The sequence below is a fragment of the Ananas comosus genome, linkage group 4 (assembly GCF_001540865.1).
Source record: "Ananas comosus cultivar F153 linkage group 4, ASM154086v1, whole genome shotgun sequence".
Lineage (NCBI taxonomy): Eukaryota > Viridiplantae > Streptophyta > Magnoliopsida > Poales > Bromeliaceae > Ananas > Ananas comosus.
In genome coordinates, this window is record NC_033624.1 from 9,422,074 (window position 1) to 9,486,965 (window position 64,892).

At 37.8% G+C, this 64,892-nt stretch overlaps 2 protein-coding genes and 1 long non-coding RNA gene across 6 annotated transcripts; 2 read left to right on the top strand and 1 right to left on the bottom strand.

The window, feature by feature from the left end:
• LOC109708859 lies at positions 4,137–30,697 on the bottom strand. 4 transcript variants are annotated; one of them, XM_020230744.1, is made up of 5 exons: positions 30,303–30,697; positions 16,952–17,162; positions 5,242–5,411; positions 5,087–5,125; positions 4,137–4,616 (listed from the first exon to the last, which is right to left on the bottom strand). In XM_020230744.1, the coding sequence occupies exons 1-4, from the start codon at positions 30,591–30,593 to the stop codon at positions 5,099–5,101; spliced, it is 699 nt and encodes a 232-aa protein (XP_020086333.1). In that variant the 5' UTR covers positions 30,594–30,697; the 3' UTR covers positions 4,137–4,616; positions 5,087–5,098. The 4 variants fall into 4 exon arrangements, with proteins under 4 accessions (XP_020086333.1, XP_020086332.1, XP_020086330.1 ...); XM_020230743.1 differs by lacking the exon at positions 4,137–4,616 and adding an exon at positions 4,634–4,938; XM_020230741.1 differs by lacking the exon at positions 4,137–4,616 and adding an exon at positions 4,634–4,989.
• LOC109708860 (ent-kaur-16-ene synthase, chloroplastic-like) lies at positions 29,223–29,959 on the top strand. The gene is made up of 2 exons (XM_020230745.1): positions 29,223–29,517; positions 29,601–29,959. Exons 1-2 carry the CDS (start codon positions 29,319–29,321, stop codon positions 29,807–29,809), a joined length of 408 nt encoding a protein of 135 aa, XP_020086334.1. The 5' UTR covers positions 29,223–29,318; the 3' UTR covers positions 29,810–29,959.
• On the top strand, positions 52,521–54,596 carry LOC109709690. The gene is made up of 6 exons (XR_002216193.1): positions 52,521–52,731; positions 52,806–53,055; positions 53,151–53,265; positions 53,337–53,447; positions 53,537–53,597; positions 54,575–54,596. It is a non-coding gene; the product is annotated as an uncharacterized LOC109709690 (long non-coding RNA).

Below are 64,892 nucleotides of genomic sequence, written 5' to 3' on the forward strand. Positions count from 1 at the left end.
TCTTCATTACTGAGCAAAATTTCATCACCAGTGAAGATGATACGTGTGAACAGCATCTGTTTATTCCAACATCGCTGTCAGAGAAATGGGATACTTTTCTTGCTTCATCATCTATTTCGGAGATCCGGTAAATCTTGGGTATATCTATCAGTTCGCCACCACACTCGTTTTGTATGCCGTTCGCACATTTCTATCCTCGAGCTCTCACCTTATCCTGAATACGCTCTTTGCTCTACCTCGCTGTTGGGCTCAATTTGAGTTCATGTCATATTGATCTTTCCTGACGTAAAGCCGATGAAATTATCCCACTGACATTTATTACTGCCGACTAATATACTTTCCCACTCTCCACTCAAAGAAAAATCGTCAGGCATTGGGTAAGGAACATGGTGATTGATTCGGCCTAGCGAGCATGGTGATTGACATTGGACTGACAGCCTAGAGGATGATCTATGCTTATGAGCCGAGTTCAGCCACCAGAAAATCCTCGGAGGCACCTCTCCACCGTTGAGCCGCCGCGAAAAGCTCTGACACGAGCCGATCTCCTCCACGCATATGAGCCACCCCCTGCTGTGCCTCCCCCTATGTTCCTCCACCTATGGATTTTCAAACCAGGTTTTGATCGACTTTGATCACGGATGTAAAGACCATCTTATGCATGTCTCTTCTGTTCGAGGAGCGGGATTTTTAAAGGCATCTTAAAGACATTGACATGGACTGCGTATCGTTTGACCTTCTAGTCGGCCCATTCATGCGCGTATGGACCGATACACCAGGAGAGCGTTGACGAACCAGGTCGGGGGGAACATGCGGGCATCCCTCTATCCTCCACCAGTTTCTACAGGATCATTGAGGACGATGAAAGAGTGATGACAGATGATGGAATGGAGTCAGCTTTATGTTTCTAACCGCGGGTTAGCGAAATTTATGCTAGTACTGCCGTGTGGTAATGCTTGTTTTTTTGTGATGACAAAGGGGAGGAAACTTGCTTATGTGATATACTATGCTGTGTATTATTATGTTATGATGCTCCCTTTTATGCTTGTGGTTTTTCGTGTGCTGCGATTTTTAACTTTATGGTTAGTCCATAGTGAAGTCCGCCTTATGATTTTGACATTTGCTTACATGATTTGCTACTTCTTTTTATTGTGATATATGCTAGGGGTCTATGATATTTTTATGCTTGTAAATATAATACAGTATAGTTAGGGAGTATTCTAGCTCTTTTGCTCTCTACTCTTGAATTTATGATCACATTATTTGTCATGCATCAAAAAAGGGGGAAGATGTTGGCCAGTGCCGCTAATCGTCTATTAGGATTTGATGATAACAATAATCATGATTAATTGGACCATGAATCTTATCTGAGTCTTGTGGTTTAGATCTCTAATCTGTCAAAAAAGGATCAAGATGGGACATATATTCAGACACCAAGCTTCACCAACTTGAAGCGTGTTTGCTTCTTCTTGTCCTAAGTGCACCCAACTCATCTGTCTATTCTTAATTGGGGGGGGGGGTGATTATATTTATGCTTTATGATTAGAGTGAGAAATTTGAGCTAAGTTTATCACTTTATAGATCAATTAAACAAAATTTCTAAATTTTATGATTAAGTGAAAGAACTTTTTAAATATTCAAGAACATTTGCTCAAATTCTGTGTTCTGTAAAGTTGACAATTTCTGGACCCTCTATTCTGGCGCGCCCTAAAGTGGAATCGAATCTTTTCGAGACCTTTTGGATTCCTGTCTGTTTTGCTATTCGGTGGATCCGCAAACACCAAGACTATTTGACTTGACAGGTTGCTCGACACAGGCGCGCAAATCTGGGCGCCCGATTTTATGGAGCAACGGGCGCACCAATCTGGGCTGTCGGCAAGAAAAGTCAGCACGACTTTCTGGGCGCCCACCAACTTTTGACGCACTCGAATCCAGAAAAACGGCGCATGTCAGAAAAGTTTGTCTCTCGAGATCTGGGCCCACAACTTTCTACGGCCAAATCAGAGGAGCGGCGCGCTGTCAGAAAAGCTGTTCCTCGTGTTCTGTGCGCCCCACATTTTGACGGCCAGAACTTACGAAGCAAGAAAAGCTGCGCGGTGTCAGAAAAGCTGTCTCGAGATCTGGGCGCCCACAAATTTTGACGCCAAACATACAAAGTCAAGAAAACGCGCATCGGTGGTCCGACAGGCAGCTGGCGTGCACAAAAACTTCTGGGCGCCCGGAAACAGTTTTAGGGCACCGAAAGTAACAACTGACAGATTCTGTCCGAGCTATAAATAGATGGTATTGAGGCCTCTACTCTGCAACAACTCATAGTTCATTTGAGCTTAAAAACTTCAGTGATCTAATACCTTGCTCTCAATTATCTCTATATAACTTGAGTGAAACTTGTATGAGATTTAATCTTGTAAAAAGAGAGAAAAGCAAATTCTTGAAGCTGAAAGAAAGGATTGATGTGAAGACTTGGTGCTTGCCCCGCAAAAGCATCATCTAGTGGAGATCCAACATTCTCAAGTGTTGAGAAGTTGGCGGGGACGTAGGCAAAGTGCCGAACCTCGAAACAAATTGATCGTGTGCTTTTCGAGTTTGCATTTCTTTTATTTGCATCGGTTTTTTAATTTGCTTGATTATTTGGATTTTTATTTTAGAAACCTAATTCACCCCCCCTCTTAGGTTGCCATTTTGATGACCTCGTTGTGATGTTGTATTGTTGATCTGATTTTTTGCGCTAGCAAAAATGGCTAAGTCTCAGGTAGTTGTATTGGACACGGTAAATGGTTCACAGTGTTTAGACACGGTGAACCATTCACCGTGTTTGAACACGGTGAATAGTTCACCGTGTCCAATGTATTATGGACACTCTGGCTTGGACACGTATAATACATTGGACACGGTAAACAGTTCACCGTGTTTAGACACGGTGAACCATTCAACGTGTCTAATGTATTATGGCCACTCTGGCTTGGGCGCGTATAATACATTGGACACGGTGAACTATTCACCGTGTTTAGACACGGTGAATGGTTCACCGTGTTCAGCTTAATTACCTGGCCCCAGCCCTGCCCACGTGGCGCTGACGTGGCGCTTGCGTGGCAGGGGCAGGGCTATTTTTGCAATTTCAATTTTGATAGGGATAATTTTAAAATAAAAATTTCTCAAGGGGCTATTTGCAAAAAAATCCCTAAACGAGTGATTAAACGAGCCAAACACGAGCTAGCTCGTTAAAGTATCGAGCCGAAAAATTCAACTCGTGTTTGGCTCGTTAATAAACAAACCGAACACGAGCTAGCCAACGAACAATAAGTTAAAAGGATTAGATTGAATATATAAAAAAAATAAATTTATAAAATCTTTATCCATTATACTTTGATCTAATAGTTGAAACTTTACATATAAATGAGTCTTTTTATAATTAAGCTCGCCTTTATATTTTTATTTTGCTAAAAATTAAATAATAAAAATATGTATTATATATATAACTATTTATTAATATATATAAATATAAATTAAATAAATTATATAAATATAAAATATATGTATTCGAGCTGTTATCGAGCCGAACACGAGCGAGCTAACCTCAGCTCGTGTTCTGCTCGTTTAATAAATGAGCCGAAAAATTCAGCTCGTGTTCTTACTAAACGAGCGATTCGATCTCGAGCTCATTTCGAGCCGAACACGAGCTGGCTNATATATGTATTCGAGCTGTTATCGAGCCGAACACGAGCGAGCTAACCTCAGCTCGTGTTCTGCTCGTTTAATAAATGAGCCGAAAAATTCAGCTCGTGTTCTTACTAAACGAGCGATTCGATCTCGAGCTCATTTCGAGCCGAACACGAGCTGGATTGCCGCCCCTAGGAGTGATCCAGCATTTCAGATGGAGCAATTAATACACTTCCGGATGACCAGAACCTCACCCGAAAGTTTCGGACGTCCTCACCACAGTCCGAATCGTCTGAAACACCCACTTCTCCCTCAGCACAACACTTCGGGACACCGACAATAACTTTCAGGCATCCATAAGTGTTCGGAAACTTTAGTTTCAACTGAATTCCTTTTCGGATTTCATTTTCACGCCAATTTTGCGCTAGAAGCCCAACCCAATAATCTCTAGATAACAATAATAAGTGTCAACCACCAACTCAAATTGCGGCCTTACCAATTTGCAAAAGTTCACTATCTTACAATATGTATCCAATATAACCGACCGTTCCTAGCGCAAGTGACAAAAGACTTGATGATTAGTAACCGAAGTCTTAAGTTTGAAATCTAGTTGTACCATATTTTTAGCTAAGTTTATTTTTAAAAAAGAATAAAGCAACAGCATACTACCATTCTCTAAAAACCAACAAATGGGCATACAACATACTCCTCACGATGAGACTGTCTAATCCAATATTCCTGCTAAAAGATTCGGACAGTGCACATACAGACGGTGAGCAAGATAGTCTCACCGTGGGGAGAGTCGCCATATTATGTACTTTGTTTTTCCCGGTCAAAAAAGTCTTTGCCTTCTATTAAGGTGAAGCGTTTGACTTAATCCATGAAATGACAATTACTGAACACCAGCCCAGATAACCACATTTAAAATAGATTACAAAGTCAAACTGAGGAACAAGTGCCTGTAAAATAAAAAAGGTGAACACAAATAAATTAGAGCATATATATACCAAAGAATAAAGTGAAATGTTTTAATAAACTTACATGATGATGAGTATAAAAAGCTTAATCAGAAAGCAATGCCAATTATATGAGAAAGTGCACCAATTTAAGCAACATCTGATATTTAAAGCTCACGAAAAGTTTGGTTTAGGAGTATCTCTCTACCAAGTTCATCATCCTGCCATCTATTCCCTCCCCAAGACAAATTCTTCAATCTCCTCCAAACATGTCCAGAATGATAAAAAATCAGCCATCACCATATGTTTTCATCGTTCTAGTTTCCTGCAGCTTCATTAATCTACGCTGAATCTCTTGAAAGATTGGATTTTCCCTCTAGGTTTACATTAAGAAGTATATATTAACGAAATTTGTCATATTACTGTTCAGCAGTATTAACAATGAAGAAGAGATCTCTGAATATGAAACTCGCCTGAACAAAGCTCTAATCTGACCTTTGAAGCCAACCAAGCTGTTCAGAAATAAAGATATCAGAGGAGAGTGAAAGAGGATGTGAACTTAAATAAAGAATCTTTCCATATAATACAAAAAAGCAACATCACGAAGATAAGAAATAGATAAAAGTACCTTCCACGTGTACATCACAAAGAAAGCAACAACGTCTGCAGACCAGACAACTGCAAAAGACTTCCAGAAAAGTGGGATCAGAACATTAAGTAAAGGGATGAGAAGAAAAAGATAGTTTAGAGCCTCTTTCTCATTCTTCGAGCAGTCGCGTGCTCTAAGGGAAGGTATAGCTGCAAAATAATGACCTGAATCAGTATGAGCATATAAATTCTTATTTAAGATTTTAATCCACAAAAATACATAATACTAACCTTGAGTACTGAGCAGTTAAGCTTTGCAGTTCAAATCATCTAAACAATGAATACTTGAAGAGTAGAATGAAAGGGCAGAATGTCAAAAAAGAAAATTGATTCTTTCTAACGTTACTTCAAAAATCTAGCGAGCAGCATCTTTTCTATTACAATCTCTCAATAGTTAAAAACAAGTGGAGATTCATCTTACCTTAGCTAAAAAGGTTTTGACAGAAAAAACAGAGAAAGATCAAAGAAAATGGTATATGAAAACACGGAAAATGTGCATAGAAGGAAAAACAGACCATTGATAAGCTAAAGTTTCTAACAATTGTGCATCAATTTTCAAACTTTGTCATCTATTATTGCAATATCATAGCAAATAATTTGTATCAACAAACAAAAATCTGGACAGATTCAACAACATCAATCAAATATAAAGGAAAATGAAAAGCACCCGACATTTGCCAGAGCCTTGATGCAGTATGATATTTGTGGAACTGCGAGTTTTCACATAGAAAAAGAATGTTGATGCATATAAAGTAATAGTTGTGGTGATACTAGTTTTCACATAGAAGAAGAATGTTGATGCGTCTGAAGTAATATTAAATTACCACAAAATGAATGAACAATAGAATCGAACTGACCATCGATAAGCTGAAGTATGAGAAGAATAAAGGAAAAATTAGAAAATGTAAGATAAGAGGAAGAAGAGGAATGAAGAAGACAGAATGCTCAACCTTTCCAAAACTAGCAATTCCGTTAATTTAAGGACATATTTGGATGCATGAAACAACTTGTTTGCCACATTTCTTTCATTTACTAAAAGGCAATGTTAATTGGTAGGCAAGAAGTATGATTATATGTCTACAACGGCATAATACATGTGGCATGTAAGTCATTACTTGGAATGAGAAAAATCAACCTGTAGAGGGAAGCATTATCATGAAAAATCATGACGGTCAGGACCTGATAATATACTCCCATAGATTGCAAATTACAAAAGAAAATTCCAACAGGGCTTGTTAGATGTCAAAATAAGTTATCCAATGACAAATTATTCGCTATGAAGATTTTCTTTCGTTATTGGAAGCTAGTTGTATTAAAATGAGCGCCTTGCAAGATCTCGAAAGTCATAATTTGTTATGATAGCGTACGTCACTTACGAGGTGATTATCTTATTCCAAGACAATGACTTAGGGGCCCTATATAGTATACCTTTCTAGAGATTCGACTTGTACTTCTCATCCACCAGATGTTCAAAATTTTTAGCAAATCAAAGAGATATACTGAACAAGATGTTCATTAGTCCAAACAGCCGATAATGCATAGATAACTTGTTCTAATATCTTATTCAGCAAATTCATTCGCTTACTCAAAAAGCTTGTAGCATTTGTTAGATGAGTATATCATTTTTTTACGAAATTTTTGTTATATTAGTTATATTTGGTATTATTTTGTGATTTAAAATTTCATCATATAAGGTGGTTTATTGATCTTTAATTTGTTGTCATATTTAGTATCTTTTGTAATTTGAAATTTTATTGCATAAGGATGTTTTCTTGGCCTATTTAATTTTGGTAACAGTAGCTTACATCAAGTTCTGCTTGTTTAAGCTCTCATAATGGTTAATAATCATGATCATTAATTTTTGAAAGTTAATATTTCTCTTCAACCATTTATTTATGGGAGAAAGGAGAAGACTTAAGGTAAATAACAAAGCCTTTATCATCTCTACTGTTAGGAATACCATACCGAAAATTCAATTGTGATTCGAATCTAACTAGTTTTGTGATGAAAATAAAAAATATACTTACAAATAAGCGCTAAATTTCAAATATATTATAGATGAAGAAACTCGAAATAATTGATCCGGAAGCGTGCAAGGCACTGCCCTAAAGCGTATTCCCGACCTTTGTGCGGGATTAACCGAAAACACCACTCCAAAGTACGACCGGAATTCCTCCTACGAGCACGAACGCGGAAGAGGTTGACGGAGATTCTTTCAACACCCGAAAACGAAATCAAAATAAAATATTAAAATAATCAACTCTCCAAAAATTTTGCTTTAAAGGGATTCGGGCTATCACTATGTTCATGCCATTCATAAACAGCAGTAAAGAGTATATATATATATATATATATAAAGGTGTGGGAGTCCACGTAGGATTTGAACGTTGCTCCAATGTTCGGCTCCGAAACCTGAGCGTAACGTGCGGGCTCCCGCAAGTCCGCACAATCACAGACTCCACTCCAAACGGCTCCATAAAAATTAGATAAATAAAATATGTATAAATAAATAAATAAATAATAAATTAATAAAATAGAAAAATTTTGGGTTTTCATTAACAATCCCCCACAAAACTCAAAATTTTCAAAATAAGAATTAAACAAATAAATAAATAAATCACCGGGTGTTTATACAATGCAATAGGTGAGGTGTCTTTAAGAGACTTAACCCCACTTAGTGTAAACAGTTTCCATCAGAAGGAATCAGAGTGAACCAAGTCTTGAACTACATTCCTTTGACCCTGACTTCAACTACCACACAAAGTACAGAATTCGCCGTCGCACGCCTGTGTGTTAATGGCCATGCACAGTACCTTATTTTTTCATAAGAATTTCTATGGACAGACCACATCTTATAGTCGCGGCCATATACGGATACTCTCATATAGGTGGTTTCCTCCAGGAATGTGTGTACAATCACATCTTGTGGAAATTACCGCCTCGGATCCCATTAATAGCTATAAGCTCAACCTCAACCACTACATAGAACACTACTTACTATAGGGATGGGATTGGAGCTAAAGCTCCTCTGTATAAACTGTAGAAAGTGCTCTTTGGTCAACCTACCAGCTTGTTTTTATCACATTGAACCTTCTTCAAGGGATCTCCTATCACAAAGGTTGGGTTCCCAGTGCAGAAAGATCCTTTACAGGCAAAGTCCCACCCTCTCGATGACTACAGGACCCTAGTCCTACTCAGGCCTTTCGCAAGCAATCTGCAAGATTTTGATCAGACCTGATAAAACTCAAAGAGACAAATATCATGAGAGGTTAGCCATCTAACATACTTCTATCTCAATTTAATATGTCTACTAACTTTAGAATTTACTAATTTCTTTTTACAAAAATCAATTGCAGCTCGAGAGTCACACCGAATAGAAATAGGTGGAATAGGGGAAGAAATCAAAGGAATCGATGACAATAGGTTCTTGAGCCACTCGGCTTCAAGACAAGTAGTATCAAGAGCAACTAACTCAGCCTCCATAGTACTTCTGGCTATTATAGTCTGTTTGGTGGATTGCCAAAAAACTGCACCACCACCAAAAATAAATACATAACCAAAAGTAGATTTGATATCCAAAGAATCAGAAATTCAATTGGCATCACTGTAGCCCTCAATTACAGTAGGATAGCCAACAAATTTGAGAGAATATGAGAGAGTACCTTTAAGATAGCGAAATACTCTCTCCAAAGCAATCCAATGAGTCATACTAGGGTTATTAGTATATCTACTCAATCTCGATATGGCATAGGCAATATTAGGCCTAGTCCTATTAGTTAGGTACATCAAAGAACCAACAATCTGGGCATATCTCTCCTGATTCACAGGATTACCAGTATTCTTCACAAGTTGAACACGAAGATCAAAAGTAGATACAGGAGAGCAATCAAAATATCCAAATTTATCTAGAATCATTTGGGTATAATGAGATTGGGTTAGAAGAATAGAATCAGATGATCTAAGAATCTTCATTCCTAAGATCACATCTGCTTCACCAAGATCCTTCAAATCAAAGTGGTCTGATAGGAAAGATTTAACTTGGTTAATCAGATCAAGATCGAGAGCAAGAATCAGGATGTCATCAACATAAAGGCAAGGAAGGACACAACGATCGTCAAATCTCTTGAAATAGGGACAGTTGTCAAAATCGTTGGTCAGAAATCCATATGATTCAACAACACTGTCGAATTTCTCATGCCACTGTTTAGGTGCTTGTTTTAGTCCATATAAAGAACGGACTAATTTACACACCTTATTTCCTTGACCTGGCACAAGGAAACCTTCAGGTTGAGTCATATAAATTTCTTCTTCAGGATCGCCATGAAGAAAAGCGGTCTTGACATCCATTTGATGAATCAAAAGCTTATGAATGGACGCTAATGCAAGGACTCAGATGGTAGCCATGCGAGCAACAGGCGCATATGTGTCAAAGTAGTCAACATCAATTTTTTGTCGAAAACCTTGAGCTACAAGTCGTGCCTTATACTTTTCTACCAATCCGTCAGTCCTAAGTTTCTTTTCAAAGATCCACTTACATCCTAAAAGTTGGTTTCCAAGAGGTAAATCAATGAGAATTCAAGTATTATTGCTAATAATCGACTCGATCTCACTGTTTATAGCCTCTTTCCAAAAAGAAGCTTCGAAAGAACTCATAGCTTCCTTGTATGATGAAGGTGCGCTTTCAACTAAGAAAGTAAAGAAATCTTCACCAAAGTTATTCTCGATACGAGCTCTCTTGCTTCTTCTCAATTCGGCTGGTGGGTTAGGTTCTATAGGATCTAAACTATATGAAAAATTAGAAGCAAGTAAACGATCAGATGTAGATGCATGATCAACAGTAGGCAGATAATCAAGAGCTGATCTAGAGATGCGGGTTTTGAAAGGAAAGATGTTTTCAAAGAAGACTACATCTCTAGATTCAATCAAAGTATCATTGGAAATCTCAGAAATTTCAAAGTTGGTCCCTAGGAATCTGTATGTGTTGCTATCTAGAGAATATCCAATGAAAATAACATCTACAGTTTTAGGACCAATCTTCTTTCTTTTGGGTTCAGGAATAGGTACCTTAGCTAAGCACCCCTACACTCGGAGGTAACTCAGCCTTGGCGTTCTTCCCTTCCAAAGTTCATAAGGTGTTTGGGTTCTATCCATAGAGGGAATCCTATTGAGGATATAACAAGTTGATAAAAGAGTCTCCCCCAACAAGTTCTGAGTTACACCAGAACTTACAATCATGGCATTAACCATGTCTAATAGGGTTAGGTTCTTTCTTTCAGCTACACCATTTGACTGAGATGAGTACGGAGCAGTTACTTCATGAATTATTCCATGTTCCTCGCAGAACAGATTTAATTCATTTGAAGTACACTCGCTTCCTCTATCAGACCTTAGAATTTTAATACTCTTTTCCAATTCGTTTTCAGCCTCTGCTTTAAAGGCTTTAAACTTATTGAGGACTTCATCTTTGGTCTTCAAGAGATAGATGTAACAATATTTGGAGTAGTCATCTATAAAGGTCACAAAGTAACGACTTCCTCCATGAGTAGGACCTCTATTGGAATCACAGATATCACTATGAATCAATTCAAGAATCTGGGTATTCCTATAAGGAACAGATTTAAAAGGTTTCCTTGGCTGCTTAGCTTGAGTACAAATCTCACATTTGGATTAGGATCAATGTTGAATTTGGGTATAAGGTTAAGATTGGTTAATTTCATAATAGATCTAAGGTTCACATGCCCTAATCTGCCATACCATACATCACAAAATTCAGTATTTAAAACAATAGTAGAAGTGGAAGGAGAATTTTTATTATCAGCAATCAGTTTGAACAAGCCTTCAGATACAAAACCTTTTCCAATGAACATTTCGCCCTTAGAAATTACAACTTTATTGGATACTAATACAATTTTATATCCTAATTGCACTAATAAAGATCCACTAATCAGGTTCTGTTGGATCTCGGGAGAATGCTGCACATTGTGAAGAATCAAAGTCTTTCCAAAAGTTAATTTCAGCTTGACTATTTCGATCCCTAACACATTAACAGTTTTTCCGTCTCCAACGGTCACACATCCTCGCCTTGTGTCCTCATAAGAGGATAATAGGGACCTATTAGTGCAAACATGAACATTGGCTCCTAAGTCTAACCACCAGTCTAAATCATGATAGATAAAGTTAACATTAGGTACAAAGGAGACTCACCTAAACGTGGAGTTGGAAGGTTCACCTCAATTATGTTGACCTGAGGTTTAGGATAGTTGTTCTGATTGTTTTGGCCCTTCTTGTAGACGACCTTCTCTTTCTGCCGATAAAAACATTTTGAAGCAAAATGTTTGTCCCGGCCACATACATAGCAGAAACCATCTTTCTTCTTATTCCTGCTAAATTGGTTGGTATTGGGTTTCTGGGTATGGTTCCGGTTTCGATTCGGATTCCTACCTTTAAAGCCTTTACCCTTAGGTTTAAAATTTTTACCTTTGGGTTTAGGCTAATGGCTCTGGTTCTGAATCTCGGTCAGATTTATATTGATCGGTTGTTGGACGGTTTAATCTCCTTAAGTCGCTATTGGTCTTCTGTTCTAAGGGCTTGGATTACCGATCTAAGAGTTTCTTGGGTCCTTCTAAGCTCTTGGGCAAATTTGGTCCAAGAAGAAGGTAATTTATCCAATAGACAAGTTGCCTGATAGGTTTCATCTAAAAGGTTGATCCATTCCTATGAATCTTTTTGACAAAATTCTAGAATTGGTGGATTTGATCGTTTATAGGAATGTTGTCTACCATTCTAAAATTGTTAAAATCTACCATTCTAAAATTGTTAAAAATCAGTAATGGTAAACCTAGCTACACCTTCATTATCTCTAATGTAGGCATCTTCTAGAGCATACCATGAATCTTTGGCAATTTGATACTTCCTATAGGTTTCATAAAGTTCGTCAGATAGGCAGCTGAGTATTCTAAACCTATAGTGAAATTCAATTTCCTCGGCGATTTATCAAATTTAGATTCTGTAACTGAGGTGGTAGCAGATTTAGAAGAACCAGAAGAAATTTTAGAAGTAGGATAAGGAGGTGTTTTTCCAATTGCAGTTATGAGACCTAAGATGATAAGCCAAGCCTCTACTGTTCTTGCCACCTCAAAAAGCCTACCACTTTAAATTTTTCTGGCTAAAGGCTAGAAGTGTCATCAAAAGTTATTCTAAACAATCTAGTTGAGGGAACAAAGAAACTAAGAATGATAAAAATGAGGTACAAAAAAGGTTCAAAAAACCTTTTTAGAAAAATCAACATGTTGTTAAGGTTTCTACCCTAGTCAACCAGAATATTTTAAGGTTCAAGTCTTTAAAATTAATATTTTATCACGATTCGTTCAACAGCAAACAGATGGCCCAAACAAATGTTTGATTTCAATTAGGTAATTTTGAACAGATTGTATATGCAATCAAACACTATTTATGCTGCAAACAGGGTTTAAAATCTACTGCAACAACAAAAAAATGCAGGAATTAAAACTGGGGCTGTTGGTTAGGTGATCTTGTTTAAAGATTGTCCCCTTAGCAACCGTGGATTCAAATCCTACCTGGAGCTAAAACCGTACACTATAAAATTAATTTTACTGTAGCAAAAAGCTCCTTTTTTCAAGGCAACGAAATAGTATACGTATTTATATATAGTTACACTCAAGAACTTTTTACTATAGCAAAATCCTTTCACAAACAGTATTTTTCCCCTGAGAATCATATACTAAAATTAACTTTGCTATAGCAATTTTTTTTTTTCCTTTTTTTTTCCCTCTTTTAATAACAGAAGATAGCAAATATAAATGGAAAAAATTTGCAAGCAAACTATACGCAATTAGTTTTTAAAAATGCTAATCCCAATTTATTTAAATTTGAATGACAAACATACAAACAAGCTGTCAAACGGAATAATATGCAATATGGATTTTTTTTTTTTTCCTCGGGTTAGGACTTGTTAGATTTTAATCACAATCAAATTGGAAATACGCCTTAGATTGTTAGGAATACCGTACCGAAAATTCGATTGTGATTTGAATCTAACTAGTTTTGTGATGAAAATAAAAATGTACTTACAAATTAGCGCTAAATTTCAAATATATTGTAGACGAAGAAACTTGAAATAATTGATCTGGAAGCGTGCGAGTGTAGTATCCCAGGTGTATGGTTGCCCACGAGATTTCAGCATCTGAGGCTTGTCGACATATTTGGAGAGTGTCGGGACAAGTCCCAGTCGTTTTGGCGCGAAATAGACACAAAACGGACTCAGTGCGACGCAAGAACAGAGTTTGATATTGAAGTCTGCAAAGTGCAGGTTTCAGTATTGAGTACCGGTACCATGCAGGGGAATACCGGTACCCCAGTGTATTTTTTCGAATTGTTGCTCTCGGGTTGCGATAATTGATGCTGAGTACCGGTACGGCATCGGGCTGGTACCGGTACTCCAGCTGGGATGTGGAGTTGGTGAAGGGTATTGTAGCCATTTTTGTTGGTGGATAAGATTGCCACCTAACCTTCTCATCCTTATCAACTTAATTAGCTGAGAAAATTACCTCCTTTTCTCTCTAATTTGATCGTGTGCATGGTGAAGAGCGCGACTTGAGCTCGGGAGATTTTCGACGTCGTTTCGGAGGGCCGTTCGAGTGTGCGTGCGTTGCAGTTGCATCGTTGGAGGCCGGGCGAGTGCGTGTTTTCCCTTCTCTCGGCTTCTCGCCGTGGTTGGATTAGCGTTTCGAGGTGGATTGAAGTTTACCGAATTCTTCAGATTTCCTCCTAAGCCTAGTTGTTGTCAGCATGTAAACTTCATGTGTAGTATCATGTTAGTAGCTCGATTCGCCGATTTGCATTGCTTTTAATGAAATCTGAATTGGAGCCTTAAATGCTAGATTTGTTTTACATGTTGGACTTAAAATTGACTTAGGAGAAAACTATAGATCCTACACTGTCATTTTCTGAAAAATATCAGATTTAGCTTTAGGAGATGTTGTTTGTTTGTATCGCCGCAGTTTGTATGCGGTGGATATCCAGATTAGTGTAGGATGAGTTTACACTCGTGCTGGAATGCCGATTATTTTTACAGTAGTGTGTAGACTATTCCGAACTGTCGGGTGCCTTCGGGGTGGACGGTGGACCCAGATTTCTGTATTTGCATCAGATTGTGCCAAGGGCACGTGAATTTTGGTTGTTAGACCAGTTTGACCCATTTATTTTGATTATAGACTGTGAGAGCCTGATTGAGCTCGGCAGAGACACGCTTGCATACTCGGTTGGGTAGCGCCCACAAGTGCCACTCAGGAGTCAGGCTTAATGCTTTTGCGTTGTTGTCGTAGTGTCCTGATTGGACTTGCTCTCCACCAACAATCCAGCGTGGTGGTGGTTGGTGTAGCTTCGACAGGCGAGACGGGTATGTTCACAATCCCTAGTGAGATTGGGTCAGAGATTGCATTCTGTTTATATCTACAGATAGCTAGTGTTGGTTGGCAATAGTATAGTGGCATATAGCTGTAGAGTTTTTCAGCTTCCTTTACTATCCTTGAGCATACTTTCTGTAGACTTAGTGGGTGAGCCGTTGAGGTCGGTAGCGTACCCACTGAGGACTACTTTTTGCAGTAGTTCTCTCACCCAGTTGTTGACTCTTTTTTGCAGAGCCTTCTTCTGTGGCTGCTACTGTCGCTGATACTGATCGTAGAAAGGAAGTCGCGAGCTAGATCCCTTCCAGTCTTGTTGCTGTTCTAGAGGAGTACCAGCTACAGGTAGTTTTGGTTTTTGGTTCATGTACATACTGATGTTGGATACTCGCTGGAGCAAGTGATGTCTGTATCCTGGAGACTATGTATAGTGAACCTGATGGTTATTTAATAAGTAAAAGGCCCTGGAATCCAACGGATCAAATAGAATGAAATAAATGCCACTTCGACAATGAATTCTAAGATATGTGTCCCTCAAAGAAACCCTGATTTGTCACAGTAGGTTTCAGATATCTGATATTCATTAAATAGCAGTCTGTAACCTTGGACTACAACAAGAACCTAAGATATTAATTGAAATTAAATCACTGGGACTTTCTATCTATCATCAAAATTAAACTTTCAACTGACATTAAGATGCTAAAGTAAAGCAAATTCACATTTACAATAGGCCAGCTTGAGTGTCTTGCAACAAAAGCATAAATTTTCAATAATCTTTTTGGAGCTCAGCCTGAAACTCTGAAGTTGTTTCAAGTGATCAAATACAATAACCAGCTGATGGCTCATCATTGAGTAAAATCTCTTGATGCCCCACGTCGCTAAAATTCATTTTGCTTCTGAATAGAATCTTGAATATGCAATCTCCAATATTTTTCAGGGTGCCAAATGGCCAATGCATGGCTATTTCAACCATGTTTGGTCACACACTCATCAACTCATTCTGGTATGGATCATCTTAGTTCTTTATGTTTCACTAAAAGCCCATGGTACTTTCCATCATATCATTAATTATTTGTTCTTGACCTCGAGTATACACAACTCTAAAAGCTTTTTCCTATGTTGTTCTACATCCTTCTTTTTGCAATTTTTTATCTACTTGCTTATGTAATCTATAATTGTTAGCAAAGTTGTCCTAGATAATCCTTCTGAAGTGTAACATCAACACGGTAGAACAAAAGTCATACATACCTTTCTCTTTTTTTTTCTTTTTTTTTTTGAATTCTAAATAATAGGAGATGTAGCTTCTTGGTTTTGTAGTAATACAAGGTAGCATGATACTGACAGCGATTAGTAAACAACTAGGAACATTAGTGCCAAATTGCCAATTATGAAAGAGTAGAATACTGATATGGATAAATTTCACATTTAATTGTGTCAAGTCCACCAGGATTGCAAGTCACACTAGAACTTCCAAGAACATTAATTATTTGCAAGTGTTATTAATTGATTAAAATCTCAAGTTTCATTAGGTTGTTCCTAAGCTCTAGAAAATACTGATAAAAGGATTTGCATTGATAATTCTATTTCCTGAACAATCCATTTACACAACCAATACCTACCCACATCTATCTATACTGAAAGTATGATATACTAACAGACATTAATGAGCTATAAGCCGACAAAGATTTGATGTTGCTAATTATTTGGGGATTTAATAGGTCCATAATGGAAGTGTAACAACTTCTAAAAAAGGAATCCTCCCTGTCATTTCGTAAAATAGATGCAAGGTCCAAGTATGCCAGAAAGATAGTATAGGAAGATGTTATTTAATTGTTGAGAGGTAGCATATCAATGAGCATAAGAAGCAGCCCTCTCATTTGTTAAATAGATACAAGAACCAAGTATGCAAGAAAGGTAGTGGGAAGGTGCTATTTAATAGCTAAGTGATAGGATATTAAAAAGGAGTACAAGAAGCAGCCCGCTCATTTGGTAAAATAGATACAAGATCCAAGTATGCAAGCAAGGTAGAATGGAAGGTGTTATTTAATAGTTAAGAGGTAGGATATTAAAGGGTATAAGCAACAGCAGTAGCAGAAAGTTTTGGAAGTTCTTCCAGGGTTAAAATTTGTATTGATTTCTGAGAAATATGGCAGTGGCATACAAATTCTATAATTTATTTAGAGAGATTTAATACAGATACAAGGTGCTACAATGCTTTTTGGCTCTTACTATAGATAGCCTAGAACAAATTAAAAATGAATTACTTACTGAACATCCATATGGACCACATCCCCATTAATCTCCAAATGTCCGGTTCACTTGAAGGGAATATAAGATTAAAGGAGAGAGCTCCACCAAGTAACATTGAAAGATAGCCTTGAACTTCAAAAACAGTGTATAGAGTAGTTCCAGGTACAGCAGGGTTTTTGGTGGCTGTGGAAGCCCTTGGTGCAAAGGTTGCTGCAGTCTTTTGAACAACCTGTTGGACAGTAAGTTTAGTACCTAAAGCATGTATTTCCGAGCAACCCAAAGCATGCATCTTCATCCAACCGACAAGTGAAAAAGAAGAAATTAACCGAACTATTGAACGTAAGAAACAACAAACATCTTCCTCTTTGGGCAAGATTTATTTGTAATGAATGATGACTTATTAAATATGTTGGTTATGTTCATAACGAAGACTCCTTAAGAATGCAATTTATGATATTAAAAATCATTAAACATGAATATGAATGATACAAACAAAAACTTTCAAATGGCACACGACTCCATATGCATGTGACCCCATAGGTTCAGTTCTGACTGGTAGTAAAATTATGACTTAATCTCTACTAAAATCATCATCAGAACTCCTTCCGATGGATCATAACCATTCTAACTCTAAACCTCTTGAGAGTAACCAATCACTCCTTATTCTATAGGCTCTCACAATCCACTAGTGACGCCTAGCAGCATATAGTGACAATCCAACAGAACCAAATATCAGAACCTCTAGGTGCAGTTAGCATGTGATACAATCCTTCTGCTGTAAGTCCCAACACATTAGAGATTATAGTAGCTCGTCAAATCCCATCATCGGTCATATGTAAAATTCATTTGACCTTAGTTCATATGGTATTCCCGAAAACTCCTTTCCGATATACCATTTTTACTCTGGCCAGAGATTCCTTGAACTAAGTCTCATAAATCACATAGAACATTAACCTTTCTACTAAGAACAGCAGATTCTTTTGAACACTCTCCCACTTCTACTATAGATCTGTCGTAGCCAACATGCACTACTAGAAAATGATGACTAATCTCGAAGATATTATGCAGTCAAACTACGACAACCCTATCAGTGAGTAGCCGAGATGTCGCAAGTCAAAGATCAAATCAAACACATCACTGTAGCATCAAGAACGTCACTGACGAATAAGCAGATTACCATGTGACTTCTCGTATTGGTCACGCTCGGTACCCTTGTTCTTAACAACCACCTGCACTTTATTGAGGAAATTACTTACTAATTTAAAGAATAAAGGGTTTTGAGCTGTGCCATCGGCACGGGGTCTGTATCGTGCCGGTATCTTGTTGGCACGGTACGGCACGGGGGATACTGGATATGGCCCGTGCCTACGGGCACTTAAAACCTTGGTTAAGCGTGCTAGAACTAGAGTAGTTTTAAGATGGGTGACCCCCCAGGGAGGGATGTCACAATCACCAACTATGATCAATTCTTTAAAAGAACTTCTCAATCAAGTCCGGCCCTACATGTTTATCAAAATTATCACAACTTGATTGCTCGTGTCAAAATTTTTGAGAAATACTCTTCCCCTCTTTACTGAAAATGAATCCACCCAAACAAATGTTACTTCTATAGAATATGATCTTGGATTACGTTGTCTGATATAGGATTACCCTATTAACAAACAAGATAAGATCCTTTGTAACTATATTAAAGCTGGGCCTTATCAACATACACTATCAGAATATCAACATGCTAGGCCAGAAAAAACACCCTAAATGGTTTCTATCATGGTTGAAAATGTTTCCCTTATGGTTAGAGTACTCTCCGACTAAAGATGCAGTCTTTTGTTTGCCTTATTTCTTTTTGGTACAAAGCCAGAAAGTTGTTTTGGATCAACTACATTTACTAATGAAAGATTTCGTAACCGGAAAAAAGTTAATGATGGAAAAAACCGTGTAATCTTAGATCATGTAGGAAGTGGTCCAAATTCTCTCAAATATTGCTGAATAAGCTTGCAAAGATCCGCCAGACCAAACATAACATATCTATTTCTCTACATTAAAGGAGGGTTTGGGGGGACCTTGGGGTGACACGTGTCCCCCCAAACCCCCTTTACTCTCTCTCCCCCTATATATATATATATATCAAAATTTTAAATTTTAAATTTCAAATTTAATTTATAATATTTATTTTTAAATTTTAAACTTCAAAATTTAAAATTTTAAATCTCTAAACTCTATGAAATTAATTAATTAATTAATTATATTAATAAATTCATTGTATATAATATAATTAATTAATATTATTAATAATACACGTAATAAATTGCATAATAAAATCTAATTTAATCGATGTATAAAAAAATACATAATTTAAATTTGAGGAGTAAGATTTTAGAAATATAGTACGTATGTGTATATATATAATTAATTTTATTAAACAAATTCTTCCATTATTTTATTTCCCTTCTATTTATTTTTTTTAAATTATTTTGATATATTTATCACAAATCTTTTTTCGCATAAATCTTTATAAAATAAGTTGTCGTTTTAATATTAAATTATTTTTATATAACTTTTATTTAATTAATAATTAGACTTATAAAATTATTTAAAAATATAAAAAACTAAAATTTATTAAAAAAAATTTTAAATCCGCAGCATCGCGCGGGTATTTCACTAGTACTGAAGTTATTTGATAGACAAACTTCTCCTCAAATTACAAATAATAGGCTAAGATTAACTGCATTAATAAATACTATACGACAGCTAAAATCCCAATCTTGTGCCTTCAAAGGATATGCTGAAAGTGTGGATTCTTAGAATAAGGAAAGTTTTATTGAAATGGTCAAGTTTAGCATCATACAAAGGAAGGTTGCTCAAGTTAGATTCTCACTACTTTCGCAAAGAAAGTGCGGAACGCGATTCGTGAAGAAATTGGAAATGCAAAGTTTTGCAACATTGTTGGCAAAACTCGCGATTAATTTAAAAGTGAACAAATGGCTCTAGTTTTGAGATTTCTATAATAAGCAACGAGTCATGCAAGAACATCATGTTAATCTAGTTCATATTTCCGATACAAGTGCCAATACATTAAAACATATCTATGGTTCCTTCATGTCATAGTGTGAATATTAAGAACATAGGTGGATGAGGGTACAAGGGCCCAAGCAATATGTGTCGTGTGTGTGGAAGCCCCTGTTCATATTACAAACATTGTATGGCACATTGTCTGCCAATAGCTTTGGTAACTACTTCAAAAGAAGTAGTTCCAAGCCACCAATTCTTCACCAAATGGACTTGGCTGCACCATGTAAACATCAAGATGAATTACAAGCCGCTCAAGTTGCAGATCAAGCACATGCTAGCAACTAATTAAATCGGGTTTGACAAAGGACTCAATCAAATTGGTACTTTACAAGGAGTTGAAGATACTCATTGGAGCTCACATTTAATTTTGTTCTTATATTGCATCCCATGATGGAGATAAATGAGAATCACATATGACTTATGCCAAGCTCTTCGATGGCAATCCTAAGATTGTTATTGCTATGAGCTTGGTTATCACCACAAAGAAGTTTATTCGAGATTTTAGAGAGAATGACCTGACTTCATCACTTCAAACGATGATATCCTTTGGTCACTTACATGATATAGATAGTCAAGATATGAATGCTCGCCATACTGCAGGTTGTGATATAAGTATTAAAGTGCCGTGGTACGGGGGCGTGCTGTTGTTTGCCTGGCATGGTATGCCACAAGCACACTTTCGTGCCGACACGTGACACGCTTGCGTGCCAATAGATATGCATGACCTTCTAATGACACGCTTTGACACGGACTTATTTTAGTTTCCTTTGTCCTAATAAGCTCTTATAATGTTATCTTGAAAGGTTTAGTCAAATAATTATGAATATTGGCTTTATATAGCTTACTACACTCACCAATTAACATACTGTTAAACTTTTTTAAAGTACAATTATACCTTATAAAGAATAGAAATTAAAATAAAATAATAAAATTCACAAGTACAATAATTATATAAATTTACATCTTTACAGAGAAATGACTGCTTAATTCTACATAGATCGTTACGGTGGATCACAAAAATTTGTTAGATCTATCCATAAAATTTAGCAATAAATTATATGACAAATAAATTAAATAAATTTAAGTATCAATTGATTTTAATTTATTAATTTTATCAGTATTTTCAATCTTCTAACAAAAAGAATAGAATTTTATGCTAGATGCGCCACAAAATTTGGTTATCGAGTTCGATTTTTTATTCCCTAATTCACTGAAAACTTCGCAGTGCGACAAATTTTTGAAAAATCAATTTAGGAAGAAAAAGTGGATATCTGTGGTGGAAGCAAAGGGCTCAGGCCCATTGCTAAAAAATGCACAGAAAAAAAAATTAGCCGGCATGATACTGTACCGCAATACCCGTTGGTATCACGCGGTCTCGCGCGATACACTGCGGGTATCGCTGCAATAGGGGGTCCTGTGAAACCCCCCCTGTACCGTGCCCCCATTCATGCCGCCCCATGTCATACGGCACAGGGCGGAACTTTAATCCTTGTCATGATAGGATATATAGTAGACAAGATGACATTACAACCAAGCATTACTATCAAGTCGATGTCTTTGTTACTGCAATAGATTCCCGGATGCAAAAACTTGATACAAGATTCAACGAGCAGGTAATTGAACTTCTTGTACTTACATTTCACTAGACTCAAAAGATTAGTTCAAGTAATTTATTATCAATGATATATGTATACTCAAAAAAAAATATCAATGATATATGCACATTGGTAGAAAACTTCTACCCTGACAACTTTAGTGGGCAAGAAAAGATCCACCTAAGATATCAATTATGACAATTTAAGTTAGATGTGCCTTATCATCTTGATCTTGCAAAGTTACAACTGTTGCTTATCTCTGAGAAGAATTTGCTAGAAGCAAAGGCACGGAAATATTGTATCTCATCAATCAATTATTAGTTTGGTTTTGACACTTTCAGCTTCAACAACAGCAACAGAGAGTGCATTCTCCACAATGACAATTATAAAAGCAAAGCTTCAAAATAAAATGGAAGATGACTTACCCTTCTTGTCCCTATAGTTCATATATTTATGTCATAAAAGATCATATTTGTAGCATTTTTTCCATTGTTCTTTTTGATTTGTCAATGAATCCGCTGAACAGTAATTTTGTTTCACTAAGAGATTATCTAATAGCTATATTAAAAAGAAATTTCTTCTATATTTACCGGTGATTCAATTATAGATGACTTCAATTGAATGAAAGAATGTTGGGCACAACTTCAATAATGATTTGCAATTTTTTTTCCTTTTCAGTACAAAAGAAGGCTTTTGCTTTTTTTTTTTTTTTTGGCACAAACACTCTTGTTCAAGTTTGAATTTAGATAGGATTTCTAAATTAAAGATTAGAATTGTAGATCTTGTTCTAAGAATTTTCTATCAAAAAATCACCCTATTTGTAATATTCTGTACATTGTTCACCTCATATAGGTCGTTCAAAATGCCACTTGTGAGGCCGTCTGATCATTAAGTAAATGATGTCAAAAAATTATGAAATTTGATACCTAGCAAGTTCAAATGCCCTAGAAGATCATATTTAAAGGTGTCGGTCCATCGAACTATATACTCAACCATCTTATAACCTCTATTAGTCCCCGTATTAGTCTATCCACGTGTCATATTATCCTTAATATATTCTTAATTTTTTGTACACGTGGACTGTTGTGGGTCCCACCTGTAGTTGTTTCATGTTGAACCCGTCTGGTGCTTTCTATTCCTTTGACCGGTTCTTCATTTATTTTTTTTTAAAACAGGTTTAATTACACATGGACCCATCGTGGGTCCCACCTGTAGGTGTTTCATGTTGAACTGATATGGTGCTTTCTACTCCTTGGACCGGTTCTTCATTTATTTTTTTCTAAAACAAGTTCTTCTTTTTTCAATCCCTGCTAACCCCCCCCCCCCCGACCCTCTCCTGAGTTCCATATATGCATCCCCTCGCCGCTTCGATCCTTGCTACCCCCGCCGCTTCGATCGCGTCTATTACTCCTTCCGCCACTTCGATCATGTCGGTTGCTCCCCCTAATGCCTGAAAAATGGATTTGGTTACCCGTGGTAATAAGCATGTGGGCGTTCCGGGAGGCGACGAGGGCGGCGTGGAGCGCTGTGGACTGCGGCGGGTCGTCGGCGATGGATGCCGTGGTCGCCGGATGCTCCGCCTGCGAGGAGCTCCGCTACGACGGCACAGGTCGGTGTAGGGGTGGTAGGGTTTGATTCAATTTGCCCTTAACCCTAATGGTTTGTCTCTTTCGATTAGTTTAGTTTAATCTATTCTTAACCTACCCGTTTAAAATATATTATTATTAAATATTAATATATATTTGCTCCTATCCTTCGACGATCACTACATTTTTTCCAAGCCTTTTCATCAACCTCAGTAGCACCTTCTCGCTCTTTGTCTTCTCCTGATGCTGCAAAAAAGCTAAACCCCTTCCTCGATTTTTATATCCTATTTTAAAATTGTCGATTTACGAGTCACGGAGGTTGATGACGAACCCGTCTTCGGTGTTGTTGTCGTTTACATTAATGATTGCTAAACCCTAAGGATCCGAAACTTTCACACAAGGATGGGATTAAATCCTACTTTTGTTGCACCTCTTTGGCGAAACCTTTTATCACAGGTATAATCTCCTTCCTGCTGTATATTTTGAATTTTGGAGAGAACGACCTATTTTTAGATATAGGAGTCGACTATCTCCTTCACCCATCTCAGTTCATTACATCCTATTTCCTTATTCGCTTCTCAATCTCTGTGGTGGCGCTCGCGATGGTTATGTTACATAAATTTCAGACAGTTCAGATTGCTTGCGTCATATGCATGTGCTTTTGATACAATTTAATTGTTGAAAAAAGAAAGCATATTTTAGGATGTAATGTGCTGAAAATGGTGTATATATATGATGTTAATTATAGTGATTCTTGCGTTACGATAGCTGCTTCTTTGCATTGAATTCTTGCTGGAGTTTATCTACTCCGGATGTTGTTGCTGCCTTAGTACATCAACTCAGCTTATATTTTAACCTTTATTTAGTATCGCTTCTACTTCCATCTGTTTCGTTTTTTTTATTATGTACTCCAAAATTATTTTAATATCTTCCATTTATTTAAATGCTTTCTACGCACATTCAACTAAGTTTTGATTATTTAAATATTAAATTTGTGCTTTCAGTTATTTTTGTATTAATTTTTTTAAAAAATGTATTTATTTAACTCCTTTTTTTGTAATCGGCGATGATGACAAAATGAAGCAGATGTAATTAAATATCAACAAAGTTTTTAAATTGCATAACAACTTGGATGGCATTTGCAGAACAATTGCAACCGTTGAGCTACCCCAAGCCATTTCGATCACGTGTACTGCTCTCCCTACTGACAAAAAAAAGGGACCTGGTTTGTAATCTTCCATTGCTGCCTCGGTTTTGTTTTCCTATTGCTTACAAAGGATTGTTTAATATCATTTCCCTTACCTGTCGGAGCCTATATAATGGGTGTCCATCGTTCTCCCCTATATTACCATGAGCATCTGCTACTATAAGTTGATTACTGATAATACTTATAGAATATTTGAGCCGATATTAATTTTTGTTTTTTTAATTGTTATAGAAATTGAAGCAAAGTTATGCATCTCAGGATACTTTTGTTTCTCTCCTAATTTTTCGTTTACTATTAGCTTCACTTCTCTTTGTTTTCACGTGAATTGTAAATATTCTTCTAACTACGTAAGTTTACATTTGGATGTTTAGTAGGTTTTATTCTTTACACTGCCCCTTATTTTTCTATATTTGCCCTTAATTATTCTCTATTAACCCGTATTAATCCCCGTATTAGTCTATCCACGTGTCATGTTATCCTTATTCCTTAATCTATCCTCAATTTTTTGTACACATTGGCCCGTCTTGGGTCACACCTGTAGTTGCTGCATGTTGAACCCATCCGGTGCTTTCTATTCCTTTGATCGGTTCTTCATTTATTTTTTTGTACACGTGGACCCGTCTTGGGTCCCACCTGTAGGTGTTTCATGTTGAACCGGTTTAGTGCTTTCTATTCCTTGGGCCGGTTCTTCATTTGTTTTTTTTTAAAACAGGTTCTTCATTTTTTTTTATAAACATTTTCCATTGGTGTGGCTTCTATACACCCTCTCCTGAGTTCCATGTATGCATCCTGTCGCCGCTTCGATCCCTGCTACCCTCGTCGCTTCGATAGCGTTTATTACTCTTTTCGCCACTTCGATCCTGTCAGTTGTTCCCCCTACTGCCTGAAAAATGGATTTGGTTCATGCTCGCTCCTTCTTCCTTCGTCGCCTCGATTTTGTTTTCCTGTTGCTTCGATCCCGTCTATTAGTATCTCAGCCGCTTCGATCCCGTCTATTAGTATCTCAGCCGCTTCGATCCCATCGATTGCTCCCCCCTACTGATGAAAAAACAGGTTTGGTTCATAACTGTTTCCCCTTTCTTCACCGGTTCGATTTTCTTTCCGCGTTGCTTACGAAGGGTTATTTCGTGCCATTTCCCTTACCTATCGGAACCTATATAATGAGCCATCTATCATTTCCCACCATGCTGCCACGATCATCTGCTCTCGTAAGAGAACTCTGCACTATTTTGTTTGTTTTTTATTATGTACTCCAAAATTATTTAAATAGCTTCCATTTATTTAAATATTTTCTACGCACATTCAACTAAGTTTTTGATTATTTAAATATTAACTTCGTGGTTTCATTTATTTTTGTATTAATGTTTTAAAAAAATGTATTCATTTAACTCTTTTTTTTTTTGTAATCGGCGATGATGACAAAATGAAGCAGTTATAATTAAATATCAACAAAGTTTTTACATTGCATAACAACTTGGATGGCATTTGCAGAATAATTGCAACCGTTGAGCTACGCCAAGTCATTTCGATCATGTCTATTACTCTCCCTACTGACAAAAAAAAGGGACTTAATTTGTAATCTTCCTTTGCCGCCTCGGTTTTGTTTTCCTATTGCTTACAAAGGATTGTTTAATTTCGTTTCCCTTACCTGTCGAAGCCTATATAATGGGTGCCCATCGTTCTCCCCTATATTGCCGTAAGCATCTACTGCTATAAGTTGATTACTGATAATACTCATAGAATGTCTGAGCCGATATTAATTTTCGATTTTTAATAGTTATAGTAATTGCAACAAAGTTATGCATCTTCGGATACTTTTGACTCTCTCCTAATTTTTCTTTTACTATTAGTTTCACTTCTTTTTGTTTTCATGTGAATTGTAAATATTGTTCTAACTACATAAGTTTACATTTGGATGTTTAGTAGGTTTTATTCTTTACACTACCCCTTATTTTTCTATATTTGCCCTTAATTATTCTCTATTAATCTCTATTAATCTCCGTATTACCTATCCACGTGTCATGTTCGCCTTAATTTTGGTATACGTGGGACCCGTCGTGTGTCCCATCTATCAGTGTTTTATGTTGAACCGGTTCCTCTATTTTTATTTAATCGGTCTACTGGTGTTTCCTACTTTAATGAACTGGTACCCTCTTTTCATCCTTGGACTAGTTCTTCATTTCTATTTTTTTGAACCGGTTCTTCATTCCATGAACCGGCTCGGTTCCATTGGTGTGGCTTCTATCGTACGACACCCTCTCTGGAGTTCCATTGCGGCGTCTTCAGGTACTTTTGTTATTTTTTTTGTTGTTTAATGTTTATTAGATTTAATTCCAGAGCAGTACCTGTCCCTATGGGCTCAAGGCAAGACAAGCAGCCCGCTTCGCTTTAATTCTGTTAAATGTCTCTTCTTTTGCTTAAATTTCTACTTAACAATATCCTTCTTAGTGGGGATATTATTGATATGGTTTTATAGAGCAACTCATACAGTAATATTAGTAGGAGAAGAAGAAAAAGAAGGGATGAGATGGGCTCGGATTGGGTTGTTCATGGCTGAGCTCTAGTTCTGCTTCTACTGGATCCGCACTCAATCCGTACGCTGGAACCCGCTCCACCTCCAAGGAAAAGCTCGCTCAAAGGTGCGTGTCTTCCCCCACAAAAAAAAAAAAAAGGAAAATGCTACGTGTACATCTCTTATACGGTGTGGATCCCAAAATTTACAAAAGCCCCTTAGTACGTTTTTAGCTCAAAAAAAATAAAAATTCGATACCAAATTGTAAAGGATTTTCTCCAGAAAAAAAAGGCTCAATCTTTTTTTTTTTTGAAAATCCGAGGATGTAGAAACTTAACCAAAACACAAACAGGCCTGCCACATGCACAAAGGATTCATTGTCCATACGGAGAGTCTTCTCTTTACATACATGCACTGCGTTGGAATACAAAGCAATCAAACCGTATGTCTATTATCCAACCAAACGAGCAATAACAACAAGACGAACAGAACGAATTTTCACCTTATTCCTCACAAATATAAATACTTCTTTTCACTGATCTTTTAAAATTTATTCTATAAGTTATTTTGTAGAGAGTAGAACACATTTACTTTAAAATTTTTAATAATTTTAAAGTATATTGAAAAGTATGAAGAACATTTTTTTAATATTCTAACTTTTAACACTGAAACATCACGATAGGTATCGAACCACATTTATTTCCAAGAACTTTTTATAGATGCCTTATTATATAGGTAGTGACGTGTCTTGCATATATTTGTTGTCTTTTTACCACTATGATTATAATACTTCCTGCAATTATTTAATTTTGGTGGCAAACCAACTATTTTGGTAGGAGGGTCTTTTTTTTTAAGTTAAATTTTTTTGTGTATGAAAGGATATGTGATGTGTTCTGCTCTGCATCTCATGTATAGTTTTCTTGAAATATACTAACTTAGCTTTCCCATCGTTGTGATCACAAAATACTTCTGTAAGAGAGTATGGTGCTTTTAATATTGATATTCAACTGTTGCTATGATACAAGTAAATGTGGCATTAAATTATATTATTTACATTTGTCTCAATAAGACAATTAAAGTTATGTGGATCGTTTTTTTAAGGAGAATATGTTAAATGCCAAATATGGGATTATCTTCAAATTGCAGCATGCGTTAGATCTAGCTATATCTATGAAGCACAGATACTTCAAATTTCATGTCGTACCCGTATCGAATACGTATCGGATACCGATACGCGCCCGATACGCGCCCGATACGTGTCCGATACGGGAATGAAGTATCCGGCATTTTTAAAAAATAAAAAAATATCGGATACGGCTCGGATACGTAAGGGATACGGGGGGATACAGGGGGGACACGGCCAGGTTCTTTTTTGATCTAAAATGATCTAAACTTAAAAATTTTTTAAAAAACTCACGTCCAAACCTATTAGAAAGAAGGAAAAGAGTGAGAAAAACGCCAATCTCTGTTCAATTTGTCATTTCATCTATCTTTTTGCTCTTGAATGGTAGAAGGCGCTCCCTCTCGTTCTATCTTCACACAGTATTTACTATCTTTCATCTAATTTGTCAACCTAACATTAAGCAACAAAGGCTATAGAAAATATGATTTTTTTTACTTCTCTATTAAATTGCTACCATATTTTTTTATTACTATTTTAATAATAGAACTAACAAAACAGACATGTATATTGAATGACTAATTATCTAGTTTGTGCAACTACATATCTATTGTTATCATTTGATCAAGTTGGATGATAGTTGGTTTGATACTTTTTGAATTATTATTTTATATGATTGATTATCTTTTTTTATGAACATATGTAAAACAATTATACAAGTTAATGCATATTAGAATATATTCCTTAATATAGTCTAGATATTCTGATTGTTCTCAATATATCATTACATATAATCAACATATATTTAAATATATTTAAAATAATATTTTATTCAAGTATATCCCGCGTATCGTATCCTAGAAGTTTTAGGAATTGCCGTATCACCGTATCCGTATCGTGTCGTATCCGTATCCCCGTATCCGTATCTGTGCAACATAGAGCTATATCATGACAACTTCTAACTAGGTTGGTTGGAATTATCACGAAAAGGCATTTGCATATTTCACGTGCTCTGGTGTTACATTTATTTGACTTTTGCTGATTGCCAACTGCTTCGTTTTCGTATACAGCAAATTTGAATGATGCGAAAGTAGCAAGCAGCGCGAACCTCTCAGTAATGGTATTAGATTTATCGATCCCATGTTATTTCGAAATCTCCATATGATAAATTTATGGTCGAGTTAAGCATCTTGTTAGAAATGGCTGTAGTGTTCCAGGGAATCGGAGAAATGAATAAGGAAGCAGCTAAGTAAGGTCGAATATTCAGTTTCTTCGTATGACACGGCATGGGTAGCCATGGTCCCTTCTCCTGGGTCTCCTCAAACTCCGTGCTTCCCTCAGTGCGTCGATTGGATGTTACAAAATCAAAATTCTAATGGATCCTGGGGACTTGACCACATTCATCCCTCTTTGATGAAAGATGCTCTATCTTCCACATTGGCATGTGTACTTGCGCTCAAGCGATGGAATGTGGGTGAAGAGCATGTAAGAAGAGGTATTAAGAAACAGAACATCATTAACATTGTGTTCTGCTCAATGGATTAAGAAGCTTCGCTTTTCATTTTTTGCTTATTGCAGGGCTACGTTATATTGGATCTAATTTGTCATGTATTCTGGATGAGAATTATCAGTCTCCTGTCGGCTTCAATATCATTTTCCCTAGCATGCTTGAACTTGTCATCGATTTGGGTTTAGATATTCCCATAAGTCAGCGTGCTATTCAGGATATTCTTTGCCTTCGAGATTTAGAATTGAAAAGGTCAGGCACGATGGTTATTCCAATGTAAATTTTGTTTGAATCTTATATCATAAATTTCACTCAGTATGCAAAAATTTTTTGTAACTGGCATTTATGTTGTGATACGTATATTGATTTTTTAGGGATGCAGCACACAATTCCGAGGGACGAAAAGCATACATGGCATATGTATCCGAAGGATTAGGATATTTCTAGAAGTCTATTTTATATTATGAAATAATGGTGAATGAGTATATTACTACCTAAACATTTCTTTTCACAGTTTTCACTCAACATCTTCATTTTGCTTTATATTTTACCCGCTGCATCGCGCGGTTTACTACACTAGTTGGGAATGACTCCGTAGCACCGAGACCTCGGTGCTATTAATAGCACCCCAATCTACATCCTATTTAAATAAAGTCGAGTTAAATTAAGCTACCGAATACAAAATAATTAGATATAGCCTAACATTACCGATACTGAAACAAAACTGCTAATTCGATCAGTAAGTAATTTTGTAAAAGAAAGGGAGAGGTAACCTTTTTGAGGTCCTTTTCTATTTTAGGGCTCATAACTTGCGGTAGAGGAGGAGGAGGAGGAGGAAGAGGAGCAGGGGAAGAAGGTCGCCGGCCGGTAGCCTCTCCTTCTTCCCCTGCTTTTTCGGCGCTCTCGCGGAGGGCGGACGCATCCGCGCCGTCGGACTGCGCCTTGGGCCGCACCCGGCTTCTGCGGAGCAAAGCATAGCAGTGGGAGCCGGCGGTTGCTGCTGGGGGCGGGAGAATTGGGGAGATTTTTGAAATGGCGGAGGCGCAGGGCGCTGACGGATACATTTCGAGCCGGAGAATAAGGCGGAGAAGGGCGAGAGATGAGGAAAAATTGAAGGCTAGCGCGTTAGGACTTGGGAGTGGACACGTCACCGCGTCACCCCCGTGCTGGTAATTTTGTTCTGTTTACCTCCTTTGCCCCGCAAAAGAACACTATCGGATAAATTGCACTACAGTCCGTGAACTTCTAGTCATTTTTTTTTTTTTGGCCCTCAAATTTCTGAGACTCCACTTGTAAGTTGCGATTGCGAAAATGTTGAAATTGCAATTGAAAATAATCTATTTATTGATAATTAATAAGGCAAATCTATTATCTATTATCTATTATCTATTTATTACTATTTATTATTTCTCTAAAATATTGTCACATGGCAGCATTCTCTTCAATGTTGTTGGTTGTGGGCTCCACTGGTTTCTTTTCCTTTACTTAAGCCGAATCGGATTGTCAAGTGTGAGTGCCATCCTAAACCGACTCAAGTCCTCTAAATAATTTCACCTTTCTTTACTTGAACCAAATATAGTTTCCCTCTGTCTTTACTTAAACCAGACCGAATCAAATTGCTTCATTGGGCTGAACCAGGTCAATTGTTTTATTTTGAACCGCAATTTTCTTTTAATTGTTTAAACCGAACCGATTATAGTTGAGTGAAACCTCTACCCTAAACTGGCTTAAGTTTCTTTTTTTTATTTGCCTGAGCCAAACCGGTGCCCTCTTTTTTTGCTTGAACTGGTCTGCTCCATTGGACTGAAACAGACCAATTGATTCATAGTTTCCATCTTTCAATCGATTTTTTTGTTGAGTGAGGGTTCCACGTTGAATGATTGTATTAATTTGTATAAGCACCACACTCTAAACCAAACTCGCTCATTTTTTCTTCTAAATTATTCTATTATCTTAATAGTTTGCGGAATAAAATTATTAAGTGTCAACTAACGATAATATTTTACTTCGGACGTGAACTGCGAACACTTTATAATTATATATTCTCAATAATATAATTTTTGTCAAATATTATTCTATCTGTGAACAAAAAAAATATTTTTTTTCTCCTTTTCTTTTGCTTCTCTATATTGAATTTTTGGTTGAATACTAATTCTGAAATTTATTTGACAGTGAAAAAAAAATATTTTGAAGTAATGACAATTTATTAATATTGTATTATTTAACTAAACATATACTTTCTAATATTAATTATAAATTAAATATAATATTAACTATCCGCCGCATTGCGCATGTATCTTAACTAGTACCCCATTATAATAAGTGCTCTTATGATTTTGATTACTACCATGTATACTCTCAATCACTTTTCATATTTTTCTAAATCATGTACTATATTTATTATTTATTTTTTTCTTTTTGGATTGATTGATTAGATATTCAAATACTTAACATGTAAGTTTTATACTTTGTACTCGGTGGCAGATTCAAAAATCTCTCATAATGGAGTCAAATATATAATTAAAAATAATTATTAAGAAATAGAAAAGTATACAAAAATAATGTATAAATAAATAGAAAAATATATACCATTACAATTAATAATTATTTTTAACATATTTTTATATTTTAAAGATAATATATGGTAGTTTTATTGATATTGGCGCCATAAAGATAACGTCACGTGGTAAAAAAGTTCAAGCCATGTGAGCAAAACGACAAGAGCGAGACAAAAAGCAACAAGTGATATACCGGAGCTGGGAGGAGCATGCCTGAAATGAAAGGACGGTTTAGGCAAGAGCAGTTAAAGACATGAAGAATGAATTGAAGTGTAAGTTTTATGAGCAATTTTATAGATTGGAACCCGAATTGTAGGTGGCTAATCTAGCCCCGTATAAATAGAAGTCGAGTTGAAATAGTAGAGGAGTACCTGAACCATTTCAAAATGGCCAGAAACTGGTGTTTCGTGAGGATGCCTAAATCTGAATTCGCCAAAATGGCATTCAATGATCTACACTTTAAAATAAAAGACCATTTTGAAGTTAAGTATTTCCTGAATATATTTGATCTGGGTTCGGGTTGCCCAATATGAACAATTCTGGAAGGGAAATAAGGATGATCGGCCGCGTTGGAGCTGAAATAAAGGAAAAGAGAAAAACATCTCTTTCGTCGAAGAGAATTCGACTCGAGATGAGCTAAGCACCTCTAGTGGAAGTGAGGATTCGGCTGATGAGACCGAGGTGTATACGGCGGAGATGGTAAAGAACCGCCAAACATATAAGTGTGCTCTCCTTGAACCAACTAGGATTGGGAAATCTAAAGCATGAATTTTGTCATACACTTATTCGTTTGATATTTTCAAGATCGATCAGATATTTGATCGATTGTATAAGGATAGGAGGATTAAACTCCAAGAAGGTCAAACATTACCTTCTAGAGAAGAATTGAAAAAAGAAATTACAAGTGGCGTCATTTATGGAGCCACAAGACTAAAGACTGCACAGCCTTTAAGAGGCAAATACAAAAAGAAATAAATAAAGATTGGCTGGTTTTTGCTGACCAAGAGAATAAGAATGGGATGAAAGTTGACCAAAACTCCTTTCCCACGCAGGTCAACATGGTGGACATCAAAAGGAAGAAGCCACTCTAGAAGGACAAGTTCCAGGAGATATAGCTAAGACGAGGAGAATGCTTCAACTCTGCATTAGGTGCAAGGTCAAAATAAGGCATCAGGACTGAGAGGTAATCATACATGAGAAAAAGCATATGGAGAATGGAAGGAGTACATGGCCTTCCCTGAATAGTGGAAAGACATGCTTAAAGCCATCGACCACCTAGACGAATGTTCGGAGGAGTCCTCCAATGACTCCGAAGAGAAGGTAAACTCAGGGAAGGACCAAAGGGACCTATCGATCTAAAAGGTCTTGAATGAGTACTACGGGATTAGGGAGAAGTCTAACCAAGAGGGTTATCCAAAGCGACCTTTCGACACTCAATAAAAGAACCAGGAATATTGGCCCACGTGGTATCAGCACTCACGACCGAGACCTGAGCCGAAATTTGAGGGAATGACCGAAGGCAAAATAGAAGCCCTCGATCCACGATTAGTGAATGAGCTAGGAATCCAACCATAGCCGAGACTGTAGGAAAGGAAGGAGATCCTGAGGGAACATCTCAAGATGGTAAAGATGTCGGCAAAGGTCCCTACAGATCGGTGGTTCACAGTGAGGGCACCGGCTAGGTGGTATGGGCCGGTTTTGACGAAAACTCAGAAACGGTGGTAACAGAGATTGCAAGTCGAGATGAGACATTATTGGGAAGAGGCAAAGGAAATTACGATAAACACTCAGAAACAGCCTATGTAGCGCTTACCCTCTCGGCCCATGAAAAACGACGGCGAGGCGGGTGGCTCAAATTCCCTACAATGGTTGAAGTCCTTGGTGGTGCAGTCGGCCACAGTAGAGCCGACAAAGAAGGTCACTCGCAAAGAGCTGGAAGAAAAGATTGCTTCTCTAGAGACCATCGTCAAGTGAGAGCGGTGGCCAGCCAAAAAGAAAGAGGTCGAAGTAGAGAGTGAATCTTCAACCGAAGTGGCAAAAGAATCCAACGAGAAGAAGTAAAGGATGGGGGAAATTGCAGCCGAAGGAAGTTTGGTTGATATGAGCATGGTGTGCGCGTTGCCATGTTCATTCCAGACAGAGTTGGAAGAAGTTAAGGAACATACTCAATACAAAGAGAAGCTGGCTGTGAACTAGCTCCAGCTTGAGAATGTCAAGATAGCCGATATATGCATAGTGTTTGAAAAACCATCGACCCTGCAAATCAGGTTTGTTAGGCCTTTGTACATCAAGGCCTTAATAGAAAGACAGCTGGTTGGCCGAGTGATGATAGACGGTCGGGCTATGGAAAACTGATGCCTATGTTTCAAGAAATTGAGTAAAAGTGAAGATGAGCTCAAGCCCCACTAATACAACCATGACCGACTTCAAGGGAAGCGGTCAGCAAGCGCAGAGGATACTGACAACCGAACTGGCGGTTGGATCCAAGACTCTCCGAACAACCTTCTTTATAGTGGATGCTAGTAGCCACTACAATTTACGACTGGGGCATAGCTAGATCCACGCCAACGAATGGGTGCCCTTGACTCTCCATCAAAGTTATTCCAGTGGATCGGGGATCATGTTGAGGAGATCGCAACCGAAAGGAGGCCACAACTGGTGGATATGAACATAGGGGGCATCGGCCATGTGAGTTGGGTCGAAGCAAACATGGACCATATCTCATTTGTTCCGGTCACCGATTGGCTGCTGAAGAGCCGCCAGCTTGGTTAAAATGGAATGTCAGAAGCCAAGAGCCGAGGCTCTGAGGGAGTTTCGGCCTAAAGCGCTGACAAAAGAAGTCGGCAACCTTGGTGATTCGGATGTTGTGGCCAACAATAAGACCAATATGAGTGATCTAGTCTGAGTAGTCAATGGTAAGAAAGAGGGCAAACCCAAAGATTCGGCCACCAAGGCCAAAAATAGAAGCCCAAATGAAACAATTGCATCGACCGGCAAGGTTGACAGGTTGGAAAAAAACGGAGAATTGGTCGCAGAAATCCACATCGGAACATATCTTACGGGAGAATCACCGATCAAGGTTGGTGAGAAGAAATTGGAGACTCAAGACTCTTTGATCAAGGTGAATCTAGGGTCGAACGAGGACAAACAACCGACCTATATTAGTGCAAAACTTTCAGCGCAGCAACAGGGGGAGCTGATCGAGCTGCTAAGGAAATACAAAAATTGCTTCGCCTAGAATTATAAAGAAATGCCAAAACTCAGCTGAAAAATCATAGAATATAGGATCCTTATAAAAAAGGGATTTAGGCTTTATAAGAAACCGACTCGTAGATTTGAGCCGAGTATTATACTACAAATAAAAGATAAAATTATGAAACTTTTGAGGGCCGACTTTATTAGAGCAGCTCATTATGTAGACTAGGCGTCCAATATTATTTCAGTGCATAAGAAGAATGGCAAACTTAGGATTTGTATTGATTTTAGAAGCTTGAAAACGGCTACAATTAAGGATGAATACCTCTATGCTTATAGCCGATATGTTAGTTGATGTCGCAGCCTGTCATGAAATCTTATCATTCATGGATGGATATGCTAGCTAGCTACAATCAAATTTTTATAGCCAAGGAGGACATTTCAAAAATGGCTTTCAGATATTTTTTATCAATAAGAAGCTATCTCTGTCGCTTTATCTCTGTCGCTTTATCAATAAGTAGCCTGTCATGAATACCTCTATCGCTTTTTTCAATGCCCTAACTCAAACTGAGTTTTCACTCATCTCAGTGTGTGAAACAGCAAAAGAAATTTCTGACACTCTGCAAGTTACACATGAGGTCACAAGCTTGGTAAAGATTCAAAAACTCCAACTGTTGACAAGCAAGTTCAATTCGATTTGTATGGAAGATCATGAAACCTGTACCAAATATTATACTTGTTTACAATACATTATCAATACATGTGCAAATTTGGAAGAGAAAATTGCAAAATCCAAAGTTGTTAAAAAAATTTTGAGAACCCTTCCCGAAAGATTTTGTCTGAAAGTTGCTTCCATAGAAACGATAAAACATCCGGACGAATTAAAAGTTGAGGAATTAGTAGGTGCTTTTCAAACGCATAACATGACTTTTCCTACTAATCAATCTTCTTCCAAAGCTCCTTTTAAAAGTATAGGTGTGGCCCTTAAATCTACAAAGGAGGAAGATGAAGACTTAGATTTCGACGAAGAAATTTCACTCACCAATTTTGAACATCAACTGGCGCTCTTAACGAAGAAATTTCGTCGAAACTTTCGAAAGAACAAAACCAACAATGCCTCATCTACCAATCGAAAATCTTTTTCTAAAGGGTCTTCAAATTCTAAATCCTTTAAAGAAAAGAAACTTACAAAATCTTCTAAGAGAAAGATGATTTCGAAAGGGAAATACAATGTTACAAATGTAAAGGTTACGACCATATCTCTATGGATTGTCCCACTAAAAAATCCTATAAAAAAAGGTTTTGCAAACTAGAACTTGAGATGATTCTACATCTGAAGAATCGACCTCAAGTAAAGAGGAGAAGAATAATATTACTTTATTAAGATCTCACACTTCTATGCCTACATCTTCGATTTTTTGTTTGTCCTCAATTATTTTTAACTCTCTTGTTTCTTCTTCCTTGCATGAAACATTGACAGACGATAATGTCGAGAGTCAGAGGGAGTCGGATGATGACGACTTAGCCATTGTGTACAATCAACTACGTATTGAATCTAAGAAGTTGCCTAAGTTGAATAAAAAGATGAAGAAGGGTTTTCTTGGGCTCGAGAATGAAAATGCCACATTGAAGACCGCGACTAAAGCCCTCGAGGAGAAAAGGGAGGTGACATTGACAAATAATAATCTCCTCCAAGAGAAGCTTGACCAATCGGAATCAATCGTTAAATCACATCAAGCGAAGATTGTGTTTCTAGAAAAGCAATATGAAGAAATTCTTTCATCCAACCAAGTTTTGACCAATCAAGTTCATCAACTCAAATCCGACTTTCAAAAGTTCTCCTCCAAATCAAAGAAGCTTGATAATATGCTCGCATTGGGACAAATGAATAAATTTGGACTTGGATGAAAGAACTTATGTTGAAAAGATTAATATTTCAACATCCAAAGTCTCAACAAGCTTGAAGGAAAAAGTATGCCATAGATGTGGCATCAAAGGTCACATCAAGAAGACATGTCCTAGAAAATGAGAGAAATATCTATCGGCATCTTCCAATGTAACGACCCAACCCACTAACAACAATAACTTGTTGGGCCTAAACCATCAACCCAAAATGCTTAAGCCCAATTATTATTACTAGTGTCTAAGTCTCTTATATACCCAATCACATCCCCATTTCTATCCGATGTGGGATTATCGGTGTAAGATATCGAATCCTCGTAGTAATAATCCACTTTTGGTCAAAGTGACCAAAGTGTGGCGAGACGGATGTTTGGACATGTTCCATTTAACATTCCAAAGATGTTGGAAGGGTTAAAGTTGAACTCCAAGTGAGATAATTGTGTATTAGCATTGCTTGGCGCGAATTGGAGTCGAAACAAAGTGAGAATCAAGTCCGGAGCATTGTGAACCGGTGACAGCCTAGGGGTGTCACTGGTACACTTCAAAAATCGAGAGCAGAGTTGCTCTCGGGTTGGCTGCTGCGTAATCATTGAACCGGTGATATATCGCCCGCGTACCGGTACCAACTGCAGAAAACTGCAGGTTTGGTCAGAGAACACCCTCAAAGGTTTTTTTTTCTTCCTTTTCTCTCTCTAAACTCTGTTCTCTCTTTCTCCAAGGGTGAAGTAGGTGGAGATTGGTGGAGATTGAAGCTTGAAGCTGGATCTTCGTCTTCTTTATCCTCTTCCTCGCTATTGGAGCGAGTTTTTTTGAGGTAAGCTCTTTGAGCAACCATGATATATTTCTAGGGTTGATGTTTTACATCTTAGAAATGGTTTTTATGGAACCCTTAGATGCTAAGTAGATGATTATTGCTTGAATCGCGAAGTTATACGTCGGATTCTTGCAATAGTTCCGACCTAGGGTTCTAAAGTGGGTTTTGAGAAAAAGAGATCCAAAGTTGGGATTGATCTCTTTTATACCTATTTGCTAGGTTTTCTGACGCGCTCGTGAACTCGGTTCGGTGATCTGTCGAGTCTGTGCGGAGATATCGAAGAAAAGTACCGTTTCGGCTTCGTTTCCACCTGGAGAGCCGAGGCGGCGTCCAAAAATCGCGAGATTGGAATCTTAGCTTCGTGGCATCACCAGAAGGTGGGGGTGTGTCATCCCGAAGCAACTGAACTTCTTTCTATGTCTTAACTTTGTTGATCATGTTCTCATATGTGGTTACTTATGCATATAGTTACACTTCTTTTCCTTGTATGTTCCTTAGTAGTGTAGCATGGTGGCTTGACACATGATCTAGGGTGCATGAGGATTAGGTCTTGTGACATAAAAATCCTATGGAGACAAGATAAGTAGCAAGTTGCTTTTGAGATGATGATAACAAGTGACATTGAACTAGTGTAGAAAAGGCACTATAATATTGAACGAGTGGCATGTAAACTAGTTGAAACACTTACTACAATTGATTGAACGAGTGGCATCGAATCTAATGCAGTAGCCTATAGTGACATGATTCTAGGGATAGTAGAGTTCCCGATTAATGAATTATGCATTTGGAATCCGTGCGGTCGAAGCACTATGACCTTTATAGATAGGGTATCCTCTTGTGAGGATTGAATCATACTCACTAGTATGTTTGTACTTGGCTTGGTCGCTCTACCCAAGTAGTGGTCTCCGAAGTACTTCACGATAGGGGCAGACGTAGTTGTCCCGCAGACGGTCTCGATGTGCGAGTGCAGATTCTCCTCACCTATAAGATTGAAAGGGTGAGTCGGGGCGAACCTTCGAGCTAGCCAAGTTGATTGAGTAATGAACATGAATAGTATAGTAGATTTGCATTCATACCATGAGTAGACATAGTATATGTTAGTAGGTTGCATGACTATGTTTGTATCTATATCTACGATAGTAGGTTTGTTGCTAGATAGACACTTCATGCATTATTTAGCATTTGAAGGCATAGTAGAATGTAGCAATTTATATCTATCTATCTATCTATCTATCTATCTACTTATGCCTGCTTAGACCTAGTGGGAAGATCGGCAGAGTCGGCAGCCGAACCCACCGGAAACTATATTTATATAGTTCTCACCCCACTTTGTTGTAGGGCCGAGTTCGAGCAGACCGGGCGAGGACTGCGGTAAGGGCGTAGCGCCCTAGTAGCTGGTAGCCCTCCTTTTGCATTAGAGCACCCTATGTATATGAGTGATGTATAGCTGGTGAGATACTTTTGAGAGTTACTCATGTATATAGATGTTGAACTTGTATACACATTTGGAGATGTGATTGTATTATGTGGATGTTGTATGAAAATGTAATAGCTAGATATCTCTCTTTTGTTCACTTGTATATCTACTTGTGTCTTGTTCTTGCTTGTTTAGCACTTGTGGTGCTTCATGTATATTGTTTTAGTTACTTGGGCAACTTGATGTACATGACTCTGTTTGTTAGCCTTGGGTGGACAGATAAGGTGCTGGCCATTCGACGTCTGTTCGACGTGCCCGAACAGACCAAACTGGCGGTTGCGGGGCGTGACATTGGTGTTAAGTATTGTGTGTTGGCAAGTTTCATGAATTGAGTCAGAGTCTTAAAGGATTTGGTGCATATTGTTAAAGATCGAAGAATCCAAGACGTCGAAGAAATCAGAAACATCTCATGATATGAATCACGATACTCAGGTAAGTTTTTAATTCATGATATGATGATTCATATATAGTTATAGACATTAGAATCATGAAAATCAAAGTTTAGTGGACTAGAAAGTGCTTTGGAACTTTTGAAACCCGAATTGATGCAAAATCTGGAAACTGCACAGAGTACCAGTACTGCATTGACTTGGTACCGGTACTGATTTGATACCGGTGACAACATGACTTAGTAACCGATATGCAGTATATGGAATTTTCTGTGTCGTCTTTTGGTACCGGTGACAACATGACTTAGTAACCGATACGCAGTGTAAAATTTCGAAAACTTTCTAATCTGACTCTAATTGATTCTAAGATCTATAAATAAGCTATTAGGGTTCTCTAACTGATAGAACATCACGAGAATACATGTTTGAGAAACCCCAGAGGCCAGGATTTCGTTCAAAACCTATTTTCTACAAAGTAGCCTCTTTTAGGTCAATTCGAGGTATTGAAAATTGATATTTATATGTCGAATTGATCTATCTTCGCTTAGAGATTCTTCTCTGGTTTTCATCGATACTCTAAGCGAAGGATCACCATAATCATGATGTTCTTTATGGATGGCGTCGTGGATTCGACGTGATCGAAGGCGGTTCGAGGATTCGGATCGTGTGCTCGTGGATTCGAGTAGCGTTCGTGGATTCGAGTAGCGTTCGTGGATTCGAGTAGCGTTCGTGGATTCGAACGTGAGCGAGGCGTTCGTGGATTCGAACGTGAGCGAGGCGTTCGTGGATTCGAACATGAGGGCGTGGACAACTCGGAGGATTACGCGAGATTCATAAGAGGTTAAGAGAGGTCAAGTCCGTGGAGTCAGTAATCACCTTGTAATTATCTTTCTCTTAGTGAATTATTTTTTCGCGTGTTAATCCCGTGGGTTTTTACTCCAAGTTGGAGTTTTTCCACATAAATCTCGGTGTGATTTTTATTTTCTGCATTTACTTTTATCGCAATGAGATTTGTGGTTTTTGACCGTTACACCTATTCACCCCCCTCTAGGTGTTTGATACAATCTAGATAGATTCTAGGGCTCCTCGTAACTTACAATTGGGGTGTGATAGACGCCCCCCGTTAAGGCCCTGACGTCCTCGTCAGTCCAATCATACACACAGCCCAAGATCACCAGGCGATGTGAGACTCGTCTTGCTAGCCTTGTCATCTAGACCCTGGTATAGCCGGTCACATTGTCATACATAGTCCAGCATAGCCTATCACTTTGTCTTTCAGACCCTGGCTCAGCCGAGACTCGCCACATATTTTCGGCTGGTGATTGGCTCTGATACCAAATGTAACGATCCAGCCCACTAGCAACAATAACTTGTTGGGCCCAAACCATCAACACAAAATACTTAAGTCTAGTTATTATTACTAGTCTCTAAGTCTCTTATATATCCAAGCACATCCCCATTCCTATCCGATATGGGATTATTGGGGTGTGATATCCAATACTCGACAACCTTCACGGATTCAGAAGAAACATCAACTAAGTCGAGATTCAAAGATCAATCTGAAGTCTTGTCTAGAACACAAAGTCCCTACAAAGCCGAATACCAAGTGGAGACTCAAGACGAATAAAAAGGTAAAACAAATGACACTGAATATGAACAAATCTAGACATCCATCTATCCGACAAGTTTGGGTTCGAAAAGATGATATCTTTTTTTGTCTTAAATCCTAATTTGTTTTGATTTTTGTGTAGTGCTTTGATTGGTTCTTATTTCATATCATTTGATCATTGCATTACATGTTACGTTTTGTGTTTACATGATTTTGTCTTAGTATTATTTTTGTGGATCCTTCGATGATTAATCATTAAAAGTGCCTTGAACTTCTATAATTCACATTTTCATTTCGAGCTAAGTTCATATTAATTATCGATTTTACTCTTTTTTATTATCTTTGAAGATAATTTATTATATGAATTTTTAATCCCTATATTCATCAAATTTAAGTAATCATGTTTAATCTCTTGAAATTTAAACTATCTCGGATGTGAGTGTTGAATTTGATCAATAGTCATTTGCTAATGGATTAAATTTTGTCAAATTTTCTTTCAAATATGAGATGACATAATTGAAGGGGAGTTATTATTATTATAAAAAAATTTGAGATGAAAAATGCTCCTAAAAGGTTGAAAGATGTGGAAAGAGTTACATCCCTAAAAAGAGTGTGAAAACTACCACTACATGTAGGAAAGAGTTACCACCCTAGTCATCCGGTAAGTATATGAAGCTACCACATAGATATTGCTTGCATAACCAAAAAGGTTGAAAAAATGCATAACTTTATTATTTTTCGGAGTTATAAGGTGGTATATTGAAATGATGCTCAAAGAGCCACCCACGGTGTATTATTTGCTTAGTCCCAAATTTGAACATTTATATGACAAATTTATGTCATTTTTGGTGACTCTCTATAAGTCGTCTTCATAATCCGTTATGTCTTAATAGTTTTTGAGCCGTTAGATTATTTATGATGACTTAATTTTGACATATATATGGATTAAGAAATTGTATAATATTTTATCTGCATCGTGATAATTTTGCAGCACAATTCTTAATTTTTATGAAATTAACTTGGATTGTATGAAATAGATGTGAAATTCTCTTATTCAAGCACTAGATACCGATACTATATTTAGGCACCGAAACACGAGATACCGGTACCAGAGTCAAGTTCCACAAAACCCGAACTTTAAAAAATGGAACTTTGAATTGAGTACTGGTACACATTTTCACATACTAGTACTAGGGCTATGGAACTGGTTTTTAATACCGGTATGAGAGTTTTATTTTTAACTTCAAACTCAACAAAAACTCTCTCTTTCTCTCTCTAAATTTTTTCTAATGTTATTCTCACTCAGATCTTTAGTTTTCAAACATCAATTTTTAAGTTTGCTCATCAAAACTCATCTCATCATCTTTAAAACCCTAATTTTTTCAATTTTTAACAGTTTTGTTGGGTTAAGTAGAGATCTTTATTTTTGCTGAAATTTCTTGTAGTTTTTTTTATTGTAATTGGCGTTAGTTACATGCATGCTTGATTTGTGTTCACTTAGATTCATGAATAATGCATTATTTATTATATATGAATCTAAGACCTATAGCATGTTCTAGAGCAAGATTTTGGAGTTTTTCTTGGTATGCCAAATTGCACGAAACAACTTATTTGAATTTGTTAGAAATAGTATTTTTGTGCATTTCAAGTTGATTAGAAAACTTTTTACACTATTAATGCATTATTTATTATAAATCTAAGATCTATAGCATGTTCTAAAGCAAGATTTTGGGGTTTTTCTTGGCATGCCAAATTGTACGAAACAACTTGCATGAATTTGTTAGAAATAATATTTTTGTGCATTTCATGTTGATTAGAAAACCTTTTACACTATTTTGCAAGGCTCATGAGATTGTGAGGACGTTAATGCATTTACATGTTTCGCATCTTGCTCAGGGCAATGGCTTTCTTGGTTCTCCTTGCACTTGTTGTGTTAATGGCCTCTGGGGGAGGTCATGATCATGGCCGTGGGTGGAAAGGATCTTCTAAGAGAACACATATTGAGGAAGATTCTTCGAGCACTACATCTGAAGAACCTGAGTATTGGTCCAACCAAGTGGCTGAAGCTAAAGCGAGTATAGGAAAAGGGAAAGACAAAGCACCTGAGACATTCAGGAAAAGGAAAGGTGCGAGTTCCCCTCCGTGACAAAGCACAAATGGTTCGGTTATTAGAGAGCAAGGTTCTAGTGAACGTGAACGATGGTTTATGCGTACCGCAGAATCTCAATCTATCGATATCTCGACGGCAAAAAGCTTTTGCCAGCAGAACGTGCTTAGGGGAGCATTATGTGAACTTCAATGAGCTCGTAAGAGAGGTTCCAGAATTTGAACAATTAATACAAAGAGCTTCCATTGAACCAGTTGGAAGAATTTAGGCTCTCACAACTTTTTGTGTTGAACTCATGCGGGAGTTTTATATGCACGGGAAGGTTCTTGCCAAGGATCAAGAGATAGGAAATTATATGTTTGAGACAGCTCGTGACAAGAAGATTTTTGTAACTCCGCATACTATCAGTGCGATGTTTGGATTGAACGTGACTACCGCTGATCTATAGTATACACATGGCACGATCCAACATTCCTCTCACTAGAACACTATGATCAATGCAATCTGCAAACCTGAAATTTGGACAAACTGCTTGTACATTGAATCGACGGATTTAAGGCCAAAGTATCATATACTTTCCTTGATCATCTGTTATAATGTGTTGCTGACCATTGTAACCAAAAGATTCGTTAGGATTGTCTTGTTCTTCTCTATCTTCTTGGTCACCTGGAGCATGCTGAAGGTTTGAACATAAATATTCCTTCCTTGATATGGCAGAAGATGGCTCATGTGATTCAAGCCTTGGGACAATGTGAGCTACTCCCATTTCTTGTTTTGATCACGAGGATTTTGGAAGATAATAGGGTAGATATCATGTGCAACAAGTATGATTATGGCCTAGGTCCGATAAATGGAGTCACATTGGCTAAGTCGATTAGCACTTTGAAGACTTTTCAGCAGGTCAAAGCCTCCACTTCAGCTACTTCTGGTTCAGTAGCTCGTCTAGCAAAACATGAGGGATTTTCAAGTTTAGGGGGAGTGGTTACTGTAGAATAACTTCATCATGAAGTTCTCTCTATTAAGAAGCGGGTTGAAAAAAATTCCCACAAGATGGAGGAAAGGTTTAAGAAGGTGGAGAATGGTGTAAAGAAAATATTAAAGATTCTTGGATGTCGCCACGATGATGTTACTACAGGCAGCGCTGGACCAAGTTCATCGCACACTACCGAGGCATCTACTTCAGGGAGAGGCGTAGATAGAGACGATGATGATGACGGAGACGATGAGCGATGTTTAGCTTTCTCTTCTGCACTTTAGTTTATCTCTCTTGTTTTACATGTAGGAAGTACTCACCAACTACTATATTTTGATCTTGTAACTATGAACTAATTACAAATCTTACTGTAGTATGTTTTCTCTCTGTACTTTCTTTTTGATAATTTTTGACAAAAAAATGGAGAGCATTGCTTAGGAATCAGAAATCTTGAAAAATCTAAAAGCTGGTGGAGATGCACAATTTGAAGAATAGAGGGGGAGAGGATATTTTTGAAAGAGGATACGTTTCAAAAATGAAGAGGGTATTGTTGAAAACTTCAAGACTCCAAATTCTAAGTCATAGAGTTTGTCTTAGGAGTTGTCTTAGGAGTTCATGTGTAATTTTGTTTTATTTGGATCTTACATGTGAGGGGTTCGATGTTTTGTTGACGACATTGGACTTTATTTTTTTTATCATTGAGAGTTATATGTATGTTTGAATTTTGTCACAAAATTGCCAAAGGGAAAGAATGTTCTGGATGTTATATTGGCATATTTCGTGATTTGAGTCGGAGTCTTGAAGGATTCGTTTCGTGTTGTCAACAGTTGAAGAATCCAAGATTCCGAGAAGAACTCAAAAACATCTCACAGGTTGAATCACGGTGCTCAAGTATGCTCAGGTATAATTTAGATGTTTTCCATGGTGATTCATAGGAATTTATGGCATTAGAATCATATAAGTGATGGCTAGTGGATTAGAAGTGGTTTTTGGAACTGTTATTTCATATATAACAATATTTTATATTGAGTTATGGTACAAGGTTTTAGTTCCTCAAAACTGGGTTGAAAAACTTGATGTTTTGTATTGAGTACCGAAACCCAATATTGAGTTCCTCAAAACCCGAGAGTACCAATTCTATAAATTGAATTGTGTACCGGTACCAAGTTTGAGTACCAATAGTACTGCATTGAGTTGTACCGGAGTGCATCGCCTAAGTACCGGTACTACAGGTTAGGAAATTTCTATTGCATCATAGCATACCAATACTCACATCCGGGTACCGGTACTCAATGTGCAGATTTTCTAATTTAGATTCTAATCCGACTCTAATTAATTCTAATGTCTATAAATATAATGTTAAGATTCTCTATGATATTGAAGCACTCAGAATTCACGAGAGAGCAGCCCTAGAGGCTATCGTTCTTAACCTTTCTTCATCAAATTAGCCTCTTTAGGTCAATTCGAGATTGTGTAATTCAATATGCATATGTCGAATTGATCTACGATTTGCTTAGAGACCTTTTTCTCTGGTTCTTTAATGATAATCTAAGCAAAGGATTACCATAGAAATGTTAGTTTTTCACTTTGTGAGTGGTGTAGTGGATTTGATGTGATCAAGGCGATTCATAGATTTGAATCGTGAGTGCTCGAGGATTCGAGTTGTGACACCCCGACTTCCCAGGGGGTTACCCATCCTAGGACTACTCCCGTCCTAGCACGCTTAACTCTCTTAACCTCTTGGGTCTAGCCACCACCCAAAATGCTTAAGCCGGGTTAAGAGTTTTAGCCCTATTATATCTTATATATAGGACTACCCGGGGTCTCACACGAGTAGTGTCCGTTGATTCGGACGTGGGGCGTGGGCAACCTGGCGGCGTGCATGAGATCCATAGGAGATAAAAAAGAGGTTAAGCCGGTGAAGTCGGTAATCACCTTGCAATCTTTTATTCTTAATAGATTGTTTTTTTGTGTTTGTCCCATAGGTTTTTTTTCCAAGTTGAAATTTTCCCACATAAATTTCGGTGTGCTGGTTTTAGTGTTCACATTTATTTTTATTACATCAAATTTTTGTTTCTGGACGTCACACCTATTCATCCCCCTCTAGCTATTAGATATATTCTAGATAGATCTTAGGGTTTTCATAACTTACAGGCAACTCGATGGCTTTCGCCTCGCAAGAGTTAACCGATGAGAAATAGCCGCCCAGAGTGTCATACTCGCAGAAAGCACTTGTTGCCGAGCAAAGAAGGGAGAAAGACGAGCTGAAAAGCCTTCGAGAAGCGTTGCCTTGCGGAAGATAAGTCAGGTAGGCTCAAGAGATCACTAGAAGATCCCCAAATTGATCGAACTAAGCTGAACTCTGAGCCAAAGTAGAAAAACCACTGCTGTACAGCTGCAAACATTCCTCCAATTTTTTTTTGTGTCAGCCGATACAGCAACTGGAAGGTCCTCCTCTTCATTAGATATAAGGCTCGAGGTGGCTAGCTCTTACAAAGAGATCGCCAAAGCATTCTCCGATCCGGAAGTAGAAATGTTTCCAAACGAAGAAATGGGATCGTCGGATGTCGGCACAGGGATGAAGGCTGAGACTTCGACCGGAGGCTCACCAGTAGAAGCTAGGTCATCCTTCTCTTTCATCTTGATTTTCTCTTCTTCTTTTATCCTCTCTTCCTTATCCTTCCACTTTCTTTCCTCTTCCCTCTTCTTCTCTTGATGAGCCTCTCTGTGATTTTATATTTTTCCTATCGATAAAGCTCTGTCTTAATTTTCGAGACGATGTCAGCTCTAAAAATTCCCACTGGAGCCCTGCTAGAGGTCGACGACATTTTCAACTATTGGGCTACCGGCTCATGCAGAGTGAGTAGTCGGGATGCTTTAGTTGGGGATAGGAGAAAGGGAATCAACCAAAATAGGCTGAGGACCTACCTCGACCAAGGACGGAGCCCGTTATAGTTTCTCTTCAACAATTCCGGCTTGGAATCGGTCTCTATTGGGCTGACTTGGGTCCCTCCTCGGCTGGGATAGAAAGTGAAGTAGCCGAAAGAGGTTGAGCCGGAGGAGTTGCACCAGAGGTTGGGTTCTCGACCTCGAGAGGTAGTTGTTCCTCTACTGGTTCGGGAGTAGGCTGGGGTGAGATTTACTCGCAACCATTTTTCGTCATTTCTGCTACGGCAGGGGGATCGGAGAAGTGGCTTTGGCCGGGTGTTTCCTTATCAGTCGAATCGATAGGTCAGAAATATGAAGCAACTGAAAAGAATAAAACGAAATGAGCCAAAAATCACAAGAAAAGTAAATGCATGACAAGAGGCAAAATATATTGCTAGGGGAGAGGGAAAGCCGCCGACTCCTTGTCAAAACCCTCGTTCGAATCCTTTTGCTTCGAAGAATTGGGCGTGACCTCCTTGCCTTTGGAGGTGCCGGCTGAAATGACGAGATATGGAGGCAGAATAAATCAAAAAGGAAATTCACAAAGAAAAATGGGTTGAAAGAGAAACAGAAATACCTTCTGTACGATAGAAGCAGCTAAAGCAATTTGTAAGGGACATTGCAAACACCCCATCACAGAAGCTATCCTATGTGTGCCGGAAAAGCACTTCGGTCAATCCTATACGATTCGGCTAAAAGCCTGTAGGGGTGAAGAAGCGCTTAAGATGATTCCTTATACTCGAGAATCGATCTACTTCGGCCGCTCCTATAGTAGGGAGATAAGAGTGAGAGGTGTTGGCAGTGAAGAAGTAGGGCGGAACTGGAAGTGATTGGACTAAACCAAATTAATGCCCCATGAAGTGAGAGCAGTAAACCTCCATGCTTGCCGTCAACTTGCAGTAAATCTTCAAGCTGACATAAAGATCCCGCAGGGCTAAGAAAGAATATCAGACCTTAGAATGTCCACTGGCGGTAGAAAAAGCCATCTGATTCTAAATAGCTTCAAACCGCTCAATGAACCAAGCCGAGCTGATTAATCGCTCTCTGAAAGGGGCCCAGTTGATGAGAGGCCAAGTATCCTTGGAGTAGAAAATCCAGAAGTAAAAAAATTGGTAGGTTGGCTGGCTCAGGATAGCTGAGGGCCAACCCGTAGGTGTTGAAATACAGAGTCGAATCTTGATCGAGGGGGATCCGGTATAAGACAAGGACGTAGAGTTGCAGACAAAGTTGGAGGAACCACAGGACATTGCAGTCCAAACCAATAACCACGTCGCTCTTCGACAACAGCGATTTGATCGACTCAAAGATCTCTAGGTGTCACGCCCCGAGCCCGCTTCTTTGGCCGGATTCGGGCACGCCAACAGACCGCCAAACGGACAGGGTTTCCCCTGTACGTGGACAGAGTCTCCCTTGTACGTCCAAGGCGTCACAATCCATACAATGCACGAGGTTTCAATCAGGAACAGCATACACGCAAAGATTGCATAAGGAAGGTATCGAAATCATAAATACATCTATGCTATTACAAGCATTCAACTCACATACATTACATCACATATTACACTTTTTATTCTCTTTTTAGCTTCCAAATACAATCTTGTTCTTAACATAATTATTACAACATTGTTCATTTCATTTCTATACCCCTAAGCTAAGATGACTTGGGGTACTGCTATCTGGTCTCAGTGATAGGACGCTAACTATGGAGCTACGCCTTTTCCTCGCGCCGCTGCGCCGCTCGCGTGTGAACCTGTAACCCCTAAAAACAACACGGAGGTGAGAACTATTGTCCATAATTCTCAGTGGGTACGGCCACCCAAAGGAAGAGCTCGACCCACCAAGTCCAAAGGAGGCACTGCAAACATGTTAGTCCAACAAATATGCACAGATATATATAATTTATGCAACTAACAATTATCATATTCATGCCTCACAATATGCAACATGCGAATCATGCAACTTATGCAAGTAGATTAATTGATTATACTCTTTACCATTTGTCATTCTTTATTATTATTCGTTCTTGATTACTAGTCATTCTTTATCGCTAGCCGTTCTTTAACACTAGCCATTACTTATTACTAGCCGTTCTTAATTCTTAGCCCTTCTTTATTATTGCTATACTTTAGCATTAGCCGTTCTTTATTCTTTATTCTGTACTAAGAGTACTCACACCTTAGCCATATTATACACATTTGCCACTCTTTCCTAAGGTTACTTTTACCTTAGCCAACTATGCCACTCGACTCGGTCTTGAGTCAATCCACCGCAGATAGTCCGGACTCTGTCAGGCTCGAGGCGAAGGAAGTCTCACATGTACCTCAGCCTTAAATCCTCTCGACTATAGGTCTGCTCACAGGGTGAGGATATACCGTCGAACCCCGGACCACAAGTGGCTCAACGGACCTACGGGGGAGGAGAACCAATATACCCGCTTCCCTATTCTCATGGCATACCAGGCGAGGAGAACCAACATACCTGTTGAATCACTGCCGGGCGAGGAGAACCAACGTACCCGCAGTTATATCTCATTTGCCATTCCACTTACCGGGCGAGGAGAACCAACATACCCGTTGAATCACTGTCGGGCGAGGAGAACCAACATACCCACAGTTCTGATTCACTTGCGCTCGGTCGCAAGTCTTATCCGCTGCACTAGCAGCCTTCATTCCTAGGAATTCCGGATTCCACATTCACATCTCTAGGGTTGGTCTTATACCCTATAGTGTTGACCTATTTAGGTTCAAGCCATTTCTCAACCTAAGGTTTAATACATTAGGTCCAATGTTATCATGCTCATAGCCTAGGTTCATTAACACTAGGTTCCATGTTCTTTACTACCTAGGTTCATTTGACTCTAGGTTCAATGCCGCTCATAATTCACCTATGTTCCATGACACTAGGTTGAATGTCACTCGTGTTCTTATTTTTCTAGTTGTCCATACTTGGAAATCATACTTGACATGCCACACTTGTCGAGTTCTTTACTCTTCTTAGAGTTTATCTATCTTAGTTCACATTCATGTCATCATGCCTATATGCTTTAGCATCTCAAGCACATGCCTATGTTCTTCTCAAAATGATAGTCGATATACACTTTAACATACAACTCATGCATTCTTACTTAGCACATATCTCATGCATTCTTTATTAGCATCTTAATCATGCATTCATTTCTAAATCATGCATCTAGCTCAGGTTGTTTAACATTTAACTCATGCATTTATTTAGCATATGTCTTACATACTCATTTGGCATTTAGCTCTTGCATTCATTAGTATACATCTTATGCATTCATTAGCCTCTACTTCATGCACTTACATAACCTCGCATGGTAGGTAACAACATCAAGTATAATATGATTTACGCATTCATATTACCATGTACAACCTACCAACTACACATGCATCAACAACAATCATACTTCACTTTGACTTGGAAGTGACCTAATCACTTCGGTGAAGCACAACCCACCTAATATTGCTCTCCGATTGCTTGTAGTCACTTGCAATCGGCCTCCCACGGCACATGTGGTCTGGTTCAACCCGAGCTTGCAACCGACCACCAACCGCAAGCCGATTCGCGACCTAGGGTCTTCAAGGTCTCCTATCTAACCTTCAATTAGAGAATTATGGGGTTAATTGAGATCAAAACCTTCTAATATCCAAAACCCACATTTAAACCTAGCATGAACTTATTCTCCAATTAACCTAAAAATCTCATGGAGAAACATGCTTGAACTACTTTAGAGGCTACTAGAACACTTAAGCATAAGGATTAAACCAAATCCCAAAATCTTACCAAAATGTGAACGCCGAGACGGAAGCACGCCGCTCAACCGGGCGCGCGAAGGTCCGATCCGACGCTCCCAATGCGTTCCCAAGCTCGCTCTCCGCCAACGCCGCGGATTTAAGAGAGAGATCTAGAGAGAGGAAAGAGATATCTAGAGAGAGAAAGGGAGGGTTTCTCTCTCCCTCACCATGTGTGCGTGTGTGTGCTGTGTGGTGCACGGCTGAGGAGGAAAAAGAAGACAAGAAGTCCTCTTATATACAATTAGCCCCTCAAAATACTATTACAACCAGCAGTTTAGCTTTCAGAATCTGATACTTTTCACCGGAGCCCTTCTGAATGTCCGTTTGCGCTCAAATTTGACAGTCAGGCTCGGTTTTACTTAATAAGTACAAAAAAATTTCAATCTTTCAGTTTCGACCATTTTTGGTCATCGAAAGCTCTACCGAACTGAAATCTCTAGCAGATAGCAGTCGGATTTTATTTTCCACCTTCCGGGTGTCAGAATGACATGAAACTTTAAATCTAGCCTCATAAAAATAATTCTGACATATTCTCCAATTTTCATAATTTTCTAACACTGTGTATTTTCTGCTAAAATAACAACTGTTTCTTAAAGAAATTCTAAATTTTCTATTTCCGTTCCGATTTCAGCACAAGTCATTCCCGACTTATATTTTACTTCTTTAAGTCCAATAAAAAAGTATCTTACACTATTTTTATTTATATTTACTTTTATATTAAAATTCGGTACATTACACCAGGTAAAGAAACGAGAGAAAACACGAGCTGAGAGTCAACTTTTTGTCGCGGGCCAGTGCTATGGCGATAGGGATGAGGTTCCAATTGATCTTTTGTGATCGAGTGCAAAAGAGATTATGACAGAGCAAGTAGAGGAGGAAAGTGCTATACTTCTTCCTAATTATTGGAGTAGGGGTGTAGTACACTGAACTTTAGCAAAATTGCGAAGTTCGAGTGTGGGGATGATAAATGGAACTACCCTACATCTTCTAAAGGGTTTAGAGAAGTTGTTGGACAGGTTAGGGAGTGATTGGATGGCTGGAAGTAAGAAAGTGCATTGTTCTGGCAAAATTCAGCATTTTCTGCATTGTGTACCGGTATAGTCATCATTGTGTACCGATACACAATGACAAATACGTGGCAGCAAGGCTATTTTGGTAATTTCACTTCTAATACCTATCTTTATCTGGCCAGCACGACCCCTGGAGCTATTTGGAAGATGTTAGAGCTCAGAGGAAAGGTTTTGCACCTATCTCACTTTCTCTCTCTAGGGTTTCTCTCTCTTTGAGTAGAAATCGCCGATTCGAGCTTATTTTGCGCCTCGCTCGACGTTTGCTGGTTTGGAGACTTGAGGGGAGTCCTTGGATCGTGGGAAGGAGGAACCTTACAGAATTTCTGTGATCCTATCACCAGGGAAAGCCGAGTTGCAGCTTTTGATAGGTATATTGCTTAAGATTTCTCTAGTTTGAAGTTTAGTATTGGATTTTGAGTTGCTTTGGTTTCTTTGCTTTCAGCTGAGTTGGAAGGGGATTCCAGCAGCTAGAGAGGAGTTATCTAGCTGTGATTTCTCCCCTTTAGTCCAGGAAAAACTGAATTAAGGCTTGGCAAAGTAATTAGTTAACTTTTGACTCTATTTTGAACTATACGAGGTTTAATCAAGTGTATTGATGCCGATTTGAGTTGTTGGCTGGCAGCAACTGTGAGAATCACTTTGAGCTAAGTTTGTGACCTTGGGAACTGGTTTGGAAGGTGTTTCAGCTAGTGGTAAGCGGAATTTTCAGTTAGAAAACTGATTAAGGTTCCAACTATACTATCTAATGGTATAAGTGTTTTGATGCCATTTTGGTGATTGTTCGCAGCAAAGTTGCGACCGACCCTCGGATTATCCTTGGCTGATATTTGGGAGCTCTCAGAGGTTAAACTCGATGTACTAAACTGGACCAAACAGGGGTTCAAGTTATAACCTTGTACAAAGTGAGAATTTTGTCGAAATTGGACGTTTTGGTAGTAGTTTCTATGCGATTTTGATACTTATTTTTCAACAGGATTGAGACCCAGTTGAGCTGAATTTCGGGACTCGTTTGGGCAGGATCGAGCTTAGTACTAGGTGCTTTTACCTGGATTGAAGAGTAGGCTTGATTTTTATCTCAATCTAGGTAAGAAATTGCTTCATTTTCGATATATAAATGAAGTGTTGTTAGAGACGTCTAAATTCAGCACTTAGCTGATTTTGATTTGCTTATAGGGAACTTAAAGGCACCGGATTTCTTGCGAGTGTGAGTTCGACAAGGGTTGTGGACTAATAGGTGGGTTTGACCTTACCAGAGAAAGTGAAGCTTCCCTATGTTCTATATGATACTATAGAATTAGTAAATATGTGCACTTGTGTGATTATGTAATTGATAAAGGACATGGAATGCCACAACCACAGTGTTTGATATATTTGAAATGAAACCTCTATGAAGTAAAGAGAACTTATGCATAAAAGTATTAATGTTCAATTCAGTTGAATAGCTAATGACATTTCTATTATGCTCCTATAAAGTGGAGAATAAGGACATTCCTTTGTGACTCTATTGATAGTACATTGATAGTGAAAAGTTTCTAATGCAATATGTAAATTAGCATCACTTTTATGTGCTTACTAATCTAGTGGCTGCTAGCAATTTCATTATTCATTATATTGAGATTCCGATCAATGGATCGAGAGTGAGAACATTGCATGTTAAGACATGATGATTGAGAATTGTTAGACTATGGACTACGCTTGCTTGCCATTGTGCTCATTCGCACACGCTTGTGTGGGTCGCTCCCCACAAGCCGGCACTCCGGAGTTGGCCTACGCAACAGATTACTCGCCCGTGCGGGATTGGATGCCGAAATGGATTGCCGTGGGGAGTTTATACTACCACGGGGCCATTAGGCGCGGCGCAAGCTGGACTACCTAGTGTAGGTCCTTATGAATCAAATTAAATTACCAAATGATAGCAATGAATGATTGCCATTTATAGTGTACAGTACTTACATGTTCACGCTTACAGTAATTGCTACACTTGCCTTGTTACACTTGCTTCTAAATAGTTGATACATTTACATTTGAAAGTATAGTTACCTGCTTATTGCCAATTGGCATTGTAGATATATCATGTAATAACTATTCTTACTTTTCATTTAGTACGTATACACCTTGAACCTAGTGGTGTAATTCGCCGAGGCTGGCGGCTTACCCACTGGGAACTATTGTTTAATAGTTCTCATGCCCTCTTGGTTGTTGTTTTTACAGAACCATCCACTGCGGGAGAGGCTAGGGATCGCGGCAAGGGAGTCGCGTCTAGCTAGACATAGCGTGAAGTCCAGCTAGGTGATCACCTCGCTGCTTGATTTTGGACTATCGAGGGTGATGTACACTAGTATATAGAGAGGCTACCGTTGTTTATAGCTCTTTTGGGGCAACCGTGATGTATATATTGGTTTAGAATGTTACATTTTCTGTTGTGAATTTTAAACTCTTGTTGAGATTTTTAGAGCTTGCGCTTACTTTCTCTTGTTAGTAGTACTGTTGCTATACACTTTGCTCTGATATCATGATAGGATCTCTTTATGATCATTCCTTGCCTGACATGGTTTTTGTAGGTGTCTTATATACTGCAGGTATATGACGGGTCTGTGCACGTATCGGGTATGCTTCTGCTGGTACCCGGGCGTGACAAGGGCCTGACCCGCAAATCACTGCATGAATTTGGTATAGGCTAGGTCCGCTTTCAAATCCAGAAGAGCCTCGAACTTTGTCACGCTATCAGGGTTATAGGTCATGGATAGAATGGTGCCATGTGGGAGGAGACCGAGGATCGCCATCACATCGAAGAGGGTCATAGTGAAAAACCCCCGACCAAAAAAGAAAAGTATTCAAAGTAGAGGTTAAAAAACATAAAGGATCCTTTGACTCGATCCTATGTCGAAGGTTGTTGGCTTAGAGAGGAATCCTTGAAAGTTGGATGGCGTTGTAAATCCTGACGTTGTGCCATAAAGCAATAAAGGATCCTTCGACTCGATCTAACCAGGCTAAGTATACTTCCGAGATGCTGGGCCAGGTATAGAGGCTTTTTTTTTAATGATTTTGAAGAAGATCAAGAATGTAGATGGACGATGTCCGCCATCAGGGAAAGCTTTTCCGTGGAAAAAGAAAAGACATTGTCCTTAGGCGGCCCCACGAAGGAAGGACCAAGGACGAAGCAAGAGGGGTCGACCATAGATGGTTTCAAAAGACGAAAGTCGACATTGGAAGAAGGGAGAAGAGGAAGAATTCGAGCCATTGGAGAAGAAAGACTCTGGAAGGGAGAAAGAGTTGAAGAAGGGGAGTCGAAGTGGAAGAGTCGAGAAGAAAAGCAAGGAAAATGAAATTGTATGTCGAAGAGAGTTTTGAAATGAATTTTGATGATGACGAGATGATGGCAACTATTAAATGCCCTAATTAATCCCCTAGATAAGACGAAAGAGTATAAAAATCATATCTGTTGAAGAACGAAATCAAGTGCGAAATGACCAAAGGTATGGCTAATCGAGGCTGCCAAATGGGAAAAATGATGTGATCGCAAGGGACGGTGAATCTCAACCACTGAACCCGTGGTGTCTGATCACGGCCGCTGATAGTGCAACGTCAGTCATTCGAAACGGTTGATCTAGAGACCGTCAGGGGACATTTTTGATGCCATAAAAATAGCTCCATGTGGTAAAATAGTATAAGCAAAACGAAAGAAGCGAGACAAAAAGCGACAAACAGTACACCCGGAGTCGAAAAGAGTACGCCTAAAATAGAAGATCGGTTTAGGCGGGAGCAATTTAAGACTTGGAGAAAGGATTTCGTGACCAGCGAAGGATCAGCGAAAGCGTAACCTGAGGAAAGAGGGACGTAGTTGAAGAAATCCCGACGATGAGATTAAATCAATAATGGCAGGTGGGAGGAGATATCGCTATAAATAGAAAAAAAATGTGCCTGTGAAAGGGGGTCCTTCACACAAGCAAGAGATAGGGATGTTAATGGCTTTGGATACCGAAAATTTTATCCGAACCTAAACCCGAATGGAGCGGTTTTGCCCGATGATAAACGGATATGGTTTGGGATATGGATATCAAAAACAAAAACCTAGTGGATATGGATTTGGATATGGATTTTGACTGTACTCGACTCAAACCCAAACCCGACCTAAAGTTGACCCGAACCCGAATTTAATTTACATTATATAAAATATGTATATAGATATTTGATGTTATATCTGAATTTGTATTTTAAAAATTTAGATTTGTTATAATATATCTTGAAATAATGAAAAAAAGAAATAATTGTATCTTTTTTTCAGTGGAGCTTGCTTTTTGGGTCAATTGTGAATAGTTGCGAAAGAACCCGGTTGACCTGATCCTTCTTCAATCGAGTCGCTTGGTTTGCTAGTAGCGCATCAAGGGTCATTCTAGGAGCTGACTCGCATTCCGAAGAACCTGACTTGGTCGACGCCTTGATTCAGTCAACATCATCCTGCATTCGGTTTCTAGCCTAGCAATTGGTAACACCATCAAATATATCTTTTTTCTTGTATTTTTTAGCAAAAATTAATGATAAATAAATTAACTTCTTAACAAACCATATAAAATTAAGCTACCCAACAAAAATAGAAATTTTTTTTAATTATTTTCATAAACAACAATAATAATCAAATACAACTAACTAAAATAATTAATACACTAAGGGCGTGTTTGGTTCGAAGTTGGAATCGGAATCAGAATCGGAATCGAAATAAGCAGGAACCGGAATCGGAATGACGCGTTACCTAATTCTGTTTGGTTCATCATCTAAATCGGAATCGAAATAAATCATTCCCATTATTGGTATTTGGTTCAGATAGATATAAAAAACATAATCAAATTAATATATTAACTTTATCTTTATAATATATTAATTTAAATTCAAATTGAAAATTAAAAATTAAAAATTTATATCAAAATTTTGAAATAATGTCAAAACTTTAACTCAATTTTTTTTAAAAAAAAAAATTAAACTTTGAAGTTGAGTGGATAATTCAAAATATAAAACTAAATTTCGATTTATTCAAATTCAAATTTATAATTATAATTTAAATTTTAATTTGAATACATAAATTTAATTTAAGTTTTAAATAAAATTTAAATAAAACTTTATATAAATTAAAATTTAATTTAAATTCAAATTCATAAGTTAGATTTAAAATACTTGATTAAATTTTAATTTTTAATTCAAGTTCAAATTAAAATTTAATATTATATATTTAATTTTTAAATTTAAACTCATATTTTAATTAAAAAGTTGAAAAATAAATTTAATCCAAATAAATATCCATTCCGTCCGGATTCAACTTCCAATCCGATCTCCGGCCTCCTAGGCCGGATTGGAAAAAGAGGTGATTGGGGGATTCCCATTCCACTCGGGAATCGAATTCGGAGTAGGACTCCCGCGTACTAAACACCCACAAACGGATTCGTCCATTCCAATTCCGACTCCAGGGCAAAAATGAAGCAAACCAAACACGCCCTTATAAGTATATTTTTATATATTGTAACAACTCAAAACAACTACTATTTATAAACAAAAAAATAAATTATAATTATAAAAAATAAATGTAAATAAATTATCTTAAGTGTTAATCCCACTTTAGGTTCAAAGTGCCAACATGACAAAAGAAAGACCACAAAGGCCTTTCTTTGGCTACCTTAGTGGGGTCTAACCCTATTGAGGTAGCTTTAGATTGAGGCAAAAGGTTTGCGCAGTAATTAGCTTTTCGCCGCTTCTCTTAGGGCATGTTTATTTTGGTGTAAATGGAGTGATGGAACTCAAGTTCCATCACTTCCGTTATTTGTTTTGGTGTAAGTTGATAGAGCAAAATCAAAATTTGAATCAAAATCTGCAGGAAATAATAATGAATCTCACAAGAACCTAATCAAAGGGATTGATTGATCAAAGAAATTGATTATGGAGAGTTCCGATTACATGATTCTAGCATCTGATTATTGTATAAGCTACTATAATTGTACATTCCTTACTCTGAAACTTGTATCTTTGTATATTTATATGTAAGAATCAAATGCTGTAATATATTGAGAATTTTCTGTCTAATCTCTCTAATTCCACTTTCATTATTTTGCTTCTTTATGGTATCATAGAAGAACCTCTGCATTTGAGACCGAAACATTTTCTCAAGCATGGCGAAGAACAATTTCGAGTTGACGATCCAGAGCTTTCATTAGATGGAAAGTCTGGTATCAGTTAAACTCTCATCCTCCAATTTTTTACTGTGGAAATCACAGATTTATCCCCTCATTCGTATTGCACATCTTCTTCATCACATAGAAGAAGATGCACCTACAAAAATAATTTTAAAAGGAGATAAGGAGGAAGAAAATCCAGAATATGCAATATGGATTAATAATGATGGACTCCTTACCAGCTGGCTCTTAGGAACTATGGCAAAGGACGTTCTTGGCTTGGTTATTGGATGCAACAATGTAAAAGAAATATGGAAATGTCTAGAAGAACATTTCCTTGCTTCTACCAAAGAGAAAGAAATGCATCTAAAGAACCAGCTAGCAATTCTGAAGGGAAATCAACCTTTAGATGAATTTATTAGAAAATTCAAACACTCATGTGATTGTCTTGCAGCAATACAACAACCTTTAGATGATGTTGATAAAGTTTTTCAATTATCGAGAGTCCTAGGATCCCGTTATAGAGCTTATAACTTAGCTGTCCTATCAAAGCCACCATATTGTACCTTCAATGAATATATCATGGGGCTGCAAGGATTTGAACAACAACTAGCTCTAGAAGATGAAGAGGAGAAAGCCAAAGCACCAAATTATACTCAAGCCTTCATTGCCCAAAGAGGAAGAGGAGGTCGTGGCAGGAACAATGGAGGACACAATTTCAATTCAAGAGGAAGAGGATTTGTTCAATCTGGAACCTATAATAACCAGGGTGGTCGAAACAATAGAAACTTCTTCACAAATAATACTCCACAATCTTAACAAGGAAATTTCCAAAGAAAAAATCAGCAACAACCTAATCAAGGTGAACTTTCTTGCCAAATTTGTGGTATATCTGGTCATATTGCTTTCAAATGCTTCTACAGATTTGATCATGCATATCAAAGCGAAGATCTGCCGCAAGCCTTTGCAGCAATGTCTTTGCCAAATGATAAAGACCCAACCTTCTATGCCGATACTGCAGCTACAGCTCATATGACATCAGACCCAACTATTCTTCATTCTAAATATCCATATCATATTAAAACAAAAGTCTATACTGGTGATGGAACTGCTCTTCCTATTACACACACTGGATCAGCATCAATTGGATCTGTTAAATTGAACAATGTGTTAGTAGTACCTGAATTGAAAAAGAATTTGATATCTGTTAGTCAATTCACTGAAGAAAACCCATGTGTTTTTGTATTCTCATCAACTGGTTTTGTGATAAAGGATCCAGTAACACAAAAGATTCTAGCTAAAGGAACTAAGAAAGAAAAGCTTTATGCACTAGAGGAAGGAGAAGAATATGCACTTGTAGTTCTCAAAGCAGGAATGGCAGAAGATTCAATTTGGCACTGTCGATTAGGGCATCCGCATTCTCGTATTCTACAAACTTTAGCTTCAAATAATGTAATAAAGGTTTCTTCGTGGACAAGACCAGTCGGTCTTTGCACTAGCTGTCAAATGGGGAAAAGTTGTAAACTTCCTTTTTCTCTTACAAATGAAAAGTCTAAGTTTACTTTTGAGAAAATTCATTGCGACTTATAGGGTCCTTCGGCTATCCGTTCTGTCCAAAATTTTCAATATTATGTTATCTTTGTGGATGATTTTAGTAGATTTACTTGGTTTTATCCACTCAAAAGGAAATCAAATTTTTTCAATTGCTTTATGAAATTTCAACGATTGATCAAGAATCAATTTGAAAGAACTATCAAAATCTTTCAATGTGATGGAGGAGGAGAGTTTGCTAAAGCTGAATTTCTTGAACATTTAGCCCAGTGTGGTATTCGCCAACAAAATTCTTGCCCAGGAACTCTGGAACAAAATGGCGTTGGCGAAAGAAAGCATCGCCATATTGTCGAAACGGGGCTAACAATGATGATTCATGCTAACATGCCGCAAAGGTTCTGGGTTGAAAGCTTTTCAACAGCAACGTAATTAATAGGCTGCCCACTCCGATTCTAAACTCAAGCACACCCTTTCAACAATTATTTGGGAAAAAGCCAGATCACTCCTTTCTCAAGGTCTTTGGGTGTCGGTGTTTTCCATATTTAAGAAATTATCCATCCAACAAGCTCGAACCTCGCTCACTGCCATGTGTCTTCATTGGTTATAGTCCACTACACAAAGGATATCGATGTTTACGTCCGTCAACACAGAGGGTGTTCATTTCTAGACACGTAGTGTTTGATGAGTATTTTTTTCCGTATACTGATCTCACCAATTTATCGAAAAGTGTTGATACACAGGGGGAGTTCAGTACATACCCAGATTGTAACGAGTGGATTCGTGCACCAAATCAGCTACAACCAACTTCTCCTAGTTCGATGCAACATTTGGAGATTATTCAACCTATTGTAGCTACTCAGCCTTTGGGAGATTCTTCTGCAGTCACTTCTCCTAGTTCGATGCAACATTTGGAGATTATTCAACCTATTATAGCTACTCAGCCTTTGGGAGATTCTTCTGCAGTCACATCACACTCAACACCTCTTAGATCATCCGAAGTTGCGGAAAGAATTAGTTAGTGTTCTATGGCTGAGCCAACAGATTCTACTCAAGCTGAGGAAACTCCCTAAGAACAATCTAGTGAATCTGATTCAACTACAAGCTCAAGATTACCTACAATTCATAGTCCTCAAGCTCAAAATATATTTCCACTTGGAGTGCCACCACCTCCACATAATATTGCATCGATCTCGTCTCATCCAATGCAGACTCGAACTTGTACTGGAACCCATACCGGACATGTTCAAATGAATTTTAGAAACAATCCTCATGCTATGATTGCTGCTAATCAAGGTATTATGAGTTCCCTTCAAGAACCAAAATCAGTCCGCAAGGCACTTCAAATTCCTCATTGGTATGCTGCTATGTGTGAAGAATTAAATTCTTTACAGCAGAATAATACATGGGACTTAGTTCCTTGTCCACCGAATTCTAATGCTGTAGGATCCAAATAGGTTTTTAAAACGAAACTTAATGCCGATGGTTATGTCGAGCGATTTAAGGCTCGATTAGTTGCTAAAGGGTTTTCTCAAGTTCCTGGGGTTGATTTCGGTGAAACCTTTAGCCCTGTTCTTAAGCCGACTACGCTTCGATTGGTACTTGCTTTAGCGACTACATTGTCTTGGCCACTTCGACAACTTGATGTCAAGAATGCGTTTATTCATGGCTATCTCAAGGAAACTGTTTATATGTCATAGCCACCGGGTTTTGTCAATTCACAATATCCAGATTATGTTTGTCGCCTTAATCGTTCTATCTATGGCCTAAAACAAGCATCGAGAGCTTGGTTTGATCAGTTTACTCTTCATCTTTTGTGCATAGGTTTTTGTTGCAATCGAGCTGATTCCTCTTTGTTTATTTTTCATAGCTCTCAGGGAACTATCTTACTCTTACTTTATGTTGATGACATTGTACTTACAGCTAGTAATGCAACACTTATGCAAAATATCATTGATCGTCTTAGTATGGACTTTGCAATCAAGGATTTGGGCACTCTACATTATTTTCTTGGCATCGAGGTTACTCCCTTTTCTGGAGGTATTTTTCTTTCTCAAATGAAATATGCCAGGGACATTCTTCTTCGTGCTTCAATGTTGGAGGCTTCTTCTATTTCTACTCCTTCGGCTATTAAAGAGAATAACATCTCTGTTGATGGTAATCTTGTTGATGCCACTGCATATAGAAGTATTGTAGGCGCTTTACAATATCTTACTGTCACAAGAATTGATATTACTCATGCTGTGAATCGTGTTTGTCAATTTATGCCACACCTCTACCGTTGCTCATCTTCGACAAGTCAAGTGAATACTACGTTATATTAACGGAACTCTTGATTATGGTTTTCAATTTCTTTCCACTAGTCCACTTTCTCTTTCTACCTTTTGTGATGTTGCTTGGGCAGGATGCTCTCTCACAAGAAGAAGTACCACTGGTTTTTGTATATTTTTAGGTGCCAATTGTATTTCCTGGGCCTCTAAGAAACAATCTACTGTTGCTCGGTCCACTGCAGAGGCTGAATACCATGCTATGGCATCCACCACAGCTGAATTAACATGGATTACCTATTTATTGTGAGATATTGGGCTATCTCTTCCTCAGCCTCCTCAATTATTTTGTGACAATATGAGTGCGCTTCACATGTCGATTAATCCGGTCTTTCATGCTTGGACAAAACACATTGAATTAGATTATCATTTTGTTCGGAAAAAAGTTGCCATTGGTACTCTACTGACTTGTTATGTTCCAAGCCGGGATCAGATTGCCGACATATTTACTAAGCCTTTACTACGTGCTCACTTTCAAGTGCTCAGGTCCAATCTAGGAGTTCACAAAGTTCCACTCTCCAGCTTGAGGGGGAGTGATAGAGCAAAATCAAAATTTGAATCAAAATCTGCAGGAAATAATAATGAATCTCACAGGAACCTGATCAAAGGGATTGATTGATCAAAGAAATTGATTATGGAGAGATCTGATTACATGATTCTAGCATCTGATTATTGTATAAGCTACTATAATTGTACATTCCTTACTCTGAAACTTGTATCTTTGTATTTATATATGTAAGAATCAAATGCTGTAATATATTGAGAATTTTCTCTCAAATATCTCTAATTCCACTTTCATTATTTTGCGTCTTTATAAGTGAAAAATATAATGTAACTCAAGTTACGTTAGACCTCCACTTCACCTATTCTCGACTTCCTCCTCTAAAGTGCCGAACTCGACTTCCACCATACTCAACCTCCTCTAAAATATTTATTAAACAGTAAAACCTAAACTCTACTTCCCTTATAATAGATTAGAATTGCCTTATTTATAACAAATTAGAATTATCTTTAAATAATAATAAAAAAAATTAATTATATAATAAGTTAAATTTTATAGCAGTAAATTTACTATTATATTTAGGAGATAAAAGGATCCACTTACTTACATCAAAACAAACAACGGAACTCACAAAGCTAATTTCACCAGCACCAAGTTACATCAAAACAAACAGAAGAAGTAATTGAATTTACCTTTCAGGCTATACGAGTTACGTCAAAACAAACAACCAAAAAATAATCACACTTCAGAAAAACTCAAACACCACTGCACTTGACTTACGTTGGATTTACAGATTCGTCAATCCAAATAGACCCTTAAAAAATAGTGTATCTAAAAGTGAAACCCCACTATAAAGCAATGACATTTTGGGAATTGTTATTTTTGAAATAAAACTTGTAATAGCTTGTTTAGATTAATAGTTGTAATAGAATAGCATCTCTATACTTTAATTATAAATCTCTTGTTTAATTATATAAGTTGATTGTTATGAATTGTCGCTTCATCCGTGTAAGGGAGTCTTGGACACACGGTCGATCTGAATATGCTATCAAGGGAGCTTCCACTCGAGCATTGGGCGTGGTAGTTCAGATCTGAGGTTACTTCTTATTTGTTTATAAGCATGAAGTGGCTCTAAATAGCATGGTCATGTGGATTAAAACACTAATTAATAAAAGGATTAGAATTTCACCCCGAAGTAGAATAAGTATATACAGTCCAATAATATAAATAATATAGAACAAAAAAACCAATGATATTTATGACAAAATTATATGATCGAGAATTAGATAAACCCAAATCAGATCAATAAATTCTAAATATACTATAATACTACTGAAAGATAATTTAGAAAACAGTATGTAGAAATTATAATTAACATTAGAAGCAGAGAAACTTTAGAACAGCTGATAAAAATACCCACATCAGGGGAGCGCTTGCTTTTCTCCCCTCTGAGAAACACTTCAACTGGGAGAAAAAGCAATATGGTTTTAGGGCCGGCAAATAAGCGAGCCAGCTCGTGTTCGACTCGTGTTCGGCTCGATATTCGGCTCGCTCGAGCTCAGCTCGAATTAATTTCAAGCAAGCTTGAGCCTAAATTTAGGATCGAAATTAATTTCAAGCCAAGCTTGAGTATTACTCGGCTCGCTCGAATTAAGCTTGAAAAGCTCGAATATATATATATAGAGTCCGGCTACTATACTATTATGAGTACGATCGCCCTCGTACTCATAAGTTGTTTTCGATGATAGAGCTTCCGAATCGACGATCCACACCGTAAACGTTATCTAGAGCATTTGAAACATCTAGAAATCAAATTTCATAATTTTTCGATATCATTTACCATACGATCAAAAGCTCACAAAATTGACAATTTTTAACGGCCGGTATAGAATACTTGCTAGTTTAACAGTGCAAAAGAATCCGAATAGGTTGAATTTTTGATAGAAAATTCTATTCACTACCTAGATAAAGATCAATAACTCTGATCTTAAATT

Coding starts and splice junctions, on each gene's coding strand:
- LOC109708860 (XM_020230745.1), top strand. CDS start 29,319: ATGGTCCCTTCTCCTGGGTCTCCTCAAACTCCGTGCTTCCCTCAGTGC. Junction 29,518..29,600: donor TGAAGAGCATGTAAGAAGAG/GTATTAAGAAAC, acceptor TGCTTATTGCAG/GGCTACGTTATATTGGATCT.
- LOC109708859 (XM_020230744.1), bottom strand. CDS start 30,593: ATGTATCCGTCAGCGCCCTGCGCCTCCGCCATTTCAAAAATCTCCCCA. Junction 5,412..16,951: donor GTGGTCCATATGGATGTTCA/GTAAGTAATTCA, acceptor ATTATTTTGCAG/CTATACCTTCCCTTAGAGCA. Junction 5,126..5,241: donor TTGTGATGTACACGTGGAAG/GTACTTTTATCT, acceptor ATTTCTGAACAG/CTTGGTTGGCTTCAAAGGTC.